The sequence below is a fragment of the Erigeron canadensis genome, chromosome 1 (assembly GCF_010389155.1).
Source record: "Erigeron canadensis isolate Cc75 chromosome 1, C_canadensis_v1, whole genome shotgun sequence".
NCBI lineage: Eukaryota > Viridiplantae > Streptophyta > Magnoliopsida > Asterales > Asteraceae > Erigeron > Erigeron canadensis.
In genome coordinates, this window is record NC_057761.1 from 5,619,900 (window position 1) to 5,691,471 (window position 71,572).

General features: G+C 34.1%; 3 protein-coding genes across 3 annotated transcripts; all 3 read left to right on the forward strand.

Annotated features, from left to right (window-relative positions):
- Positions 1-33,395: 33,395 nt before the first annotated feature.
- On the forward strand, positions 33,396-37,489 carry LOC122597797 (growth-regulating factor 3). The gene is made up of 4 exons (XM_043770402.1): positions 33,396-33,498; positions 33,916-34,113; positions 34,205-34,529; positions 37,084-37,489. Exons 1-4 carry the CDS (start codon positions 33,396-33,398, stop codon positions 37,487-37,489), a joined length of 1,032 nt encoding a protein of 343 aa, XP_043626337.1.
- Positions 37,490-39,913: 2,424 nt separating this feature from the next.
- Positions 39,914-41,140, forward strand: LOC122597888 (phospholipase A1-IIgamma-like). Its single transcript, XM_043770508.1, has 2 exons — positions 39,914-40,504; positions 41,006-41,140. Exons 1-2 carry the CDS (start codon positions 39,914-39,916, stop codon positions 41,138-41,140), a joined length of 726 nt encoding a protein of 241 aa, XP_043626443.1.
- A 6,846-nt stretch (positions 41,141-47,986) lies between these two features.
- LOC122598181 (phospholipase A1-II 1-like) lies at positions 47,987-48,520 on the forward strand. Its single transcript, XM_043770816.1, has one exon. The coding sequence runs from the start codon at positions 47,987-47,989 to the stop codon at positions 48,518-48,520; it is 534 nt and encodes a 177-aa protein (XP_043626751.1).
- Positions 48,521-71,572: the final 23,052 nt, after the last annotated feature.

The following is a 71,572-nucleotide window of genomic DNA, read 5'->3' on the forward strand; positions in this document are numbered from 1 at the left end:
GTCGAATATTGGCTGACCCGCCCGAGATCACTTCTTGGATTATATGTCAATTAAGTGAATCTTGAAGTGATTCCATCCGTGAGTATCCTTAGACTTGTTAAATGCATAGGCGTAGGCCTGGACCATATCGATCATTTACTTTGATTTAGTCCCGAACCGGGACACTTAACCGACCGCAGTTTGGCTACTTTTTGTAAATGTGAGATATGAAAAGGGCGTATGCATTTAGTAATAGGAATTTGCTCCTAATTGTGGTTTGATAGTAAACTTGGTCAATGACAGCTTGATATAGTAGTGAAATGTATGGCCATACTGTGAATCATTCGGAATGCTATTATAAAGGACATCATAAAACGGTTTATATTCTATATGGCAATTGACTTAATCCTCTTGCCATTGTGGAATGCATTATTAAGAGTAAATGGGACACGAATGTACTTGCGAAAGTGAACGCATAAAGGATAAAATTATTTAAGGTTGTTAAGGAAACCGTCATAGGGATGATGATGATGGAAGTTTTCTGGAAAAACAAACCTCAGAGGCATACTTCGGGTTGCTAGTAACAAGGTATGTCATTATGGTTATTAGGATCTACGAAGAGTCCACAAGTGGGAGTGTTGAAATTGTGTGAACTTTCGTAGACCCGATTAACCATATGTTTTCGAATCTTTGAGCCCATAGGGTCATACACAATAGAACATCTTTAATGTTTAACCATAATGCTAAGGAATGATATTTGATCAATTACGCATTTAATTAAACTAATTTTAATTAAATTATTCGTTTATAAATTAACGCGAGTTAATTGAGGATAAATGGATAAACCGACAAAATAATATTTATAGAAACCAATTAAAGTTTACTTTAATCGATTGATAGATAAGCGTATTAGTTAAATGATTTTAACTAATTAAATGAGTGAACAGGTTAGATAATTAATTAGTTAATAGTCCAAATTAATTAATATGTTATTAATTGATAAGGAATGCCCGGTCCATCATACCAAGGCCTCAAGGACGGTTCTAGGACCTTCCCTTGAGAAGGTGGATGAAATTTAGGGACTAAATTTAGGGTTTTTAGTTTTCTAATTTCATTAGAAGACTTCCCTATATAAACCCCTAAATCCATAGTTAATTCATTCATAAAAGAAAACCCTAAACACACACAAAAGGTGAAAATCCATTTTCTCCTTTTGTGTGGTTCGAAATTCTCAATCCAAAGAAACCAAAACTCCAAATTGTTTTAGGTTTAATTATTTAAGATTTTAATTTAAGGCTTAAATTAGTTTCAACGAAGTTCACTTTGTGTTTGGAGGGTACAAGATTCGAATTCTTCTTAGAACCCTAAGAAGGTTTCGAATTCGATTCTCTTACTATTAGAGAAGTCGAATTCGACTTTAGGGATATAGTTAGGGTTGCGGTTGGTTGCGGTCGTAAACTTAAAGGTGTCTAGCAGATCCTTGGTTAAGACATTATTCGTGTACGCACTTACGGAGGGTTTATACACTTGGAATCTCATTTACGAAATCTTCTACATCATGAAGGATCTTGTCTACCGCAACGAGGTTAGTTTTGTAGTTATGAAGTTACTCATATTGCATTGCATAGTGATTCTGAGCAAGAGATATTAAATATACTAATAGTTTATTAACATGCTTCCGCTGCGTACTTTGATTTAATAAAGTTGTTTTATTAAAAGGTTTTATGAAAATTTTAATTTATCATTCAAACCGGATCAGTCACCCAACCATTTAATGTTATCCGGTTAATGATATCACAACAGGAGGAACAAGAACATGTCATATGTAGGAAGAATTCAAATGATTGCCTCTGTTTTGGCATCTATGCAAGTGTATTGGGCTTCTGTCTTTCTACTGCCTATTTCAGTAGTTAAAGACTTGGGAAAATTGTTTAAAAGGTTCTTATGGAATGTTGTTGCCTCAACCAAAAGTAAAGCAAAGGTTGCTTGGAAAGATGTATGCAAGCCAAAAGAGAAAGGTGGTTTGGGGATAAAAGACAAAAGGAAATGGAATGAAGTACTGATTATAAGATGGGACTTCTGCGGGTAATAAGAAGCTTAAAAAATGAAGCCCGTTTCTTTGAAATCCCACTATAGTAATGCCAATAAAAAGAGAAAATAGTTTTTGAAAATTGTTGAAAATAAAGACTCCTTATGGGATAAATGAGTAAATGTGGTGAAGCTTAAAAACAAGAGTATTTGGAGCTATCAAGTGGATAGGACTGAGAGTTAGGGTTGGAAAACCATGATGGAAATAATGGACTTAGTTAAACAACATGTGATTGTTGAGATAGGAGATGGACAAAGGACATCAATGTGGTATGATAAGAGGTGTGTGGAAGGCCCTCTATGTGATTTCATCAATAGAAGAGCTTTATATGATGCTAGACTTGAAGATGATATTACATTTTAACAAAATTATAGATAATGGGAGTTGGAAGTGGCCTGATGGATGGACAGAACATTATCCTATCATCAGAAATATTGGTGTTCCATATATTTACAATGGGAAAGAAGGTAAACTGATGTGGCATACCAAAAATAACCAGAAAGTGGTGTTCTCTACAAAACAAGCATGGAATGACTTGAGGGATGAGTGGCTAAGTGTGTAATAGAAGAATGTGATATGGTTTAATCCAAGGCATGCATTTATTATATGGTTGGCAGTACAAGAAAAGCTTCTAACCCAAAATGTAGACTTTAAATGTGTGTTCTGCAACGATATTGCAGACAGCCATGACCACCTCTTCTTTAAGTGTGTTTATATTAGAGAAATATGGAAGGAATTAAGTCAACTTATGTATCAAGTTCAAGACTTGGATAGTTTACAAGATGTGATCAGAATATTGGCCAGAGAAAGAGAAAACAACAAGCTAGGAGTGGTGGTGAATAAGCTTCTTGTGGCAGCAGTTGTATATCAAATATGGCAAGAAAAAAATGCTAGACTTTTTACGAATCAAGAAAGGAACAGGGATATTTTATATCAAGTCATAAGGAACAGAGTGTCAGATACATGCTTATAACCATCAAAGTAAAAAAAAAAAACAAAAAAAAACAAGAAATGTGGAAAAGATTGAAGCTATGTGGGAGTTGAATTGGATGGGCAATACATTAATAGCTATATGAGGATGTAGTATTGATTTGGCTACACTGTCATGCAAGATGGGATTACTTGGTTCTATACTGGTACACTCAAGACATCCATGTTGCTGGCTTGGTTTGAAGGATTTTAAATAATGGAATTATGTGGAGAATGACCGGTTTGATATAGTTGTCAGCTTATGGTAAGTATTGTATTTTATATATAGAATGTGTGTTATGGAATTGAGTTAGGATTTCTGAAGGTAGTATTGATTTTTAATTGAAGTACTTGGGTTTGTCCAAGCTACTTATTCTTGTAAATGTGTAAATAATTTAGACAGTAATATAATTCACATTTTCAACAAAAAAAAAGTAATAATAATGCGTATTTTTTATTCTAAATACTAATTAACGTACATCTATGTTTTAAATTTTTTTTTAACAGCAGTAGTGATTGGACTCTAACCAATATCCAAAGCTTTTAAGCAAGATGCCTGATTTGCGAAGACAATCCGAAGGCAAAAATCCGGCGATGTTTGACTTGGTTTCCAGTCCGGTTATTCATAGTTCAACTGCTTTAATCAATCAGGTTGACCTCGACGTTGAAACATTGTTTTGTATCAGCATATGGACTTTGACAAATAGTTTTGTCTATTCCACGTTAACGAACACAAAAATTAAAGAGTCGTTAATTGTCAGGTATACAATTTTCTGTAAAAAGAAACAAAAACTTTAAAAAGAAAAAATTAAAACAAAGGCCAAAACAAAAGTACAAGTTATGGCATTACAAAACAAAGAAATGAATGTAAAAAAAAAACACAAACGAGAAAATAAAAATACCCATAATAACACCAAATTTATCAAGACAGCATAAGTACCATTTTTCACATAGCAATCCCTAGTTAAAAACATCAAGGGGATTTTGATTACCAATAAATTTGAGACATACATATTATATAAATACGTAGTATTATATCTTATAATTTTTGGGTCTTGTAGGTTTTTGACAACAAATGTATCGTCTAAAGAGCCCATATATTTCTTGGGCGTCAAAATAATGTTGTCTCTGTCAAAATAATACCTAGAGAAAACACTTTGAGGGAATATCTCGTTTCTAGTAAAGTTCTAAGGTCGTTGGGGACCAAACTTTAAATAAAATACAAACATCATTTTTTGGTATTTTAATAATTTTACCAATTTGTATACTTAAATGATGTACAGTATGACAATAGGATTTTTCTACGTAGTAAATATATTTTATGGCTGTTTGCGATAGTTATTCTCTCATTTATTCTAACAAGAAGGCGAGCTTCTCTACTTTGATTATATATAAAACTCTTTTGTTACATGATTCATAATTTATTTATTTTTCTCTAAGTAAATTTTGAGTAAATTCAGGTTGCACAACTACAAGCAAAAAAGGTTTACTATTTCAAGTTCTTATAGATTTAGTATTTTCGTTTGAAGGTTTTTATGGGGGTGGGTGGTTATTTGATAAGTTGTAAGATAACCCATCATATCATATTTAGCTTCATAAACATTGAAGAACGTAAATGTTATGTAGTATGCAGAGGATAACACCATCAGGCAAAAATCAACCCGACCAAGGTATTAGCGGCGACATCGCCGTTAATACTCTGACACTGACAGGGGCCCGCTAATTTCTCGTTCAGATTTACCATTGCAGACATGGGGGCCCGCAATATTAGCGGCGACGTCGCCGCTAATAACGTCTGTGGTGGGGTTACACATTTTCCCCTAGTAGGGTTACACATCCCGTTATTCTATTAGTTTTGTTACATTTTGTTATATGTTCCATCAACGACAACTGAAAAAATCCCCACAAGTTGTTTTTAACATGATTAGTCATGTTAAAAAAATATCAAACTTTTGATTACATTCAGGGGTCAATATTCAAAGATAACTTTTAAATCTTGTCTATTAATTTTAATCAATGGATCAAGATTTTACCTAACATGATGTTAGGGAACTTAAGGAAATCTCCCCCCTATTTATAAACGGACATCATAAATAACGCACAACCCATCGTTATATTATTAAAAATAATCTACCAATAAACTAAAACAGGATTAACATGTTCTTGAAACGACACGTGGTGTAATCCTTAATCGACACGTGTCCTTTTAATTTATTTACTTTGTTATATTATCTTTTTTAGTTGTATATAAATTCAATTTCCTTATCAGACTTAGAATTAAACTCTAACTCTAGACTTATCTATATTATATTATAAAAGAAATAGCTCCTTTTATTTATGGAAGTGTTGAAAATATGTAATATTTTTACTTACCAACCCTTAAAATATTTCAAATACACTACCCCATAACATTAATGATTAATTTACACTACCAATCCTTTATTCTTTAATATATTTTCATTAACCATTTACATCAATTATCCACACCACTCGACGTCGTCTCCACCACCAACACTCGGCCCCCCACAACAACGGCATTGTCACGACCACCGCCGCATTGTGCGGGTAACGTGCTAGTTAATATAAAAGAGATTATAACCTTATTTGATTGATATTTTCTCATTAATAAATTGTCTCTTTATTCTCAATTCTTCAACTCCCACTACTTATATTAATTTTAATAAGTTATTAACATGAAGACTTAAAAAACTTGAGTTTATGATCCGAAATGACAAGGCTATTTGTCATCATCCACTATATTTGCAAGTTCAGCTTTTGATATGGTTCTAAAAATTTAAGATAAATCCAAAACTTTAACTAAACATATATTGTATTTATCGTTACTGTTTATTATAATTTAGCTTCAATCATCGATTTATTTTAACCACAATTTCTTTCGTACTCACAAATCATATATGAGGTATATTTGAATTTTTTTATGATACAACTTATATAGTTACCCTACATCATACGGATATTATATTAGTATATAAATAAACCCGTATATTTATAAATCGTTAGAGTAAACCCATAATCCTTGTCCTTTAATCGTCGCTTGATAGAAAAACGATGAATTTAACCAATCGCTGGAGTGTGCCAATAGCGTCTTTTAAGCGATGCTCATCAACAAATAAAACCGTTGAGTATAGTTGGGAAAAGTCTTACAACTTATTATTTGCTTTTGAAATTTTGAGATCTAGAATTTGACGGGATTTTACACTTGATGTTTATTGATGTTTGATCTTTCATATGTCATAGAGTATATTTTAGATGTTTGACTTATTTTGATATTGATGTCCTATACTTTTGTTTTGTAATAACTACTAATATTTTAGAATTTTGCAGATAACAAGCATGTTTTAAGTTTTTCAAGATAGAGAAATAATGTATACTGTAATTTAGTGCAAAACATAAAGCGATCCTTGTAATTAACTATCTATATAATATATCAGTTTTTGTGACCACACCTTTGCGGTTCGGATCATATGAATAAAATGATTTTGCATGTAGAATGATAAAATAAGAGTAATATGCACTATGCAGATCATAAATTTCCTCTTATAAAAATGTAAAGAATTAAAAAAAAAAAAAAAAAAATTTTCTCGAAAGATGATAAAAGCAAGTGAGAGGCAAGAAGCAAATGGCAAAAAGACAAAACAGGTTGAAAGAAAGGAATGCAATAAAAAGACTTGTTTAATATGTGATGGTAGACATGACATACGAGGGTGAAGTGATATTAAAAAGTTATGGAACATAAATGGAGAAACAGAAATTTAATTGTCAAAAATAAAAGAAAGAAAGAAAGATGATGTATTAACGTTCTATGCTGGCAATAAACAGTATAGTTTCATATGTCCACCAGATAAAGATTGGATAAGCTGGGGGGATACATCTTTTTTTTCTTATGAAATGGAGTTTAAGAGTGGAGTGTTTTTCTACTCCTCAATCCCCATCTCACTTCATGCCTCTAGTTTTCTTCCTTTTCCCTTAAAAACGGTTAGTATTAATTAATTTGATGCATTAAAATTTGTATTTTGTCTTGTGAAAATTCAAAGAGCGGTTATTGATAGATAAAGTACTACTTTTTATGCATGTAATAAGTTCTTCATTTTCCAAAAAATAAATAAGGAAGAAAGTATAGAAAAAAAAAAAAATAGGAAGCAAAATAGGCACTATGGTGATGGTTTTTACGGATCAAAACCATTGCAAGGTATGAGACTTGTCCAACATCGGTTGTATGGGAAACCAATTTGGGGTTTATATACCAAATGGGCTCTCTCATCAATTAGGCTAGTCTTTTGGGTTGTGTTCTCTCATTTGGTATGTAACAATGGTATCAGAGCCAACTCGGAGTGGTGGCCTATGGAGTGGTGGCTTGGACCCAAAAGGAAAAAGGTGCCAACCGTGACCAACATAGCCGTGACCAACGAGGACGTCGGTCTCTAAGGGGGAACAATTGTTACGGATCAAAACCATTGCAATGTATGAGATTTGTCCCACATCGGTTGTATTGGAAACCAATGTGAGGTTTATATACCAAATGGGCTCTCTCACCTATTAGGCTAGTCTTTTGGGTTGTGTTATCTCATTTGGTATGTAACAATGGTTTTCGAGATAACTTAAGGGAATCCTTTCTCATGGTTTTCATGGAGACCCAACTTATTAGTCTATTAGATGATTTCTCCCTGCATATAGCATATTCAAGGGCATAGCTACATAGGGACCGGGAGGGGCGCCCGACCTCCCGAAATTTTTTTTGCGATGTAGGAGGTATATTGTTTTCGTGTGGAAAAATTTCGACATACTTGGTTTCGACCCCATCTTAATTGTGAAATTTTTTTTATATACTAAGCAATAAAATTGATCCATTACATTTTACATAAGCCAACAAAATTACTTAGCACAAACTAAAACTCATTACTTAAATAAAAACTTAGCCCACTGAATTCAAGGTTCTTAAAGGTCGAAAGACTGAACTCTAATTTTTTCAGTGAATCGGACCAGGTACCAACCGTTTGTCTCCTTTTTAATGTTTACTTGTCTTGGACAAATGTTTAGTTTTGACGTGATTGAAACTTTTTTTTATAATAATAGTATCTAATTTTTTACCCGACCTGAATCGAATCACTGACCCGAACATATTAACTGAAAAATAACATTAGGAAAAAAAAAATTAGATCCCGATCCCATTCAAAAATTTCTAGCTTCGCCACTGAGCATATTGTTCACCCTAAATATTCGAATTTTATTTGTGATAGTATGTTTTACGGAACAAAAGCCGAAACTTCTTAATTCAATAAATATGAATTTTTTTTTATATATATAAATATTTCTTTGGTAATGAGCAGCTTCTTTAGTTTAGATAAGAAAAATAATTAATAAGGTATTTCAAATGTTCATTACATTTTGTCAGGATGATCTCAAGTTTTGCTTCTAAGGGGATGTTTGGTATTCCGATTACAAAATAAAATCTGCGTTTTCAAAATAGATTATGTGTTTTCAAAACTGTGTTTTCATAACCGATAATCACATTTTCATACAAACATTTTTTTAGATTATTTGTGTTTTACAAACGCAATAATTTGATAATCAATTTATAACGCAATTCCAAACACCCTCTAAATAGTTGATAACTTTAAAATATCTCTCTTCTATTCATTATTTCGAATATGTTCACTTAAAATACTTATAGTATCTACTAGAAATACCTAAACTACTTATCGCCACCACCACAACCAATCGCCATTGCCGCCACCACCACTAACATCTACCACTGTCGTCGCAACACGCGAATATTTATTCAGGACAGAATTTTTAAGAAACCGGATTTTTTATTTTACTGTTATATATATATATATATATATATATGAGATATCAAATGAAAAGGTTGCTTAAGGAGAGAAAAGAAAAAAAAAATTGTTTAATTTTTTTTCTTCTTTATATTTTTTTTAGTGAAAACTCATTCCAAAAAAATTTAATAGAAGTTATAAAAACAATTTTTAAAAAAGTAAAAAATAATTCCCTACACATGTGTAGATATCTAAACATGTGTAAGCTATATTTTTTTATTTATTAAACTTGTTTATAAAAAAATTTTTAAATGGGTTCATGTGAAAAAAAAAATAAGAAATTTTTATAAAAAAGTAAAAAAAAAAAACAAGCTAATTTTTTTTTTAAAACAACCTTCTATTTCAGGATCTCTGCCTTATATATATAAATCCCGTTAAAATCACGTCTTTTGTTTTGTGTATCATTTTAATGAATATGCATGCAAGGTGGATGCACAAAACAAAAAAACATGTTTTTCTCGATTTTGACAGATCAATGTGTTGTTAAACAATTATATAATGATAATTAGTTATACACTATGTTAATTTTAAGGACTTTTAATGCATTTAAATGAAAATTTTAAGTGTTCTAACCGTGTTCTCATTTTATGGTGACAATAAAATAAGAACAGTCTTAAAATAATAACACGGTGAGAAAACTTAAAAACTACATTTTGTTGCATTAAAAGTCCATAAAACTAACATAGTTTATAAACTAATTATAATAGTGCATAACTAATTATCATTATTTAAATGTTTAACAACCCATTGATCCGTCAAAATGGAAAATATCACATTTTTTGTTGGATGCATCATTTTGATGATTATGCATCCAAAATGGATGCAGAAAACAAAAAAACATGATTTTCACGATTTTGACAGACCAATGTGTTATTAAACACTTAAATAATGATAATTAGTTTATAAACTATGTTAGTTTTATGGACTTTTAATGCGACAAAATGTAGTTTTTAAGTTTTCTTACCGTGTTATTATTTTATGACTGTTCTTACCGGAATATTATCATATATATATATATATTTCTACATTTGTTGCTTAAAATTGTAAAAAGTTGCTCTTTTTTTCAATCTATGATTAAGCTCCAAATATCCTAAGTAATCACTATTATTATCCTCTATACATACATCTTTTTAAAAAAAAATATTTATTAACCTTGTTCAGAATACTAGCACGGTACCCGTGTGTAACACACGTGAGTTGACCATTTAAACTTTCGAGTCAAAACAAATCTTTTAGTAAATACGACCTCGTAATTTGGACTCAACCTCATATTTTAAGTCGACATTGTAATTTCAATTTGGCATCGTAAATTAAGTTTGGCATCGTATTTGGAGTTAGCCTCGTATTTGGGGTTAGCCTCGTATGTAGAGTTAGCATCGTATTTTTGGCTATCCGCATCGTATTTGGGGCGGTCTAGTAATGTGGCCTTGTATGAAATATTTTATTTTACCCTACATATAAGTACTCTTTTTCTTTCACAACTCTTCATTCTACCAACTTAGCCTCCAAGCAAATCACACATACTCTTACTACTTCCCCTTTTGTTATCCCATATTTGCTACCTCACTTTACTACCTCACCTTTGCTACCCATAAACATCAAGTTTTAATGAAATCAAACCTTACTTTATTTATATTTAGTGTCAAAAACTGAGTTTCTACCATCTTGATATCATTACAAACATCTATTTTGGTCAGATTTGATGTAAGAATCAAAACCCTTTTTATGCTATTCTTGAATATTTTCAGTTTTTCTTTTAATACAGACACTACACCCGTCACGTATCAAACTTTTTACGTCCAAAACATTTAAAATCATATACTACAACTTTTGTCAAAGTTTCATGTGATTTCGTTAACAAAATCTTGAGATATAAGAATTTTTGTACACTTTCTATAAACTTTGTTCAAATGGGTTTTCGGGTTCTGTTTCCGAGTTTCTGACGTTAGTATTGTTTTTCTATCATATTTGTGGGTCTAAAAGTACAATCTGATGTTAAAAACACCTTTCAGATCGAAAGAAACTATTAGGGTTTTCTAGAATGAATTTTGGGGAAAAACAACCCAGTTTGCAACCCCGTCGATTTGAGACCTCGTATTTCCATTTGCGAACTCGCATTTCATTTGTGACCTCATATTTCCATTTGTGACCTCGTATTTGATTTGCGACCTCGTATTTGATTTGTGACCTCGCATTTCCATTTGAGACCTCAGATTTACTAGTCTCTCAAATTTAGCCTCTCAATTTTAATTTTGTCTTTTAGTGAAATAGTACCGCAGATTACTATCCTCTCAATTGTAGTCTCTCAAATCTAGCCTCTCAATTTCAATTTTGCCCTTTAGTGAAATAAGACTCCAAATTCAATTTAAGACCTAAAATCAATTTAAGACCTCAAATTTCAATTGAGACCTCAAACTTTAATTACTACCTCGATTTGGTTAACTTTAATCAACTTTGGTCGATTTGTTCAACTTTAGTCAACTTTGGTCGGTTTGGTCAACTTTAGTCGATTTGGTCAACTTAGTCAAACTCGTAATTTGGTCAACATGGGTCAAACTTGTAAAAATTGGTCAAAGACAAACTAGTATGCTTTTAGACAACATAGTCAACACTTGGCGGCACGTTATGAGCACGTTTGCCTATAATGAACACATACTTAATTGTGATAACTTGAAACACATTATTGTGTGCCCGTTACTTGCTTCCTGATATCTTGTGTAGCTTATCTTGTTGCTAGCATTCAGGTAAGCTTCGTACTCCCCTTTTTACATGTTTTCTTGGGGCTGAAAGGATACAAAATGTTTTCTTATAAAACTATATTTATTTGATATGATATTGTGACGACCTACTTTGAATACATGATTGCTAACATATTTTGAATACATTTTGACAACATGTTTTGGATACATATATGATTTCATAACTTGGATACTTGTTGATTTACATTATGGGTACATTTGGATGCATTGGATACATGTTCTTGAGCATCGACAAGTTGTTAAACCGTAAGGCCTGACATTTGACTACACTAGATGCATCGGCTGGTTATTGAACCGTAAGTCCTGATTACATTAGATGCATCGGCTGGTTATTGAACCGTGAGTCCTAACTATATTAGATGCATCGGCTGGTTATTGAACCGTAAGTGCTGACTACACTAGATGCATCGGCAGGTCGTTGAACCGTAAGGCCCTACATAGACAACCTTGTGATTATGACAGCTTTGTGATTATGGCAACATTGTGACATGGCCACATTGAGTATACATGAAATGCATCACGATAACCTGACAACCTAGACTACAACCCTACGAACTCACCAACCATTATGTTGACGTTTTTAAGTATCCTATCAGGTGCACAGGTTAGAGGTGGCTGAAGAGAGTAGCATAGAGCCTTTATAACAGACTTTGGACTCTAGGATTCTTTGTTGTTGCTATGTTATCTATGTTCTCTTTTGTATTAGTGGAGATATTTTGGATAAATGACTGCTATTATAATTTAATCATTAATGGTATTTTAGATAATTCTTCCATAACTTTTAAAGAGATAGTTGTTTTATTTATTAAATACTATAAAAGTATAGATTAGGTGTATAAAAAAATTATGATTAAGAAATAAGAGTATTTTGGGTGTAAAAAAATTCTAAATTTCCTAAAAGTTGTGACATCAATATGCTTTATAAAGGGTTATATATATATATATATCAAAAATATCAATAATATAATATACTAGATATTTATAGTAAATCATGATATGCTAGTTGAAATTTTCAAAAGCGCACCCACTCTTTTTAATATCTCTTAAGAAAAGAAGATGAAAACTTGCATTGCATAAATAAAACTACTGAAACATATGTATTTCAAACTTAGATTTAATGCATATTCATGTATAATCAAAATATTATAGTAGTTAACAATGACTATTATACATAGAAAAAAATTAATTAATTAACAAATTGATTATTATAATTGAAAAATTGAACTTTATATTATAATTACTTAATATGGCTAACCGAAAACCGAACCAACATTAACATTTTTTGGGTAACTGAATTGCGGGTAACTGCAATAAATGGTTCAAAATTTCTAGCTAATCGAACCAAACCCAAAAAACAGTTAAGAAGTTTTAGCTAACCGAATCAAACTGAACCGTTTGTAGCGTTATGAAAAAGCACCACTTATATATGTTATTTAATAGTATGATTTTGCATTTTTCTCTTAATTTGTTTTTATCAATAACTTCTGTTATGTTTATTAATATAATATTTATTATTGTTTTAAGTAAAAAAGTAAAATAATATAGTTTCATATAACTTTTTGTTGCAGGTTCTCTTAAGGAAGTTATCAAAACTATCAAAATGATTGTTAAAATCAAAAAGTAATATATATGACGAGAAAAGATAGATAATTATATATATATACTAAAAACTAAAGTTGGAATGTGAGGGGGAGTTACTGTAGCTAAAAGTACTCTCCCTTTAGCATAAGGTACAAGCCTTTAAAGCATCCAACATAATTAACGGACTTAACGACGGTTAGGTAACAGACTTAACGACTGTTAGGTGACGGACTTAACGACCCTTATTTTCTTTTTTTTTTTACTACATAACTTTTACTTTTTAAACTTTCCACCAATTTTTTTTTTTTTACATTTCCCCTTTTACCTTTCGTCACATAGCTATTGCTTTTTAAACTTTCAACATACAAACTTTGTTTTTAGGTATAAAGTTTATTGACTTTTGTACTTTTTTTCATATAACTTTGTTTTTAAACTTTGCTCTGAAAGTTTTCTTTTATTTTCTTTTACGATATAACTTTTGATTTCTAAATTTTATTACCAAAGTTTCATTTTCTTTACTTTGAACCACAACTTTTATTTTCTTAACTTTTGTCACGCAAATTTTGTTTTTCGGCTTAATGTTTTTGTAACTTTTATCACCAGAGTTATGTTTTTCTCCTGAGGCAACGCCCGAGTAGAAATACTAGTAGACTTTAATTGTCAAGCTTATATAAAAAGGAACAAATTTACGGGAAAAGAATTTTAGAAAAATGTCAATTACTTTATTACTTTGAACTGATATTGTGCAAGTAGAATAAAATTCAGGGATGAGAACTCTTTAAAGTCAATATCAAGTTCATAGGTAAATTCGGAACAAATTTTTCCTTAAATTAAAATCAGTGGTTAAAATTTAAACTTAATTATTAAATTTTGACCATTGATTTAAATCAAATGGTTAAGATTGTTTTAACTTTACCTATCTCCATCCAAAACTCGGAGTAGAAAGTCTTGGGTGAGGGGCGGAACCACACAGAATTTAGGGGTTGCTTTGGCCACGGATCCACTAAATTCATGTAGTTCAAAATCTTTGAAAAATGATGTATTTTTTATTGGTGCTATGAGTCAAATAAATACGGGATACCGGTCAATGTAACCAACTTTAAACTTTTGAAATATTTTTTATCAACAAAACTTATAAAAATGTATCTGTACAACTAAATGATAAATAAAACTACTAAAAGTGCACAAAAAATTTAAAATCCATTTAAAATAGCTACAACTGGTTTAAAAAAATGCTAAAAATCGTAACAATTTAGCCGTTATCGTTGATATCGTTACTTTATGTCAATATAAAGTTAGTTATAAAAAAATTATGTTACATGTCACTTTTATTTCTGTTTCCGCGACTGTCATGGTATTCTTTTCTTAAAATATTAGAGCATCCACAATGGTTTGTTTTCAAAAGTTTTTTATGAAAAAGGTCTAATAGGTTTTTATAAAAAAAAAAAATTAAAGTTACTTAAAACAAAAGCTCAATATCTATCCATCTATATGTTATGTCTTCAATTTAATGTATTTTAATTAACAAAAAGTTTTTAAAAAGTTTTTTACCATTGGAAGGAGAAATTTTTTTTTGTAAAACCCTCTTACAACCTCTTACATTTTGTTTTCTAAAAATAAAGCTATTGAAAATATAGCGATACTTTAAAATTTTGCGGTTGAAAAGAAAAAATTCCGAAAATTACTTGAACCCGAGAAGTTGGACGCTCTGGGTCTTCCTGCTGATTTTAAAGAACCAAAAAACAGACAAGGCCTGAGTTTTAGCTGAAATTGCATATGCAATGTGTCAGCCTTTTTCTGTTCCCCCTATCTATTCTTCTCCCCTCTTACACATATATCATAAACTATCCATTAAAATAAGTTTAAGATTCCATTGCTTTATGCATGTTGTCTTATCCTCCTAACCTTTGATAAAATACATGTAACCACTTTTCGTTCATGGTTAATGCATGCCAATGCTATATACCGTGAATACGATTATTGATTATGGCTTTTAATTGTGTATGTGCTTGTTTAATCTTTATTTAACGTTAATTATAAATTCAGCTATATATATATTTTTTGAAAAATATCAATCCTTTTAAAGATTAGCCTAAAAATTTTCTTGAAACTTTAACAATGTGACATGTGTCATCAACTAATTCTTTTTTTTAAAAATTTTTTTACATGTCATCATCCAATAGTTAGGAAGAGTTTTAGACTATCTTTACTACTTTATAAAGCAAAAGCTTATTTCTATTTTTAGAAAGTTCTGCTTTTGAAATACCGAAAGTGCCCTTGGACATTTTATGTTTTTAATGAATTAATTTACACTTCAACCCTTATCTTCTAAAATATTTTCACTATCACCTTTACATCAACCTACAATCCTACACCATTTGACACCGCTACCACCACCAATAATACCATCACCGACAACACAAAACCACCATCCCCGCTAACGCCGCCGCATTGCGCGGGTACCATTCTCGTTTTGTTAGAAAAAAAACCCAATATTTATTCTTAGAAACATTTTAATTATTTAAAAATAAAATAAGTAAAATCTTAAAAGTTTTAAGTTTTCTCAAATATCAAATTATATATCGATACATGGTTGGTTGAAATTAAAGTTGTTGTTAGTAAGGGTGTTCATGATAGGTCGTTAATTAAATAGTTAGTAAATTAATGACTGGTTAACCAGTGTTATTGATTCGACATTTCGTTGAATCTAATTCAAAACTGAAACATTAGATTAACCGTTTATTGGTTAATCATTTTATGGATTTGATTATTCGGTTGATCACTTATACAATCATAGATAGACAAATGCAATTCCAAGTAAAGACATTTCAAATAAGTTTTCAATAAATAACTCATTTATGGCACAAAATTGATTGAAATCAAAAGAAATCGATGAAAGATGACATGAATAGTTGATTTCATAAAAGCAAACTTGAAATCAAAGACTTTCAATAATACGAGCAATGATACCCGCGTAATGCGTCGGTAATAGAGGGGAAGACGGTTTAGTGGTGTCAGTGATGGTACTATTCAGTGTAGGTTGATGTAATTGTGATAGTGAAATTTTTTGGAACATAAGGGATTAAAATGTTAATTATTAAAATAAAGATTTAGAGTGTAAATTATTTATCATGGGCTAAACTTAAAAAGTCAAGAGCAATTCTGATAATTTAAAGGTAAAATTACCTAAAATAGAAATAAAGTTTTTTTTTTTATAACATAAAATATAGATATAGATATTGATATAGATAAACTCCAATAGCTGAAATAAGCATCCTGTTTTAGAGTTAACCCCACAAAATGATATTACATATTCAAATTTTTGATACATATCTTTACATGTGAATTATTTTGTGTTTTACTTAGTTTTACATGGGATTATTATTCGTTTAAAGATATCTTATTAACTATATGTTTTGGGGAGAAGCTCGGGAAGCAAAAGAAGACATCAAAATTGCAATCGCCATCGAAACTAAATCGCATCACAACATCATAACTTGCAAGATACAACATGTGAAGATATATGAAAAAGACATGTTGAAATACTGAACATTGTTGATTGCATTTCAAAAGGTTTCAAAAGGTGCACATTGTAAGACGTGTCATACAACATTTATTTTTTTTTAGGTAACTTTTATTCATAAATGCCAAGTTTTTGGGCATAAATGCCAAAATGGCCTCCTCTTGAGTTTTTCTTTCAGCAGTCAGGGCAAGAATGTCAATCATTTGATGTTGATGTCATGCTGGGGAAAAGATGGAGAGGTTTTCTGCCGAGATAGAAGATGAGGCAGATGGTTGCTTGAAAAACCCAGCCTCAGTGAGCTGCTTTCAACGAGCAGCAAACATAGGTGTGATTTTTGCATTAGCAAGGAATCGTTTATGGAAGACAGGCAACATTTCCTTTGACCTGTCAGTGGCCATTTCTCTTTCAAAAGCAGCTTTCAATGTCTCTTCAACAACCTTATCACTCATCTACTCCTCCTCATCATTAGCCCTTTCAAGTTGGGGAGCATTTGCAACGACCAACTGTTGCTCCCCCTCCAACACAGCTTCTTCAACGTTTTTCTCCCTCTCAACATTAGCAGGGGAGGTCTCAGCAGCTTCAGTCTCCCCCTCAGCACCAACAAGGGGAGCTATTATATTTTCTGCTTCATTTATAGCCAAAGTTGCCAATTCATTGTTAGTATCAGTGGCTTCAACACCATGCATACCCTCCTCCTCATCCAAAACATTTTCAGCAGCTTCATCGTAGATTTGCTTCACTACATTATTTACAGCAGCAGTGATCAAATCCATTACTTCAGCACCGACTTTCTTCCCCTTGGAAGTGTTATTATTAATTACCACTTCCACAGTGGCCACCGGTGCTGCCTGCTGTTTAACAAATTTAGACAATAACTTTTTAATCTCCCCCAATTTCTTTTCAAATTTACCTTGTCGTTTGCGGTCCTCCTCAGTGAAAGAAGCCCGAGGAGTGGGAAGACTAGCCACTTGTGTTTCCAAGGCGTTGATGGCCTTGGTATTGCTTTCAAGCTGAGTGACCAATGGGGAGACAATGTCAGCCAGTTTCTTCAATTTAGTTGCAGCATTGGTGCTGGTGGAAGCTGCTTTCTGGGCTAAGTATCTGGCAGCATTGCTCAACTTCAGCAAGGAGCAAGAATTGCCCTTGATGGCCTGCTGATCTTTTCTCAAAGAACTTAGAGATAGACGAATCTTTTCTTGATCAGCAACCGAGGAGAGATATTTGGCTTTAATTGTCTCAATGTTGGTATTGTTTTCGCTTTGTTTGCGAAACCAGCTCTCCAATGTCTTCACCAGTCCGTCCCCTCCTTGTTCATTGAGTTGGATAGCAAGGTTGGCAGTTTTGGTGAGATCATTTACCTGTTGCTCCACCCTTGCCAGCCTATCAGTAGAGTAGGTAGAGTAAGAGATACCCAAATTCTTGGTTGTTTGCGGCTCAATGTCTGGCTTAGCAACAGATATGCAGCCAGGAACACACGAAAATGAAGAAGGCATGCTGAGAGATAGCATTGTGTTTACTGGCAGCATGGGTGGAGTCTGAGGTCTTACAGAGAGTGTAATTGCCTCAGTTTCAGTTGTGGTTGTTGTAGAGTTATCAGCAGCCTCAACATTCTCATTAATGGCTGCTGCACTTTCACCATCAACAGCAGCCTCAACATTTTCAATGATGGCTGCTGCATTTTCATTAACTGCAGCAGCCTCTTCTTCAGCATAACCCTCCATATCACTAACATCAATCTCATCAGCCGGGTTGGAGGAATCTAGCTAGAACTCATCACCCAAAAAATCACCCAATTCTAAATCACTTTCCTCATCTTCAAGATCAACACCTTTACTTTCAACATTTGTTTCAACAACATCAAACCCCATATCAACATCCTCTACAACATTTTCATCAACCAAAATACCAGCACCTTCACCAACATTTGTTTGCACATTTTCAGCTTCAACAACATCCACCTGCCTTCTTTCAAAAGAGAAACTTAAAGGGTTAGGGGAACCGGGTGCCTCAGCTTTGGTGTGTTGTGTCACCAAAGCATCATCGGTCGTAGAATTTGTTGTCTCTAGCATCACCTGTGATATGGCTGCTGACAACAACTCGGAGGGTTGAGAAAAAGAGGGAATAATTTGTGGGGTTGACTCAACTCTAGTGGGCTGGGGTAACCCTTGTTCTACACCAACCTCGCCTACAGAAATTTGAGGTGGCTGCTGACGGTTTCCCGTATTCTCGACAGTAGTCTGTTGGAAGACTGCTGATGGGCTGGCTGGGTCTCTAATGTCCTTGGGCAGTGAGGACTTCCTAACCTTAGTAGTTTTGCCCTTTGGTACTCTCTACTGTTGTTTTAGGACATCAGCAGGAGGTGAAGTAGAAGAAACTTTATTTTTCTTGGTTCTTTTGGGAGCTTTGGAGGTTGCTGGGGGGATTATCAGCATACCAGCTCCAGTATGGTTTTGTTTGTATATATCAGGGTACGTAGAAAAAGTACATGTTTCATTGCTGGAGTGAGCGCAGCATATTTGGCTTCAAATTGCTCAGGGTCGTAAGTTGGTGTTTTATATACGGAGCTGGCGAATTTGGGAGAGAATATAGTGAGCACCTTCTGGGAGATATTTTTCCTTAAGCTCATGCCTGAAGATCAGCGAGAGAAATCGGACAAAGGGCACTAAGCTTGATCTATTGCGAATAGTGACCTTTCCCTTTAGATCTTCAAATTCACTAGCAAAGTCTATGAAATGACCGTTTGCCAGTGCATATATAATCTGCATCTGGGCAGCAGTGGCTTGATCAAAGGATCCACTCATGACATTGGATAACATGAGTAAACAACAACCTCCATACCTCAGGCAAGTATTTCTTTTGGGGGTTGCTGTGGACCGATTGGGCTGGAGTTACATTAGTACCATACCCAATGGTTTGCAGCCAATCCTTCCACACACTTGTTTCCACCAACCCAACGAATGGTCGTTCTTCAGTCTGAGTAGGTAGACGAAGAACTTTTCTCAGCAGATCTACTGAGATGGATATGGTACGTGTCCCTTTCATGACAGTACTTGTAATGGTGCTACTTGCCAGATTGTAGTCACACGTCCACCAGAATTCTCTTAAGAGATGGACACATATTTCTTTGGGGTCCATATATATTGCTCGTCTTACTGGACATCCTTGGATGAAGTCCAGCATCGAGTAATATCCATTTACTTTGGGTGGTATTTTGTCGGATCCAATGTAGTTGTTGGCTTTAATGACCAACTTAGATGCTTGGAAAGTTACATGAGGGGATGAAGCAATCCCCCTCTGGATCATATTCCTTGGATGTAAGATAAGGAGGAATGTTGTTAGGGTTTTCTATTTGCTGGGAAGGCGATTGTTGTTGTTGTTGCTCAGATTGAGAAGCCATCTTAGAGATTTAAGATAGGATGAGAAAGATAATAAAGGAAGATGAGTGCGAGTATTGGAAGAGAATGGAAAAGATTTGAGAGAATATAAAAGATTTTGGAAAATATGAGAGAAAAATGAGCGTAAAAGACGGAGAAGTGGAAGTGATTTACATATATATGGCATGGATATGGGGCTCATGACTGCAAAAAGTAAACCGTCACGTATTTCTCTCTCATACGCAAAAAGTATTTAAACTTAAAATATTTATTAAAAATCATTTTTGTACCAATGATGATACAAATTAAGTATTTTAAAATTTTGAAAATACTTTTAGGTATACGTATGTGAGTAACGTATGAAAGTTGTATAATGTGACAACTTGTACCACAATTTCAACTGTACTTGAGTGCATACGGCGGGTACAGTGTACAAGTTGCCCATTAGGGAGAAAATCGAGGTAACCGTTTGAAATACTTAATAAAATATTAGTAAATATACGTAGTGGAATATACTCAGATAATGAAAGGTATCCACTGAAGAGTTATTAGAAAAAGAAATTTGGTTACCAAGTTTTTAGTCAGCGACTTAAAGAATGAAAGAGGTGGTCGCTGACTAACCTTATACAATTTTTAGCAAATTGTCAGTCATCAACGAATTTTAGAAGTCTTTACCAGCAGCCGTTTGCTGTTGGACTAGATAGGGACTTTCAACACTCTATTACTTTTGTTTTTCTTTTTCCCAAAGCAACAGAGATAAATGGATTTTATTAGTCTTTACCAACGGCTGTTTTCTGCTGGACTAGATAGGGACTTTCAGCACCCTATTACTTTTGTTTTGTTTTTTCCCAAACAACAGGGATAAACGGATTTTATTAGTCTTTACCAGCAGCCGTTTGCTGTTGGACTAGATAGAGAATTTCAGCATCTTATTACTTTTGTTTTGCTTTTTCTTAAAGCAACAGGGATCAACGGATTTTATTAGTCTTTACCAGCAGCCATTTGTTGCTGGACTAAATAGGGACTTTCAGCACCCTATTACTTTTGTTTTGCTTTTTCCCAAAGCAACAGGGATCAACGGATTCTAGATGTCTTTACCAGAAGCCGTTTGCTGCTGGACTAGATGAAGACTTATGACTCTTCATTGCCTTATTGTTCAGCAAGTAAGACAGACTTAAACTGTCTGAGATAGGTTTTGACCGACTGGTCAATTATAACTTATAAAAGAAACATAAGTTAAGTTGCAGATTCGCCATTTAGCATACCCAACCTGCTGACGAGATCCTTGAATCTCTTTTCATCTAAGGGTTTAGTGAAAATGTCAGCGAGCTGATCATCAGTGGGAATGAAGTAGATTTCCACATCACCCTTCATGACATGGTAACGAATGAAATGATACCTGATATCTATGTGTTTGGTTTTGGAATGCTGAACAGGATTATGTATGATGGCAATTGCACTTGTGTTTTCACACATGATGGGGACCTTAGAGTAGTCTAAGTCATAGTCAGCGCGTTGGTTTTTCATCCAGAGGACTTGAGCACAACAACTCGCTGCAGATACATACTCAGCTTCAACAGTGGAGATGGACAATGTATGCTGTTTCTTACTAGACCAACTAGTCAGTCTCCCCCCCCCCCCTCCAACAGTTGACATCCACTACTGATGCTTTTCCTGTCTAACATGCATCCAGCATAGTCAGAGTCTGAGTATGCAGCTAGGTCAAAGTTAGACTTTTTGGGATACCATAGACCTAAGGAAGAAGTCCCTTTAAGGTATTTGAAGATTCGCTTAGCAGAGAGAAGATGAGACTCCCTAGGAGAAGCTTAATATCTTGCACAAAGGCAAGTGGCAAACATGATGTCCGGACGACTCGCTGTGAGATACATCAGGGAGCTAATCATTCCCCTATAGTGAGTGGGGTTCACATGCTTACCATCAGGATCAGCATGGAGATTATTTGGAGGGGACATAGGAGTGGGCTTGGTAGTGATATTGGACATATCAAACTTAGCCAGCATGTCTTTAATGTATTTTTCTTGATTTATAAAAATGCCATCAGGGAGTTGGCGAATTTGCAAACCAAGAAAGAAGGTTAGCTCACCCATCATGCTCATCTCAAAGGGAGTTAAACTTTCTGCAAAGCTTCTTGCTGGAGGATCCAAAGATGATGTCATCCACATATATTTGAACAAATAGGATATGAGCACCCTTTCTAAAGATGAAGAGGATGCTGCCAATGGATCCTCGCTGAAAGTTATTAGAGAGAAGAAACTCAGAGAGTGTGTCATACCAAGCTCTGGGAGCTTGTTTAAGGCCATATAATGTCTTGTATAGACGCTAAACATGGTGAGGCTTGGCTGGATCTTCAAAACTAGGTGGCTGCTCAAAATATACCTCCTCTTCGAGTTTTCCATTTAGGAAAACACTCTTTACATCCATTTGATATACTGTGAAGTTTTTGTAAGCAACATGTGCCAAGAATAAGTGTATAGCTTCCAATCGGGCCACTAGAGCAAAGGATTCATCGTAATCGACACCTTCTTCCTGAAGGTAACCTTGTGCAACCAGCCTAGCCTTGTTATGAATAACAATACCATTTTCGTCCATTTTATTTCTGTAAACCCATTTGGTTCCGATGGGTTCTTTGCCAGGAGGTAGAGGAACTAAAAACTAGACATGCTGTCACTGGAATTGAGTGAGTTCCTCTTGCATGGCAGCAACCCATGAGGGGTCAACCATTGCTTCTCTAATGTTCTTAGGAGTGATCATAGATAAGAAGTTAACATACAAACATGAGTTTCTTGTCACTGATCGAGTGATAATACCCTGCTGAGGGTCACCAATTACTTGGTGAGCTGGATGACTAGATGTCCATTTAAGTGATGGAACACTTGATGAACCTAGCTGAGTGTCAGCGGAAGATTGAGTGATGGTAGCAGCAGGAGTATTATAGGAGGAAAGATCAATGGTAAGAATGGGTTCAGAAAATTGATCTGTAGAGCCATTCGACTGAACTGAGTCATCATTGATGTGAGAGTCATCAGCAGGCTCCATATCATCAGCATTTGCTGACGCATCATGAAACTCATCTTCAGCAGAGTCATCAACTTGCAAATCATCAGCCAGTGATCCATGTTGGCTGATGCTGCATGGATTGACCTTAAGATAGGCTCAACTGGCTTAATCGTATATATATGAGCAGTAACTTGCTCTAATTCAGTTTCTGCTGAACAATCCTGTGTGGGCTGCTGATTGACAGGAGGCAGCGAGCAAGGTGCATCAAAACAAATGAGTCAGCAACCTTCATAAGAGGATCATCGAGCTCATTGAAGATTACTTCAGATGATGAAGATTGAATGTCTTTGAGAGCTGAAGAGCTTTCATCAAAAGTGACATGAATAGATTCATCCACTTTCTGAAGACGAGTATTAAATACTCTGAAAGACTTGCTGATGGCAGAATATCCAACAAAGTAGCCATCATCAGCTTTAGGATCAAATTTTCCTAGGTGATCCTTGTTATTGAGAATAAAGACAGGACATCCAAAGACATGGAAGTATTTGATTTGAGGTTTCTTGCCTCTTAAAACTTCATATGCTGTCTTGTCTTGTCTTTTGACAATCAGACATCGATTCTGAGTGTGGCAAGCAATGTTGACTGCTTCTGCCCAAAACTTGTTGGGCAGACAGGATTCATTGAGCATGGTACGTGCTGCCTCAATGAGAGTTCTGTTTTTTTCTACAACACCATTTTGCTTAGGAGTTCTGGTAGAAGAGAAGTTTTGTGAGATCCTTTGATCAACACAAAATGTTTCAAGAGTGTGGTTCTGAACTCAGTGCCATGGTCGCTTCTGAGTTCTTTAACCCTTATGCTGTTGAGATATTCCATTTTCTTGATGAATTTGGTTATCTCATCAGCAACATCACTCTTGCAATGGAGAAAGATAGTCCAAGTATATCGTGAATATTCATCCACAATAACTAAAGTGTATCTGCTACCCTTTAGACTTTGGACATTCATTGGACCAAAAAGGTCCATGTGAAGAAGATGAAAGCAGCCTTTGACAGAATTGACTTGCTTTGTTTTGAAAGTAGATCTATGGCTTTTACCTATTTCGTAAGCACCACAGAGTCTATCTTTTTCAAAAAAGAGAGGAGGAAGACCACAAACAAGGTTCTTTTTAGCAAGGGAATTAATGGTTTTAAAATTCACATGCGACATACGCTTGTGCCATAACCAATTTAATTCAGGTGTTGACTTTGCAAAGAAACATGTCTCACTATCAGTTTTGATAGGAGTGAAGTCTACAAGATATACATCTCTTTTCCTTGGTGCTACCAAGACGACTTCCTTGTTTATCTTCACAACATTGCCTTGATGCTTATCAAGAATCACTTTGTAGTCAGCATTACAAAGTTGGCTAATGCTGATGAGATTATGTTTTAATCTATTTACATAAGCAACTTTGGAGAATTTTATGAGACCATTTGAAAGAAGACCATATCCTTCGGTTTGTCCAGTAGAATTATCACCGAACACTACAGTAGGACCAGGTGCCTATGTATAGTTATCCAGCAGGGACTTAGAGCCAGTCATGTGTTTTGAACAACTGTTGTCCAAGTATCACACTCCTTTTCTTAGCGAGCCCTGCATGGATACAATAGAAGGATTTAGGTGAGTTCACTTTGGAACTCATTGATGGCCATGTCAGCAGGATTAGGTTTGGGCACAACAGGGGTAGTTGTAGGCTCTGCTGAAAGAGCCTCCCCAAGAGAGATATAATGCCCCAAATCGACATATCCATGGGATCTATCGTTCTCATCAAGAGGTATAATATTACTACCATTGCTGTATAGAAATATATAGCGGCTGACAACATCAGGAGCACTATATTCTATTAACATAGCAGGCTCACCAAAATTATTTGAAATGATTCTTTGTGAATGAGGAAGAGATATGCGCTGAAGGGAAATATGTTCAGCAATGTTTACATCAGTGACAGAAGAGGTGTCACTGGAGATAGGTTCAGGAGAAGGAATCTTACTGATCCTAGTAGAAGAAGAGGATGCTCCAGCCGATAAAGATGAATTTGGCTGTATAACAACCTCTGGAGCTTCCCTTGAGCTAACACTTTCATATTCAGAGGCAACATGTCCTCTGCTGCTACATAGATAGCATTTTTTTTGTCAGAGGTGTTGCCTTTTTGACTTTGAATGAAGAAGTCTTTCAGCTGAGACGAGAGATCATTAACTCACTGAGTTAGCTCGTTGATTTTAGGGTCAGAAGGTGATGCCTTACCCTTTTGCTTTGACCTAGACTTGTTCCTTTGTTTAGGTCTTGGTTGAGGCTTCTGAGGTACATGACCAAGAATGGATTGACCATTGTGATCATTTGAATGATGAGGATTTTATGATCCTCTAATCATAGTCCAAGCTTGTCTGTCAGCAGGGTGAGAAGTAGAGGGACCCTGCTGAGATTGATGCACTCCACTTGGAGTGATAGGTCTTGATTGACAATTTGGAGTCACTGACCTCATTTGCCTATGAGGCAGATACTCCCTGTTAGGGGCAGAGGATTGAACATGCTGATATGGCATTTGTCCACTTTGAGGTGTAATTGGTCTCATTTGCTTATGACGCAAGTGTCCTCGCTGAGGAGTAATGGGTCTTACTTGCTGATGTGGCAAGTGTCCTCTCTAAGGAGTAGTAGACCTATTTTTAGAAGGCATCCTTCCTCTTTGAGGAGTGTTATGCGTTGGAATGGAATGAACAGATGCAGACTGAGGTGTCTGATGATGAAATTGTACATCAGTAGGTGCAACCTTTGAGGGATGCACTTGCTGATATCTTGTATTAGCGAACCTAACACGTCTTTTCATTTGACGCACATGCTGGTCATCTTTGTTTCCAGCATGGGTAGGTTCTTGCAGAGGAGAGGAGGATTGAGCACTGGATTGTTGTTGGCTGATTGGAGCATCTCGCTGTGGAGTGCTATAGTCATAGGCACAACAACAGTGCTTCTTTTAAAGGGTTCAGCAGACTTGATAGACAGTTGTTGATGAGCAATGGGTTTGTTGCCATCACTTGAGATATCTCCTTTAAAAGTTTTTGAAGGAGAATATTGAATTCTCCCTTCATTTGGCATCATACCAACAATAGGGAGGTGAGAGAACATATTATTGGTGCTGATTGAAGAACTTGCACCTTTTACCTTAGCAGAGGTAGAAGGATCGCTGGTGGAAGAAGATGGGGTAGCACCAGCATCAACTTCAGTATGGTAGTCATTTTGTCTATTAACAAAGTACCATTTCTTCATCTCTTCAGGCGAGATAATGGAGGATGGAGAGATAGAAATTTCAGGCTTCACATCATCATTGAATGAGTCAGCAAGTAAAGAAGCAATGCCATAATCACCACCAATCACTGCCTGGACTTGTGCAGGGACTTGTTCACTTAAACATTGATGGTGAAACTTAGAAGCTTTTGACCAAGAGGTCACAATCTTCTTCAGATTAGAGACTTCAAGCTTGAGTTTTTCATTCTCAAGCTGAAGTTTATGAGTCAACAACTCATTCCTTTTGGTAGTGGCCTTTTCTGCCACATCTCCAACATTCTTCCTGTGATTTATCAACAAGAAGCTTATTGGGAGCACCCAACTTACGGTTGTTCCATTTTATAGAATATTTCTTTCAAGCAAGAAGGGCAAAGCCTATGAAGTCACTAAACATATCTTGTTTTTCAACAGCATCAAGCTCGTCAACAAGAGTTTGAATAGGATCAGGAAGATTTGAAGTGCTGGCACCATCATAGAGATTGATGGGCTCAGCAAAACAAGAGCAAGAGGGCCAGAAACAGAATAGGCAGACGTGCTGGTGGAGGAAGAAGAGCCAGCATGTCTCCTTGATTCAGCAGAGGCTTGAATGTTTTGAGCCAAGGCCTTCTCTTCAAATTGAAGAGTGCCAAACAGTTCCTGAAGATCTAACTCTTGAATTTTCTTGGTAGTACGGAGAATCTGTCTTAAGTTCCGCCATTTAAGAGGAAGAGATCCGATGAATTTGTGGCATACTTCAAAGTTATCATGAGTAATGCCAACATTGGTCATGTCATTGAGCAACCCTTTGAAACGGGTATAGGTGCTCTCAAGACTTTCATTAGGAAGAGAAAAGAAATTTTCATAAGCACGTTTTAAGTCAATCTTTTTTGTTTTTATTAAGTCAGCAGACCCTTCATAGGTGCTGACAAGTCTATCCCATACTTCCTTTGAAGAGGGATATTTGATGATGAGCTTCATGATCTCAGTAGGAAGGGTGGTGACAATCATGTTCTTAAGCCTGGCATCAAGATTGACCAGCTTACGATCTTCATCAGTCCATTGGACCTCTGGTTTTACCAGGTCTGTCACAATCTCAGGAGCTTCAGGTGTAGCTCCTGGAGTTCTTTGGACATACATGGGTATATAAGAACCTTCAGTTAGAATGGTAATGGGATAAGGTTCCACCCAACAATGTGAAGTAACATTCTCTCCTTCCACGACCCAAAGTCTTTGGGTTCAAATTTAAGAGGAACGGATACGTAACCAAAGTCACGTTGGTTCACAAGAGAAGGAACAGTAGACATGTTCTTGTTTTGAGAAAGAAGTTTTTAAGAGAAGAGAAAAGAAACAGAAATTAATGTAAACACAAGAATGCAAACAATTCTTATTCCAATGATTTAGGAACGGTGGCTCTGATACCACTTGACAGTCCACGAATGCACAACTTGTATTATAATTAACTAGACAAGAATATAAAAAAGAAACTAAATAACAAGAACAATATCAAGTTCAAATGCAATAAATCTAAGTAGGTCTAATCATATGTATCATTGATAGTGAAAGGATGGTAGTTGTCGACGTCCCATTGTCTCCATGTACTTTCATGCAAGAGCCTTTGTCTTCTTTACCAAAACGGATATGACAGAGAAGACCCTAGTTTTGGTCCAGAATGTACCTTTCCCATACACGGTAAATTACAATAGGAGAAACCACCATGTGACTTTTTTCTTCATCTGGTTTGAATTCTTCCCACCTTAACTAACAAATTGGGCAGCATACAACCCACTGAAGAGAGTCACTGGACTCGCTGACTACCAACGTCAGCGAGCAAGTCTTATCAGCGAATCCAAGACTCAACATATAGGTTTTGACTCCTACTACTGTATTTGATGGTATATGGAAGAGGTTTAAGTGTAATATGTTTCTCAAATATACCATTTTGATGGTAGACTCAATGTTTGCCTATAGCTTACTCACACGTAAATTGAACTTTCGATTTAGAGCTTCTAACATCTCTTGATCTTTATCATCACCCTAGATCGATCACTTTACCTTTCTAGTTGGTAAACACAATGTTTCATCTTTTTAGACTTTGTTATTCCTTTAATAATGTCCGGCTTGTTTGGATTAATGTGATCAAGTAAACTTTTATTTATCTTATTTTATTAGTTAGAACAAGTTGAACATGAATATATTAGTTTAATTCAGATGGTTGTCTATAATCATACACCAGGACTAATATAGTAGGATGGAAACCAATAGTTCAATATATAGATGTAAAAGGTGATTTAGTTCTAGCAGACGGATCTATAACCATAGTTATTAGAACAAGTTGAACATGAAGCTTAACAATGTCAGACATGATCTAGTGACATGGAAACGTGTGCTATGGTCACCGGAGGAAATTATTATCTGGTCATGGCTTAAGACCCGGGTATAGCTAAAGATGAATCAGTAACACAAACTTAGATAATAAGGCTTAAACAATGAATCTAGTGAGAATTAGTTTAAAGAGTAGTGTGAGTCTAGCGACATCACTATTTACATAGGCGAAATGAATCTAGGGGGAATCTAAACCGTGAATAATTTTCCAGCAGAGTAGCAATAAATAGGATAATAATTGTCATATGCATGTGATCGGAGATGCCAAACAAGTATTTGTTTTTAATTACTGTTTTATGCTTTCAATTTTAGTTACTAGACCAAGCGGTTGAGACCTTCTATTTACTTTTATTTGTTTTTAGTAGTTTAAATAGGAAATCGTAACAACACACAACCGCTATAATTACACATTTTATTAGACTAGGTAGTGCAAGCGTCCTTCCGAACGATCCTGTACTTACCACTTATTATAATACACGTGACCGGGTTCTCTGTTCGTAATTTTGTTTTTAGTTTGAGACATTTACTTGTACAACATTTTTATAAATTTATAACAAATATTATTTTTCATATTAAAAATTATTTTTGTTTTTCTCACTTAATAAAAAAACACATCAATATACAAATTGTTATTGTGAATTTGAAAACTTATCTTTCAATACTGATTTTCACTTTGATAATTTAATGTAAAATATATTTAGAATTTAACTACAATCTTAATAATTTATGATTTTACGAATGTTCAGTGTAGTTCAAAACCATATTAGTTTCTCATAGCATTTTTGCACATTAAATCGTAAAAGCAATGTCTTTATTTAATTTAATGGATTTTGGCAAACTAACCACCAATAAATGGATTAAAACTTGTGGGAACTTGAGACTGATTGGACGCCATTCACAGTGCCCCCTAATCATTCTTCAAGAACTATTATTTATCAAAGACACATCAACTATACATCAGCCCAAGTACTAATCAATGACTAATACTCAAAAACACCCCAATGTCAAGACTATTCTAAGACCCACTATTTATTTTACTTTACACATTTAACCCAATATTCTACCATTTATTTAGTTATACACTTTGAACCCTCAACATACTGCCCGTTTGGATGCCACTGCTTAACTAGATATAACAACCTTCCCACCCGCTGTTAAAAAAAAAGAAGAAAAGAAACACACTTAAATATATCATTAAATAAAAAAATACAATAAAATAATAAAAAGAAAAAACCACAACTTAATTATTGAAAACTACAATAATAAAAACAAAAAACAAAAAATGCATCACGGAGGCGCCAGATATGCTCGACAAGATCGTGACAAAGACCATGATGAATTCCTCGGTCTTGAAGATCCTTATTGGCCTGTTCATGGACCGCCATCCTCTTTTGGAAAGTACGAATAAGTACACGGGGTGGTTGAGCTAGGATTTCTAGATCATCAGAGGTTATTGCGTGACCTGAATCATCCACAATCATGTTATGCAATATCACACACGCATACATAGTTCGACAAATTGACACTAGATGACCTTGAGGGATGTGTAAGTATCGCCCAACGACCTTGGAGAAATCCGAATGCTCGTTCCACATCTTTTCGCATACTTTCCTGATACTTCTTGATTATTTTCTTCTTCGTGTCCCGTGGGCATGAAAACACCTTTACAATTGTTGCTCCGTCGGTAATTGAAACGAACAAGACTCGATAACCAAGTAAAACGAAAAAGGAAATTTTTTTTTTACAACAGACTAATACTCCATATATTAGTCTACAACAGACTAATACTCCATATATTAGTCCACAACAGTCTAATACTACAACAGACTAATACTCCATATATTAGTCCACAACAGACTAATACTCCATATATTAGTCCACACAGACTAAAACCACAACAGACTAATACTCCATATATTAGTCTACAACAGACTATTACCCTACATATTAGTCTACAACAGACTAATACTCCACATACTTCTGCACAAACCCATTTTGACCCAAAAATTCATTTCCACATATTAACAACTAGTAAAACTAATCACAAACATATTTACAAACTTGTTAAAACATACCACAATACAACTAATCCAACAACGACCAGAATTCGAAAAGCAATTGACCAAGCATATCCATAAACAAATGTACCAAAACATGACCATAAACAACCAAATTTGTACCATGAGCCAAAGTAGAGAGGGACAACTAGGTTTCTACCAAAAACATGAAATTCATCCGAGAATAGCCAAATTACCTTCCAAGTATCTACAAACAACTTCAAGCTCTAATCCTCCAAATCAAACCAACATAGTTCCTTCTTCCGGAACTACCTATAATCAAAAGGGTAAACAACTGAAAGGTAAGCGAATACTTAGTGAATATGCTTGCATAATATCATATAAACGAAGGAGGGCAATTCTCAAGGGACTGTTGCATATGGACTATGACACTGTCGTGTCATATCCATAATACTCACCTTTGGGCTAGGCATTACATGGATCCATATAAGCAAATGATTACAATCACAAACAAATATAATAATAACAAATGATCCATATGAGCCTATGGCCACCAATTAGGCCTGTAATCAAACTCAACCATAAACATGAGACTTAACGCCAAATCAATTACCACCATGGACTCACTCAACATGAATGGTAATTGACCCGACGAATATACAATATATGCAAGTATACTCACCTCCTTCGCAAAAACAACAATTAATCAAGATAACCGCAAGAGCACAATATCAAGCTTTCAACCTATAATATATCATAATGCATACATAAGAAGATGTTCACTTTCCTAGCTATCTCAACATAACTAAACAACCCTTTCACTAGCATTCTAACCTCTAACACATTCCACTAAGTCATTGAGTTGCTTACTTTACAAACTAAATTATATAAATTCCAAGATTTCATCATCATCATCATCATTATTTCCATTACTAGTAGTACACCATTTTTCATAGTTGGAGCTTTTCCACCAACATTCTCATTTTAATCAAAATTAACATAAGCAACTCAATAACTAACCCAAAATATCCAATAATTTGGGGGAAAATCATGCTTGGGCTCATCACTAGCAAAAAACCCCAATTCCCATTTTCAAGAACCCTAATTTCTAGTAAGGAAAGGAAATTAATTTAAGAAGTAATTACCTCAAGGAATGCAAGATAAATTTAATACTTGAAATCACTAAGTTCTTCCTTCCCTTCTTCCCTTGATGACTTCGACCACCACCACCACCAAATAACCCAAAGAAGTGTGGTGGGTACTTTGCGTTTTCTACAAAGTAATCATTTACCAACCGTTCTTCTACAAAGTAATCATTTAAACACATGGTGATTATGCCATTGATGATGTTGTTAGTTGTCGAGTTGCTTATTATATCTAATTCACTAGACTTAAATAGGTATGTTATGCCACAATGCACTGACCTTGTTGGCAAATGATGTTGAAGATGAATTAATGATATGCAATGAGATATCTAATGGGATAAAGCTAATGAAGATACAATGACATGAGTGAAATGAACATCAACGTCTTTGTGTCGATTTGGGATGATAAATATCAAGTATTACATTTATATTGTTCGAAAAGGAGGCCATATGGAATTGTAAATGAAAATGAAAAGAAATTTTAGGTATATAAAATACTAGTGAAAGTGTGTTTAGGAACAAGGGATGGAATGTATTATATATATAGAGAGAGAAAGAAATATGGTGAAAACTGAAAAGGTTTAAGATTTTTGAAACTTTGGAAAATTTTAATTGTAGCCGTTAGGGATTAAAGTTTTAATTTACATATTCGTTCGTGGAAGGGTGAGAGAGAAGAGACGAACAAAAATGTATTGATTAAAATAGCCTAAGATAGCAAAACTTTCATGAACGTCCTAGTCTCTTACAATTTAAGTTTTTTAACCGCGACACGGAGGGCTTTAAATAAGACATCTCTTGGCATTTCACAAAATGAACGAGTGTGTTAAGAAAATGAGCAAAATGTATTACTTGTGAGCTATGACGCGATAGATGAATTATGGTTTATAGTTTCTTTTAGCCAACTTTTTTTGGCTAAGATATCTCTAAACTAATAAAACGTGACGAGAAAATAAACTTCAGCTACATATATACTTCCATGAATTCAAACCCTCGTATAAATGAGTTCACATATAAAACTTGCTTCAACAAGTATATATATATATATATATACATAAATAATTTTGGTATGAGTTTTTAATCTCTCAACTGTCATGTCTCAATGTCTTTACTCAAGTGGGCTAGCTATGCTTCTATCTTTACAAAGATGACTTCCAAACCTCACACATCTCCCCACACAATAACAACAGCACTGTTTTTAAAGTCGACTGGTCTTGTATTGTTAAGAAAAAAGGCTATAATTTAATAATATATCTATTATCTTAAAATAACCACACAAATCTACATACCCTCCACAAGCTGAAGCTGCTCTACTTCTGTTTCAATATATACGGAGTTATATACACTCACTGTCTGTCTCAATCTTTTTCAGTTTTAAACTTTGAACAAAAATATCTCATCTGTCTCCTACTTCAATGGACTTCCATCATCATCATCACCATCATGAGGATTCTTCTTCACTTGCTCTTCCCCTTTTTTCTTCTGAACCAACTTCCTCATCCTCAACTAAACCCTCAAGTAAGTCTATTACATTTTTTCTACAAAAGTTTTTGTCCATTTTGGTCACTTGACATTATGAAGTTTTAGCTTTCTTTCTTTTCTTTTCTTTTTTTTTTTTCAACGGTCAACGAATAAAACCTGACTACTCAAAATGCAGACAATAAAATGCTGGGTAGTCCGAGCCCACCATGTAACTTTATTCCAAGAAAAACCCCATGAAGTCCTAGCCCCCCAAGATTTTAACCCAAAAAGAAAAAGACATTAAAATAGCTTTTTACCAACTTGTATTGTTTAGTTAAGATTTTGTATGAATGTGCAAGTCTGGCTATACATTGGATATATAATAAGTCATCAGTTTGGTAGGTTAATGGTAGTGCTTTATAATATTGATTTTTATACTTGTATTGTATTTTTGTGTGTGTTATATATAAATAGAAGAAATGATGCAAGGAATGAGTAGTGGATACTTTAGTATGGGGCAATGGCAAGAGCTTGAAATTCAGGCATTGATATATAGACACATGCTCACTGGCTCACCAATTCCTGCTCAGCTTTTACACCTTTTACTCAACTCCAACTCCAACTCTACTAACTCCAACTCCCCTTTTTACCCTCTTTCCAACTTCCCTACTTGTAAGTCACCCTTTCTTTCCCTCTTACCAAAAAATTAATATATAAATCTTTTTGTTAATTATATAATGTAAGTGTGTATATATATTTGTAGTGTACCAAACAGGTGGAGGGTATTGGGGAAAAGGGGGAATGGACCCAGAGCCAGGAAGGTGTAGAAGGACTGATGGCAAAAAGTGGAGATGTTCAAGAGATGTTGTGGCTGGTCATAAATACTGTGAGCGACATATTCACCGTGGTCGCAACCGTTCAAGAAAGCCTGTGGAAATTCCCACACCCACCACCACGGTCACCACCACAACCAACCACATTGGTGGGGCTTTGCCATATGCAACATTGGCTAGTGGTGGTAGTAGTAGTAGTAGTAGTGGTGTGTCTGGGCATTCTCCTTTTTTTGATCAACTCCATCTTAACCAAAGGTACTTCCACTTTTTTAAATAACTTGATATATACAAGACAATTAACTTTTAGTGACACATACGTTAATGTTTTTACTTTTTTACTATACACCACAACATTATAAATTATGTTTCTCATTTATATGGTGCATTGTTACAAAAGGACTGCAGTTCTTTTCAAAAACAGTCTCTCTATCTTAAATTAATAAAACTAATTTTAAGAAATAACGCTAGATAAAATTGGATATAAAAGTTTTTATTTACTTTATTTATTTACTTGTTGCATTACATGTTTCATGTACCTTGCAATGTTGTTGCATGCGACAAAACAATTTGTTACACGTTACTTTAGTACAAACATTATATATATAGTCCAAGTTTTGACTTATAATTGTCTACATACACAAGTTGAAGGTGCAATGGATAGTGGTAGGAAAAAATAATGTTGTTATATTGGGTGTTTAAATGCGCATGTTAAAAGTGCTTCCGTAAGCTACAGTGAAAAGTAACTAATTTTGCTGTTGCTTGTTTTGGATTTTACCCTTTCCATGTCATTTTTTCTGAGCAATGGACTACTTTACCCCTTGTTTGTTTTGACTATTTCCGATTTTAGTAAGACTTAAGTAATATCTTTTCTTGTATGACCCTTTGTCACTAGCTAGCTAGGAAGATGGTCAAATGACTTGCCTTCTTGAACAATAGTTATTCGTTTCCCACGTTGAAAACAAACATTATAGCTGAACTATATTTTATTGGCATGTTCATGAAGGTTATTTTAGGTTCTATTTGTATCTTTTAGCTCATTCATTAAAATGAGTAAAATATATTTATACTCTAGTAACGATAGTGAAAAAACTCGTATACACCAACTAACATAAATATTGTTATCCTTACAATTATTTTTATCTAGCGCATATATCAATGTGTATGCTTTTAAAAATAAATTTTAGGTGGACATTATGTTTTAGTTTAGATAGTTTTGAGTATTATTTCAATGATGTTTATTTTTGTTTACATGTTTACAACATCACATTCAAAATTGCCTGTTCTAGGCCTTCCGTTGTACCGGTTTTGGTAAACATCTGCTCACATGCCTAAAAATAAATTGAAATAAAGAGTGTTGTCTAATGTCTGAAGCAAGGTTGGAATTATAAGCCCATTGGTGGGACCTACTTCTTTATGTAGACAAAAATGATGGGACCCATTTTGTTTGAAGGGCATTTGAAAAAAGCTGTTTGGAATCTAGCTAAGCTAGGGGTCAAAAATCTGTATAAACGAACCCCAGCCACTCAAATTTTCACCGTACTCTTTCATCCTCAGACTGCATCCAACTACTAATTTCCCATCTTGTTTACTCCAAACATTTACTCACTGTCATGCCTTCCTGTGACACCTTTACTTTTTATTCGTACCTGCTGCTAGTTGTATTTTAATTGTAGTATATTGTAATATAAGTATATAATCGTTAAGTCCCTCTTAAACGGATGGAGTTTCCCTCAAGTTGAAAACAACTTGAGGGGTCAAGTTTGAGAGATCGTGGCCTTTGATTTATTATCAAGGGCTAAGATTCAACGATGATTATTGAATCTTGGCCTTTGATTTAATCAAAGGGTCAAAAATTTCCTAACTTGACTCAAGTTAGGGGTTTAACTTGAGGAAATCCTACTCCCTCTTAGACTCATTGGAATGGTCCAAATGAGACTACTTGTGATGGTGATTGACCACGAGCCCATATCATTGTGTGGAACTCATAGTCGGGTTCTTGTTTGAGGATATGTGATTATGGCAACAAACGACTTTTTTCTTAAATTTATCATAAATTTATAAATTACAAAAAAAAAAATAGTTCATTAGTGATGGGTTGAAAGTTGGATTTTTGGTTGAAATGTAGTTGGAATGGGTATTTCTAACATGGCTTAGACTAGGATTAGTGATAGCTAATGTTTGTGTGAACCACTTTGAATGGTCTAAATAGAAACCTTTTCTTTTATCAGAGCAAATTTTATTTAATACTCCCTCCATCCCACTAAACTTGTTGACTTTTAAATTTTCAAAATTAAACTTTACAAATTTTATCCATAAGTATTTTTGTTTGTGTTATATAGTATTTGATGAAAGTTATATGAATTGAATGTATTTTAGATGTGTGTTTCATTGGTATAACTTTCATCAACTATTATATAACAAAAATAAAAATGTTTATGGTCAAAGTTCGTAAAATTTGACTTTGAAAATTTAAAAGTTGACAAGTTTAATGGAACGGAGTGAGTATATAACATAACGGTTTGTTAGAGATTATAATGATGTTAAAGAAATTTCACCAAGCCGACACTAAAATACGTTTGCTACTTATCATAGTTTATGGTAGTAAGGTTTATGATTGGGTTTTTTCTTATTAGAACCAACATAAAACCAAAGTTGGTAACTTGGTATGTTATATACATTATTCAATGTCCTACTTAAAATATTGCAACATTTTGGTGTACAAAAGAGAATTAAGGGACAATTCTAATTAAGTTTTTGTCTCGGATTATTACAGGATCTCACAATCTACTATTGAAAAAGATCCATATAGATCATCTTCACAAGGGAAGATGCCTGAAAACATCAAGTCATCAGGTAGCCAAGTCCTTCGTCCCTTTTTTGACGATTGGCCAAGAACTGTTCAAGAACAAGAAATGCTAGCCACAAGCCTCTCCATTTCGGTACCAGGAGACGCCCCTTCTGATTTCTCTTTAAAACTTTCTACTGGAAACAATGATTCGGGGCGCCATGGAGAAGAAATGAATGGTGAACGAGAACGTGCCCCATTGAATTGGGGCATGCTATGGGGTACAAACAATGCTGGTTCAATGGGCGGGCCGCTTGCTGAAGCACTGAGGTCGTCATCAACGTCTAACTCTTCATCACCAACGAGCGTTTTACATCAGCTGCAACGCGGGTCTACTACTACTTCCGAGACGAGTTATGTCACCACTTGATACTTTACAATGGAAGCTAGATTTATGCTTGGAGTTCAAGTTTTCCTTTTTCTTATTTGATTTCGAGTTTGTTTTGTTTGTGATTGTGGTACACTTGTACACATTGTCAAGAGTGATCATGGTTCTAACTAACTTTACATTATTGCTTTATAAACTAGTAAGCTAGTATTGTATCTCGTTATTCTGGTTCTAAGTAACGTATGAATGCTTTCGCCAATACGCCTGCTGGCCTGTTGATAAGGTATTCGACTATTTGTAGCTTGAGGTTTTTTTTATCCGGGTTTGAATTGTACGGCTCATATTTATAGGTGTGGGATTGAAGGTAAGGAATTCACGGTAATTTCATAACGTACTATTGGCTTACATCTTAAACATTCGGGTAGTTAATTAGTTTACGTACACTTGTATATATATGATTTAATTTGCTATTAGAGTAAAAAATAAGTAAAAAATGCTATTCTTGTCGACGTGCAACAAAATATTTTTGGCCATTTGGGTATTTTGTCGGATACTGGCCGGTCGTCTGGTCAAACTGTCGAAGCTCTTGGCGAGTTATTATGATATACTTAAATGCACCACCAAAATTTGTATGGTAAAACATGGGAAAGGACCACGGGGCTACGTCACATGTTACGTTTAACTATGATTTGATATGTGTAAGAAATTAAGTCTGATGGCCAACATTAACTTCTTTTATTACGCATGTTTTGTCTTCTATCAGTTGTATGTGCTACAATGGTATTATCTTACTTGGTTGGGACCAAATTAAATAACCTCGAAGAATAATCTTGGTTTGAGTAATGAAATTAATACTAGTTACATTTTAAAATAAATCTTTATAATTATCAACTAAATTCAAGTTAAATTTTTACGTAGTATACAAATATTTAGAGTTACCAATTGGGGTTAGTCGGCTTATTTTTTTCGAGAAAAAATCGAAAGTTAGTTTAAATATTGGCATGCGTGAATTTAATATTATTTAGGTTAGTTTAATAATAAAAATAGAGTTACCGTTTAACATGTTCCGGTAGTCAAAATTTCGATTTATTATCTCATCTAAAAATCAGATATCTTTTTCTATCATTTACGTAGAACCTGAAACAACCACTCTACCTAGATAGAGATAAAATCCGTTTACATCTTAACCTTCTTCCTATACTGTCTAGGTATTGAGGACAAAACAAACAGTGGGTAGTTTTTTTTTCCTTTTCCTTTTGCCGTACGTTTGAGGGGGGGAAAATACGAATATATAGGGATAATGATTGAATGAAAACGATTGAAGAATCAAAACTTTGTCCTTAAAAATTGGTATTTATGCTAGAACGAGTGGGGATTATAGCCCAACGGCTTCAACCCTAATTACCAACGAGCAGCCGAGAACACTACCCTCGCCAGGCTGCTTGGCATTTGGGTGCCTCACATGAGATGACAATTCAATTTTCTTCTCTTTTCCATGCCTCTTTCTTATATACTTTTTCTATTTAAATATTACCCTCAGCCAATCATCATAAGCCGCTTATCGAAATTTTCTTCACTTTACATACAACACCACTCCCACTATAATTTTTCATGGCAACCCATAACAACTCCATATGACATAGCACCACCATTTACATGTAGTCTCGAAAGAGGTCATACCACGCCTCTTAGCCTCAGTCACGATTATGTATTCATGCCCGGAAGTAAGATGTCGATAGTATCAATTAGACCTATCTAAATATAAAAACTGCTCCGAACACCTATAACCGTTTTACATAAAGTGATAATCGAACTTTTGACATTTTATTTGAGTGGGATATTGAAACTAATTAAGAAAATATACATGTATTGTTTATTTATCATATTGAGCTTTTTTTTATTTATTTATATTTTATCAAACTTTATGGTTATGTTATCCTTTTAATTATCAATCAATTTTACAGCGTACTCCGGCCAGCTTAATTCTTTTTTAGGCAATCCTTTTATAGCACTTAAAAAGAATTTCTTACATCTTACTTGAAAATATAAGCTAGCCCTTTAACGTAAAGGAATATTTGTGTAGTACGTGTAAATGTTGACATCTAACCAATGAATCATGTATACAAAGGTTTTTAAACCAAGATTTTATAAATGTGGGTTGTGTCCCATTGTACGTCGTATTAGTCTTGGAGATGGGGGCTTAAAAAGGAAGGTCGTACACATAGTTTTTATTGGCTAAGTCAGTTATGTGGTATTCGACATATGATACAAAGTTTGTTGGGTTATTTTTCCCTTTTATAAACAAAAACGTGTGTTGCTTATCGAAGATAGAAATGACGAAAGAATAACCTAACTATATATATATATATATATATGTTCATTTGTAAACGTTTCATATGTCATTCTCAAATATTTTTACCTATAAATAAGGTCTAAAATTCGCAATGTGTTCACAATATATGAAAAATGGATAAGATAGCCAAAAATTGGAAAAAACTAAGTGGAATAGAGAACCATTGGAAAAATTCATTAAACCCACCATCTCCCGAGCTCCGTACATATATTAACCACTATGGCGAAATGTCTGAAGCCGCATACGATGCATACATTAAAGCTCCACAGTCAAAGAATGCCGGAAATTGCAAGTATGCTAGAAGGAATTTCCTTAATAAGGTCGGCCTTATTAACGGCCGCCCTTGGAACCAATATGCAATAACAAAATACTTATATGCGACGTCTTCTGTTGTAGTTCCTGGCGTGTTTGTTATATCTTCGTCCCCACAGGCTTGGAGCATGAAGTCGAATTGGGTGGGGTTCGTTGCAGTGACTACGGACGAAGGGAAAAAAGTATTAGGACGAAGAGATATTATGATCGTTTGGAGAGGCACGATTAACCCTTCGGATAGCATTCATGATGCCGAGTTCAAGTTGGTTTCGGCTCCAAAAGTATTTGGTCCAGTCCACAAAGATAACCCAAAAATACATGAAGGCTGGTACGCGATCTATACTACTAACGATCCTAAAACGCGGTACAACAAAATTAGTGCCCGAGATCAGGTGCGTATATAAATTCTTCTAATGACGTAATTGCTCAATGGAAAATGCTAAATACAGTAGTTAACGTGCATAAATATATTGTATTTTTTATATCAAAAGCTTCTAAATTATAAGATATAAACACAACTATTTTAAGCACATTAAATACACTTATAGGGCTATATTCATCAAAACCCTTTTATATAGTTTATAAAATACTTGATAATCACCATGATTACATATTATACGTTCTAATAATGCCTCTTAGTGGGCTCCCAATGGTGAAAATAAATTTCTAGTCGACATGTATATATAAAAATTGAAGATGTAGTCGGCAGAGTCCCAAATCCATTCGGGAAGCCCGTATAATGTAAATCACTTTGAAGCCCAGCAAGAAAAGTCTATTTTCAGTCCAACCCTTAAAAGCTGAACCTAACCTGGTTTACCCCAGGCCTGAACCAACCCAGATTGCCCGATAGGTTATCGGGCCAAGCTTTGGGCTGGTTTTTCTTGCATGTTCAGGGCTCAGGTCAAGCCAGGTCGGGCCAGTTCAGCTCGGGTGTCAACCGGTGCATATGCCTACTTACAGTCATGCAAAAACTCAACCGAGTCATCGAAAACATTAAGGATGAATATCGAAAATTGATTCATCCTTAATGTTTTCGATGACTCGGTTAAGAAGGACGTGTATCAAAAAGTTAATTATGGAAATTATTTTTTAAGAACAATTTAAATATAACAAGGACTAATAAAAAAGTCACCTATACCCACATTCACTACCATTTTATACAAACCTTTCCAATTAATATGTTTTTCGAGTGTTGTTGTATTCACTTCTTTCATTTTTTTGGTTTGTCTTTTAATTCAACGCAAACGCACGAGGTGAATGATTTAAAAAAAAATTAAATTGTAGAGACAGTAGAGTATATATTTTGTAATCTTTATTTAGTGGAATTCGCTAAAAGATGATGATGGTCGGCAGCTGGCCTTGCCAATCGTGGTTATAGATATATCTAAAAGAAATCACAACACCTTCAAGAAGATTTAGTCGGCCCGATTTAGACCTTCTTTATTATTATTAAAAGAGTTCGATTACAAGAGAATACTAGAAAACTTATGATCTTTAAGGAATATACTTAAGATCAAATACAAAAAATAAAACTATATCAGATCAATTCTTGATCAAGAAGATCAACAATCGGAATATCTAATTGAGAGAAACAATATACGAATAAAAGGGTTTTATTTGTGTTAAAATGAAAAGAAACCCTAAACAGGGTATTTATATTATCCAACAATCTTCAAACACTGCTTCACCCCTCAGTCTTCTAATCTTGACATCTTTAGTCCTTCTACTTTCATTCCTTTTATCCAGCTTCCAATACTTCATAAATGTACATCTCTAGTACCTACATTATCTGGAAAGTGTGTAAGTAACCCAAAAATAAGATTGTAAACTAATACTTATAAATTTAACATCCCCCCTCAATCCTTATTTTTGAAAAGATCTTTAAAACCAAGTTTTGAACTTAACATATTGTGCTGAGCAAAGCTAAGACTTTTGGTAAAAATGTCAGCAACATTATCTTTGGAACCAAGTTTAACCACTTTAATAAGCCCTGCACAAATTTTTTTCCCTTACAAGATGTAAATCAATTTCCAAGTGTTTTGTTCTTTCATGAAAAACTGGGTTACCAGCTATCTGAATAGTAGATTTGTTATCACAAAAGATCTTAACAGGAAGAACACTTTTAACATTTAAATCATTAAGCAGTTTTATGATCCAAAGAACTTCACAAGCAACTGTTGCTAAGGCCCTATATTCTGCTTCAGTAGAAGATCTAGCAACAGTTTGTTGCTTTTTACTTTTCCAGGAAATTAAGGAACCATTTAAAAATACACTAAATCCTGTTACAGATCTTCTAGTGTTCAAACATCTTCCCCAATCAGAATCAACATAAAAAACTAAATTAAAGTGATTGCTTTTAATGAACTCAATACCTATCCCTGGATTCAATTTTAAATACCTTAAAACTCTGAAAGAAAGTTTCAAATGCTCTTCAGTGGGAGCATGCATAAATTGACTTAGAGCATGAACAGAGTAACTAATATCAGGTCTAGTAAGAGTGAGATAGATAAGCTTACCAATGAGTTTTTGATAGACAGAAATACTACTCAATGGTTTATCATTGGCAGAACTTCTAGATATAGTAAAATTTACCTCCATTGGAGTGTTCATTGGTTTGCATCCTAGCAATCCAAACTCATGAAGCAGTTCTAAACAATACTTTCTTTGAGAAAGATACAAGTTATTGTCATCATACAAAACCTCAATACCTAGAAAGTACTTCAATTTCCCTAAGTCTTTTATTAAAAATTTAGTTTTGAGAAACTCTTTAACTTTGTCTATTTCATGAATCATGTTACCTGTTACTACTATATCATCCACATAGACAAGAAGAACAACAAACATAGAATCCTTTTTATAAGTATATAAAGAATAGTCATTTTTACTTTGCTCAAAACCATATTCAATAAGAGACTCATTAAGTTTTTCATTCCATTGCCTTGGGGCTTGTTTTAAACCATATAAAGACTTAACCAATTTGCATACTTTACTACTATCAGAATTGTAATATCCTTCAGGCAATTGCATGTAAACATCTTCATACAAGTCACCATATAAGAAGGCATTGCTAATATCTAATTGAAATAATGGCCAACTATTATTAACAGCAATAGCTAATAAACACCTCACAGTTACCATTTTAACAACAGGTGAGAAAGTCTCATCATAATCAAGACCTTCTCTTTGATTATAACCTTTAGCTACAAGTCTAGCTTTGTATCTCTCAATCTCACCATTAGCTTTATATTTAATTTTAAATATCCATTTACATCCTATAGGCTCTCTTCCACTAGGAAGATCAACAATATCCCAAGTATGATTTCTATGTAAAGCTTCCATTTCATTGTTCATAGCTTGAACCCAATTAATATCTTTAAATGCTTCAATAAAGCTTTTTGGTTCAGTACTCTTATTCAAACTGGTTATAAAACAAAAATTTTTAGAATTAAGTTTTGAATAAGTAACAACCTTATCAATGCCATATTTTATTTTACTATCCAAAACATAATCCTCAAGATTTTTTGGTAAATTAGAAGTTCTATTAGATCTTCTAAGATTGGCAACATCATTTACTGTATCTTGTATCTTGCATGACAGGCTCATTAAATTCATTTCCAACAACACCCTCAGAATTATTTTCATCTTCAGAATGTGTTGCACTTGACTCATGCCTTGTAGTAGAACTAGAAGTGTCAGGGTTACTTCTAGGACTGCCAGACAAGTTAGAATCATTGCCATCACATTCAGAATTATCCTTCTCATCATCATAGGGTATATAGCCATTGTCATTGTCTTTGCCAAAATCCCAGAAGTTAAGATGATTAAGGTCATTATTTAAACCAGTTTCTTTATCTAGAATTTTCATTTTAAAAGGATAAACAGTTTCATAGAATTTGACATCTCTGGAAAATTGAATAGTTTTAGTATCTAAACTATAAAGTTTATAGCCTTTTTTTGAATTAGCATAACCAAGAAAAACACATTTTTTAGCTTTAGAACTAAATTTATTAGAATTGTTAAGAATAGTAGCATAGCAAAGACAACCAAATGACTTTAAATGACACAGAGAAGGATCATCATTATAGATCATATAATAAGGAGAAACACCATTTAGCACAGAAGAAGGAAGTCTGTTAATCAAATAAGTTGCAGTGAGAATACACTCAGACCACATATAAAGAGGAATTCCCCCTTGAAACATAAGAGATCTTGCTACATTAAGCAAATGTCTATGTTTCCTTTCTACAATACCATTCTGTTGAGGGGTATAAGCCATGGTAGTTTGATGAGATATACCTTTACTAGTACAAAACTGCTTCATATTTTGATTAACAAACTCTGTACCATTACCAGACCTTATAATTTTAACTTTCTTCTCAAATTGGTTTTCAAGAATTAAAACATATTCTTTAAAGTTTTGAAACACTTCATCTTTGGATTTGATAAGAAAGGTCCAACCAGCCCTTGAGAAATCATCAACAATAGTGAGAAAATATCTATACCCTTCCCTGCTAGGAACCCTATATGGCCCCCATAAGTCTAAATGAATAAGATCCCCAAGAGATTTAGACACATGATCACTTAAAGGAAAAGGCTCTCTGGTTTGTTTAGCCTTGTGACATATATCACAAGGTTGTTTGTTTGAGGTCACATCAATTTTTAACTTATGTTTAAGAATTTGTAAAACTTGATCAGCAGGATGACCTAATCTGCTATGCCACAAAGATTGAGACACATAACAAGTAGTTGCACTAAAATTAGACACACCTTGACAAGTAGAATCATCATCAACAACATATAAACCTCCAGTTTGACTACTAGTCCATAGAGTTGTTCTTGTCTTCAAATCCTGAATATAACATTTATTTTCATCAAAACCAATCAACCTCTTACTATCTTTTGCAAGTTTATGTATACTTAAGAGATTTACACAATATTCAGGTATTACAAGAACATCAAACAAGGTGACCATACTATTAAGTCTTAGATTTCCAATTTTGACAATTTTGGCTTTAGTTACATTTGGGTGTCCAACAGTAAGATTAAGATCAGATACATCAACACTATTTTCAATATTATTTGAACAAAAAGTCATGTGCTGATTAGCACCAGAGTCAGATATCCACCCATCATGTTTAACTTTATTACTTTCATTTGAAGCACAAAAGAACTTGTCAAAATTCATGTTAAAATAAGCATTTGCATTATAAAAAGTACCTGCCATGTTGGCATGATTTCCAGAGATACTAGGTTTATCACTCAAAAGATTCATAAGCTTGGTCATCTGTTCATCAGTTAAAGAAATAGAAGAAGAAGAAGGAACAGAACTAGAACAACCAGCATTGCCCTTTTCAGAAACAACATTGTTATTGTAAACAGGTTTTTTAGTTAATTGAGAGTTTTGAAAAACAGCAGGTTTCTTCTTGTAACCAGGTGGATAACCAACTAACTCAAAATATCTATCAATAGTATGACCAACACTTTTGCAATGAGTATAATTCAGATTAGTATTTGGACCTCTATTGACAAAGTTATTACTATTATATCTTCTCTTATTATCCACAAATTTAGAAACAAAAGCACTAGAAGTAGACTTACTAGACACATGATTCACAGAAGCATTTTTATGAGACTCTTCTCTAGAAAACAATGCATATGCACTTTTAACAGATGGAAGAGGATCATTAGTAAGAATCTGACTCCTAGTAGAACTATAAGAATCATCAAGACCCATAAGAAATTGCATAAGTTTTATTAATTGACTATGATCTTGAAATTCTTTAGCAGCATGACAAACACATGTAGGCAATTTAACCAAAGCATCAAAGTGTTTCCACATGGAATTAAGCTTATGATAATATTCAGACAAAGTAGTTCCATTATGGCACAGAGTATTAATCTTGCTATGCAAATTGAAAGTAACCACACCATCAACTTTGTCATAAGTTTCTTTTAATTCACTCCAAACAACAGGAGCATTTTTTGAAAAAATTTGACCAAGAAATAACTCTTAAGTAACACAATTAAGAATCCAAGATAATACAACAGCATTACACCTATCCCATTGTTGAGCTAACACTTCATTATCCAGAGGTCTAACACAAGTTCCATCTATAAATCCTTTTCTATTTTTAGTTTCCAAAGCAAGAAGCATAGCACAACTCCAAACATTATAATTCTCAGTTCCTTTTAATTTCAGACTAATAAGAGGTGTGTTTGTGGTGTCACTAGCATGCAGATAAGGTGGATTCCCAAAATCTAACTTACTTATCTTAGTATTATGCATTTCAAAGTCATTTTCATGATCAGATTCTTCATTATGAACAGAATTAGGTGGTGTATTACCATGAACAGAACCAGGAGGAGTATTAACCATTTTAAAAACACAAATAAAATCACAAATAATATCAAATAATCAAATAACAGAGTCAAACCACACAAGAGACAAATAATAATAAAAAATAATCAGATAAACACAAATAAATCAAATAAGAGAATAAGCAGACCAAATAAGAGACAACTATTCCACAAAAAACTTATTAAACTTTTAAGAAAAGATTTTTGAAAAGAAATTCTATTCTCACGAAGATGTCAGGGACCAGATTCCTAAGTCTCTGAAAGAAGACCGGACAAGTATAACAAAATCGTTTTTATGAGCAATAGAAATAAAAAAAATTATTATAAAAAATAAAAATAGGAAGAAGAAAGGGAAGAAAATTAACAATACAGTGCTTTCAGCAAAAGGAAGAGAAACCCTAGTTTTTATTTGATTCACTTAGTCAAATAAAAACCAGAATCAGAACACAGATCTCCTTCTTGATTCACTTAGTCAAGAAGACAGAGAAAAAAACTTGAATCAACTAGCAGCGGAATCAACAAGATCAATAACCAGAAAACCCTAAAAAATTAGGGTTTCTTAAGATCTAAGGTTTCGAAATCGAAATACGCCCTAAATCAAATCAAACCTGAAATAGATAACACCGATCAGAGTAACCTGGCTCTGATACCATAAAAGAAATCACAACACCTTCAAGAAGATTTAGTCGGCTTGATTTAGACCTTCTTTATTATTATTAAAAGAGTTCGATTACAAGAGAATACTAGAAAACTTATGATCTTTAAGTAATATACTTAAGATCAAATACAGAAAATAAAACTATATCAGATCAATTCTTGATCAAGAAGATCAACAATCGGAATATTTAATTGAGAGAAACAATATACGAATAAAAGGGTTTTATTTGTGTTAAAATGAAAAGAAACCCTAAATAGGGTATTTATATTATCCAACAATCTTCAAACACTGCTTCACCCCTCAGTCTTCTGATCTTGACATCTTTAGTCCTTCTACTTTCATTCCTTTTTATCCAGCTTCCAATACTTCATAAATGTACATCTCTAGTACCTACATTATCTGGAAAGTGTGTAAGTAACCCAAAAATAAGATTGTAAACTAATACTTATAAATTTAACAATATATAACACACGGTTATATATAAAATTTGTGTTTGTTATCATTGCTAAAATATGAAATGAGAATAATTATGTAACTCAGTATTTTTGAAAAAACCCAAATATGAAAAGTGGAAATCGAACTCATGTGGAATACCTAAAAGTCAAAGACTTTTTACTAGTTAGCCAACAACCCATCAAATATTTGATTATAAAGTTCGAATTTAATTAATCCCCTATATAAAAAAGTATAATCAGTATAGGTGTTGTGTGTTCTTAGATTTCTTGTTTTGGCTCATTATATGTTTATTGGTTGTGACAAAAACCAATTCAATAATGCATGTTAGGTGTTGGATGAGGTAAAGAGACTAGTTGACAAATACAGGAATGATGACATTAGCTTAACATTAACTGGACATAGCATGGGTGGAGCAATAGCAGCTTTGAATGCAGTGGATATAGTCTTCAACGGACTCAACAAGCTATCCGTGACACCGCCCAAGTCTTGCCCAGTGACCGTCTTTGCGTTTGCTACTCCTAAAGTAGGAGACGACGGGTTCAAGAAAGTTTTCACTTCAATGAATAATCTTTATTGTTTACGCATTAGCAATGTGCCGGATTTGGTTCCAAAATACCCTATAATAGGGTTTGAAGATGTTGGGAGTGAGCTAGTAATCGATACGGCAAAGTCTTCATACTTGAAGCAACCAGGGCATCCTGGAACCTGGCATAACATGGAGGCATATATGCATGGAGTTGCCGGGGTACAAGGCATTTTGGGTGGGTTTAAGCTAGAAATTGATCGCGATTTGTCGCTTATAAACAAGTTTGGTGATATTTTACTAGATAAATATGGAGTGCCTGGTTCTTGGTGGACTGATCAGAATACTGGTATGGTTCAAAGACAGGATGGAACCTGGGAGCTAAAAGATCATGAAGAGGATAGTGATTATTAATTAATTTGAAATCTTTCATTGAGGTGTATACGTTTTACATTATTCTATCATGTTGTTTCTTTTTATTCGTACTTGGTTGTTATGCTAATTGGTTGCTTTGACATGAACAATGTTTAAGTTTTATGTTGGATTTACATAGTGTATTTTTGTATTATGTCAAGTGGCAAAGCCAGAATTAATATATTGGATGGGCCAAAACTATACGATGAATAAAAGCTAAAAATTGTTCAAAGAAACAAGTAAACAAAATTAAAAAAAGTACAATAAACTTATTACACAATTATTTAGAAAGTTTTAGCTGAGCATCAAGTCCTTTACAAAAAAAATAACAATATAAATAATATGCTCGATCTACTAAAACAGAATAAGCACAAACCATGAAAATCAAAGCTAAAATAACAACCCTTCTACAATATACCACAAACAAATTGAATAATCAAGAGAACCCACAAAAACCAAAATCAAAATAAACATACTAAACATAAATTATACAATCGAAACATATATCTGTAATAACACGATTTCTACTCTTGATTCGATCTCAACAATGGCGGTTCAAGTGTGTGTGTTCTTGGTGTGTTTAGTGTGTGTGATTTTCTAGAGAGAGAGAGAGAGAGGATCTGAATTAAGTTGTATGTAAGAATGTATCAAAAAGCTTATGATTTCTAAGGAGTTGAGGGTATTTATAGTCTAAATCTACAATTAAGCTAACTGACACTCCTAGTCCCTCATCCTTAGAAATCATTTCACCATGTCTTAACAACAACTAAGTCCACTAATTTAAATTACAATTTATCACTATTTTTGGATTTCTAACATTCTCCCCCTTAGTGATATATTGTAATGAATGAAGTACATGTTATTTTGTCTTGTAGGAATCAAGTTGATGAGCCCGATTGTGAAGACAATTGGTGTGATGAAACAAGTCTTCAAAGCTTTCTCATCGTCTCTGGAGAACTTGAATCAATCTTGGTCTTGGACTTCTTGAAGTTAAAACATGATGAAATTCTCAATGTTCTTTTTGAACAGAGAATAAAATGAATGAGTCTAGAATCTTTAAAAATTGTTGAACCATGAATCAGAGTTATCTTTTGAAGTGCGGTAGGTATAAAATTGGCTTTGGTTCTTCAATCTTCGATTCTTGAATGAAAATTTGTTTCCTTGGAATGAAGTACCAAAAACTTAAACTCTCCCCCTTGATATATGCATTGAAGCTTCTTGATCAAGTATTATTATATGACTTTGAAGATCTTGAATGAAATGTGTTGATGAAGACACTTTCGAAGCTTTACTTCATTGTCTTGAATCTTCCAATCAATCTTTCAACTTTTGTAGCTTTGATCTTTGTCATTTTGCCTTAAACATTTTGGAGAGTAAACTTTTGAACAAGACTTGAATTAATCATGTTCCCCCTTAATTCATGAGTGTAAGCATTTTGGAGCATCTTTGAACATCATATCTTTATATTTGTAATTATCCTTTTTCAAGTCAAGAACTCAATTCTGAAAGTTTGAGCTCAATTGACTGAAATTTCATTAATTGCAAGTTTTCCCATCAATCCCATAAAATATTCTCTCTTATCTTTTATCCATAACCTCCACTCACTCACTACAACCTTCTTACTAACTCCATGTTTGCACAAATCAAGCTCAAAAATTTTCTTTCTCAATCAATGATAATCTTTTTCTCCCCCTCATAATGATAAAGTTGGAAACCATTGTCATTATGCAAACCCAATTCAATAGTCCTAACCCAAAGAATTCTAAGGGTAACTAAAATGTAAGGTTGAAGTTGTTGATACAAATGTTATAGTATGATATTGGTGGTTTTTGTGTTTGTGAGATGAGAAAAGGAAAAACTGGATAAGGATGATCCGTTAACATGTTCAAAAATCAAAAAGATTAATGAAATGACCGAAAGAAATGTATGACAATTTTCGGATTTCCTATGTATCATTGAATTATGCATAAAACAATTTTCTAACATAGTTCGGTCTTGTAGCTTTTCAACTACGAGATTGCTTCAAAGAATATAAATCATGGTCAGTGTCACCTAAAGTGTTTGATAACCACAATCTATTATCCTTAAAGACTATTTAGGAAACATCCGAGGTCACTGATAGACTTCTCGTTTACTCAAACAATTACACTCGTGCAATTATGAGACCTACGTTCAACGTTGGAAAATATATTAGCATTGGTAGGATTTTCATTTGATCATCGTGGAATATCATTGAAGATATCACTACAAATGTTCTGGCTATATCACATAGATATGCAATAGTATCACAAAGATATGACTCGAAAGTGTCTTAAGAAAATGAAAATGATCAAATGAATGATCGAGCAAGATAGCTCTAGACACAATGTGATCAAATGAAGTCGGGGACTGGAGCAGAATGTCTCCCTTTTCAATATCAACATCTTCCAAATGAAGAGTCAATAGACATGTGAAAAATCTCCGTGAGAAATGAAACAAGTATTTATTAAGAAACACTTGAGTGGTTAGGTAAAGATGTGCAACGCTTCACTGGGTTCATGAAGTCTTTATCAAGATATCAACAAATGACTTCCGATAGAAATGTGTTGTACCCGGCGATTTGAGAGTTTTTTGGAGAAGGGTGTCATTTCTTTTAACCCTTTTCTCACAACATATCACCATAACCTCTCACTTTTCGAATTTACTCCCTCCATCCTATTTGCACGAAACCATCATCACTCAAAATACCTTTACAATCTAATGAAAGAATTGAATACTCCGGGGTTAGAACTTATCGGTGATGATGAAGTTCATGGAGTGAATGAATCTCTCAAGTGCAAACTAAACACCGAACTTCAATTGATGAGAATCATTTGAAAATCATCAAATGTGTGTAAGAAAATGATTTGAAACACATTTGAAGTTTTGAAATCACAAACTCCCCCTGAATCTATGCAAAGGTAGATCTTAAAGAATTTTTATAGAACATGTAGAGCAAAAATTGGTTTTTATGAAGTCAAAAAAAATAAAATCTCATGTGATATATACATGGAAAAAAAAATTGAGAATCTAAAAATGAACAAGTTTTTAAGAAACACAAAGTTTTGCGTCAACAACAATGTTCATAGTAAGACTACTAGAGAGTACACAAAGGCGTTCAATCCTTCGCATCTTACATCAACAAGTTTGATGCAAATAAAACATTTACGCACAAATTTAACTCAATCAATTATTCAAGATGAGACAACTAGGGAGTACACAAAGGCGTTCAATCCGTCGCTTCTCATGTCAACAATTGAGAGTAACAAAATCTTTTGATAAGAAAAATAATTCTTTTGAAAAAAAAATAAAACTTTTTAAGAACGGGTTATACACAGAGTATGTATAAGCCATTTTGAAATAAATAAATCGTTTAAGCACGGGTTACATACAGAGTATATGTAAACCACTAAGATATAAAAGAAAAAAGAATAAAGAAAAATCTTTTTGTTATTTTTCCAAAATTTTATATTTTTGTATTTGATTTTTGTCTTTTCAAATTTTGTATTTTTGTTTTTCAAAATTTATCAAGAACAAAATAAGTTAAGGTTCAAGATTTAACATGCCAAGCTTAGAGATAAGAAAGTTAAACCTTTTCTCATCCAGTGGTTTAGTGAACAAATCTGCAAGCTGATAGTCAGTTCCCACAAAATAGAGTTCGATGTCACCTTTCTCAATATGATCTTTGAGAAAATGATATCTCACATCTATATGCTTTGATCGAGAGTGGTTTACTGAGTTGACTGCAATAGCAATGGCACTTTAAGAGTCACAATAGATGGGAATATGATCATTTTTCAGACCATAATCAGTAAGCTGAGTTTTCATCCATAACACTTGAGCACAACAACTAGCCGCAGCCACATATTCAGCTTCAGCTGTTGATAGTGACACACAATTTTGTTTCTTGGAAGACCAACTCACAATCTTATCACCCAAAAATTGTAAAGTACCGGAAGTGCTCTTGCGATCAACCTTACAACCTGCATGATCTGCATCTGAATAAGCAGTTAAATTGAATCCAGTATCCCTTGGATACCAGAGACCTAAATTGGGTGTACCCTTCAGATAACGAAATATTCGTTTCACAACTTGAAAATGTAAATCAGTTGGAGCAGCTTGATACCTAGCACACATACATGTTGCAAACATTATATCTGGGCGATATGCTGTAAGATACAACAATGAACCAATCATCCTTCTATATCTCTTTTGGTCAAATGGTTTCCCATTTTTATTAGCATTAATACTTGTACGAGCAGCCATTGGAGTTGAAATTGAAGAACAAGAAGTCATATCAAACTTTTTCAACATGTCATGAATATACTTACCTTGTGAAATGAAAATACCATTTGGTAGTTGTTTGATTTGAAGACCCAAAAAGTAGTTCATTTCCCCAATCATGCTCATTTCAAAATGATTAACCATTAGAGATGAAAAGTTTCGGCAAAATGTTTGACTGGTTGACCCAAAGATAATGTCATCAACATATATTTGGACAAGAAGAACATGCTTACCTTGTTTACGAATGAATAGGGTAGGGTCAATTGTGCCTTTGGTAAAGCCACCTCGAATCAAGAAAGTAGATAAGGAATCATACCATGCTCGGGGTGCTTGCTTAAGACCGTAAAGAGCCTTGTCTAACCTGTAGACATGGTTTGGTCTTTTGAGATCAACAAAACCTTCTGGTTGTTCAACGTAAACTTCTTCTTTGAGATCACCATTCAAGAAAGCTGTCTTCACATCCATTTGAAACACAGTGAAGTTTCTGAATGCGGCATAAGCTAAGAAAATCCGAATGGCTTCCATTCTTGCAACTGGAGCAAAAGTTTCATTGAAATCAACACCAGGTTGCTGGCAATAACCCTTTGCAACTAGTCGAGCCTTGTTCCTTACTACCACTCCATTCTCATCCTTCTTGTTCTTGAAATCCATTTTGTGCCAATAGGTTCATTTTTCCTTGGATTTGGAACTAATCTCCATACTTTCAGTCTTTCAAAATGAGCGAGTTCGTCTTGCATAGCTTTAACCCATTTTGGATCTCGAAGAGCTTCAGAAACAATTTTGGGTTCAATGTTGCTAAGAGAAAGTGCAACCAGACACTCATTCACTGAAGTACGAGTAATTACTCCGGCTTGTGGATCTCCAATGATTTGATCTGTAGGATGATCTTTTCGCATACGTGACCATTTGCGATCATGAGGAAGAGTATCTTGTTGATTGACATCAACAACATCATCATTAAAACCAGAGTTTTGCTGAGAGATGGAATCATAGCTTGGTAGAACAGTTCCTCGTAAGATGGATGATCAAAATCAAGAGGCACATATACATTTGGAGTGTTTATCGGATTGGTAGTCTGGGTAAATTGGGTAGGTTGTTCTTGAAAATTCACTGAAGAAGAATTATCAGGAGAGGATTGAGAAGAAGAATCATTAGAAGATGATGAAGAACTACTACTTGAAGAAGTAGCATTTTGCTCAGAAGAACTTGATGATGATTCATGATGGTTGTCAGGAACTGGATCATTGTTTGAAACTGGTTCCACGATGACTTGAGGTTCTTCATCATGAATCGGTTTAGAATTGTAGAACTATTCAAAAAGAATATTTAACTCATCACTTGTTGGAGCTGGAAACTTCTTGAATTTAGATGCCAAAGTAGAAGTTCTTGATGAAGTATTTGAAACACTTGATCATTACTTGTTGGTAGCAAACTTTCCCGCTCAAAGATCATGCCCGACATCTCATCAAACCAAACATTCATTGTTTCTTGAATCGTATTTGTACGGCGATTATAGATTTGGTAGGCAATCGATGTCTTGGAATAACCAACAAAGTAACCTTCATCACCTTTCTTCTCGAACTTTCCAAGATTTTCCCGATCATTCAGAGTATAACAAACACACCCAAAAATATGAAAATAGTTGATGTTGGGTTTCCGTTTGTTAACAATCTTATAAGGAGTCTTCTCAAAATGCTGATTAATAATGGACCGATTCTGAGTGTGACAAGCAGTGTCAACAGCTTCAGCCACATGTTGGAAGGTAACTTAGAATAAGCAAGCATGGTTCTTGCAGCTTCCACAAGCGTTCGATTTCTCCTTTCAACGACACCATTTTGTTGTGGGGTACGAACCGCAGAGAATTGGTGAGTAATGCCTATGGATTTACAAAATTCATCAAACACGACATTTTTGAACTCAGTTCCGTTATCCGAACAGATGTAACAGACTGGAAGTTGAAGATTTACTTGAGTAGAAGTGATGAAATCGATCAAAGTTTGAGTTGTTTCATCTTTGGAGGCAAGAAACTTGACCCAAGTATATCTTGAATAATCATCAACAATAACCAAGATGTATTTCTTCCCATTTCGGCTTTGTACTTTCATTGGCCCACAAAGATCCATGTGAAGCAAATGAAGAGGTGCTAATGAATTTGGAGATTTTTTGGGTTTATGAGAAGCTCGTTTAATCTTCCCAACAGCACAAGAAGGACACACAGGCTCACTTTCATACTTATAGTCTGGCAAGCCTTCAACAAGATGCTTGTTGACCAAAGTATTGATGGTAGGAAAGTTTAGGTGAGAAAGCCTTCTATGCCACAACCAAGAATTCTTTGATGTAGCCTTCGAAATGAGACAAATATTATCGGTTGGTTGGTTATCATCGAGATTAACGGTAAAAAGGTTATCATCGCGGTCGCCACACAAAATGTCAACTCCATCTAGAGTTTGAACTTTGCAAAGAGATTGTCGAAAAAGAACTTGAAGATTGTTGTCACAGAATTGTCCAACACTGAACAAGTTATGACTTAATCCTTCAACATAGTGAACTTATTTAATGACAATTCCATTGCGTTCAATATCACCATAGCCTAGGATAGGAGCGAAATTGTTGTTACCAAATTGAACAGTTCCCATGAATCGTTCGATAAAGTTCTTGAGCAATGTTTTATTGCCAGTCATGTGTTTTAAACACCCAGAATCAAGTATCCAAACACAGATGGTTATTTCCTGCAATCAAAGAAATTTAACCGACTTTAGGTACCCACTTGAAAACGGGTCCTTTGTGGTTAGTTAAAACAGGCAGGGTATATAACTTAGGATATGCATACAAACATGCTTTAGTATCAATATAGGCATTAACAAGCACATTATCAACAAGCACATTTGAATAAAACCAACGAACATTAACACACGAATCAAAAGTAACATGTGTACCACCATTCAAACCATACACACGAGAATCAACATTGTTTACAACATCACAAGGCTTAGCCTTGGCACCATTAACATTGTTTTTCAAAGAGGATTTAAAAGATAAATTGTTTGATACATCAGAAACAAGCTTCTTCTTTCTACCCGCTTTTCTCCTTTACCTTTTTTTCCTTTTATCAACTTTAGTGATCTTAGGTACTAAAGACTTAGCTACCCATTTAGACTCACTAATCAAGCTCTTTCCACCTGTTGGATTGACACTAAGAAGATTAGAACGAGAGTTTTGAAGCACTTTTATCTTTTTAAACTCTTTTGAAGGTGCAGAAACTTCTTGTTTCTTAGGTTTATCATGAGAAAACCAGCCATATCTATCCCTATACCTGGTTGCACCATTTGACGCATCCCTAGTTAGCAAAATTGAGCTAGATTCAGATACTTTAGGTAATGAACTAGATTGAGAGTTAGATGAAGAAACAATTGAATTGATTTCCAGAAGTTTCTCTTTGTTGTATTTGATTTTGGGAATGGTCTCAACTTGTTTGGTTTTGACATGCTTTTCAGAGGTAGGACACTTTGTTTTTAACTTATTGATTCTTGGTTTTTTGACAGTCTTTGGTTCAGTCTTGACAAGTTTTGAAATAACTTGTTTCTTAGAATAATGTGAAGTTGGATATTTGGAAAACAATTTTGGAGATTCATCTTTTGATTCAACTTTGATTTTGGTAGATTCAATCTTTTTCTCAGTTTCAGAATCAAAAGCATATTCACCCTTCATGAATTTATCAAAATCATCTTTTGTGAAAGGTTCAACCGGAGAGATTTTTGAAAAATCAGGAATCTTGTTATCCAACTTTACACTATGGGTAGTCTCAGGAATTAGATCAACTTGAACTGACACATCTTTGGTTTCACATGAAATTAGAGTAGAAGTATCAACACCTATACTAGCACTAAGCTTAGGGTGAACAACTAATACCTCAAAAGAATCACAAGTGAAAAACCTATAGTAGTACCATATCAAAACTAAACTATGTGTAAGTTCGTCATTAGATAAATCAGATTGCACATAATCATCAGCTATAGTAGCAGCAGTTTGACAAGAACACTCAAGAGAACCAGTCAAGATTTGGGTTGAGGAATCAGTAGATGAAACACAAGTAGTCTGAGTGGAATGGTCTTCTTTAGCACTTAGATAAATTTGAGTAGAAACATTCACACAAACTTTCTTGGTGTCTACATCAATTAATTCATTCTCTGAACTTTGATTTTGAGACTTAAGATGATCAATGATTTGTTGTTGAGAATTCACCTTTTGTTGTAAACCTTCTATTTGTTTTTCCAAAATTTTGGATGGAACATACATTTTAGTAGGTTTAGGTGAAGTACCAATTGACTCTTGGTTTTGAAAATTTGATGTTATTTCTTCTAATTTGAAAATTGAAGATTCTTTAATATTACAGGAAGCATTTATAGCATCATAGTTAACCAAAAATTCAGTTTGACGTATTTTCTCAACATCATCAGTCTCAAATTCGTCATCCAGTGGACGAATAAATTGTTGTACCATACCAAGACGAAGAAATTTTTCATCATACAGAGGTTCAATTTGGTCTTTTGAATTTTGCAATGGTGTGATATTCTCAAATCCCAACCCATGAAGAAGTTCTGATTTGTCATTTTTCGACTTGATAGAAAAGTATATTCTTTTTGAATTCCTCAATTTGGATTTTAAGATTTTCAATCTCAACACCTTTCAAAAAACAAGTATGATTTAAATCAGAAATCTTTCTTTCTAGGTCAACATTGTTTGGTTTGGATTCTTGAAGCTTTTTATTAACAATATCAACATCCATTTGTCTAGCATTTGCTCGAAGCCACTCATTGGTCTTTTGAATTTCAAGATCTTGATTGGCCTTTTCAAGATCATGAATGGTCTTTTCAAGATTGTGACATTTATGTAATAATTTAGAATCAGGAGAGGCATTCAACTCACATTCTTTAACCAACATTTGATCTTTGTATGTTTGAAAATCTTGTTTAATAGTATCATAGTCAAAAAGTAATTTTGAATATTCTTCAAAGAGTTTTGAAAATTCACTTTTAGAGAATAAAATACTATTTTTCAACTTCTTATTTTTGTTGGTTAAAGACGTGATATGAGTTGTCAAATTTGATAAAGTTAAATCAAACGACTCTTTATCTTTAATTATTGAAAAAACAGAGTGTAGATTTACCTCATCATCCGGGTATTCATCATCAGTGCTTTCAGCCTCAAAAGCTTTGTCCTTGGCCAACCTCGCCATGAAGCACACATTTGTAGAGAGATCTTCATCTTCATCATCCGAGAGCAACAGCCATTTGTCATCTTCAGCAAGCAATGCATGACCGGCTTCTACTTGATTTGCCAACAACATCTTCTGCTTGTAGTACTCATAGTTCCGCTTACGAGGTTGCTTGCAATCAATTGCAAAATGACCATGATTACCACAATTGTAGCACTTTTTATCAGAAGCTTTACCCTTCTCAACAACTTGTTTGTCATAACCTTCAACTTTCTTTTCAACATGCTTGGATCCACTTGATTCACCTTGACCATTATTCTTTGAATGATAGTGTTCCTTCTTGGGAAATGCACTTGTGAAAGAAGTGCGGAGATTATTCTTTGTTGGCCTCGCTTTGTAGAACTTTTTCTTGAAGTGCTTGGTAACTGCGGCAAGAGCTTGATATAATTCGTCAGAAACACCATCTCTTGGAGCCAACATATCATCTCCCTCCTCATCAGACGAAGAAACAACTACCATTTGCCTTTTAAGAGCTTCAGAAACCTTCTTTTCAACAATTAATGCCAAAGGATCAAAAGATACAACTTCTGGCATTTTGTTTGATGAAGCTTTGTTTAGGACTTGATGTTCATTGAGTTTGAAGGATTCATGAAGATTAAGGATGGAGAACTTGGCCAGATTTTGATGTTCCTTGATCTGAGTTCCATAATCTTCCCACTCAGGACCAAGAGCTTTGATGAATTTTATGTTTAACTCAATCTCTGATTTCTTGACATTGTTCTTCCTAAGTTCATTTATGACATTTCAGAATCTACAGTAAACAGCCTCTAGAGATTCATTTGGCAATTTGCTGAAGTTGTCAAACTCAGTCAACACATTTGTCAATCTAATTGTTGAAGTTAGGTTAGATCCTTCCATTTGTCTTGCCACCTCATCCTATATCTCCTTGGCTGTATCATAAGAATCAACAGAACCATAGATTTCATCTGGCAGTGCTTTGTATAAGCATGATCTAGCTTTGTTATCTGCAGTTGTTCGATCTTTTTGTTCAGCATTCAAAAGATCAAGAATGAGTATTGCACCAGTGGTGGGATGGCGATGAACTGCAAGTCCATTAAGTATGGAATCTTTAAGAAGGTGACCATTTGGTTGACATTCCACATAATCCATGAATCTTTTCTTCCATAGTCCATAAGAACCACGGTAGAGAACTGGAGGTTAGAATGAAAGTTGAAAATATCAGAATTTGAAACGATCTTGGTGAAGATCGTCCTAGGATAAGATCGTTTTGGAAAATCGTCCTATAAGAAGAAAGAAGTAAGATGAGTTGAAACAGATCGTCTTAGGATTTTAAAAGAATGAGATGATTCAAGAAAGATCGTCTTGAAGAACCTTGGATGAAATTTGATTAAGTATGGAATGACAAGTGAAATTGAATGATGATTTTGTCTTTTGGAATTGGAAACTGAAACTGAATGAAAGTGATTGAAAATTGAAATTTGAAACTGAAAGAAATGAAAATGAAACGATCTTGTGAAAGATCGTCTTGGAATTTTGAAGAAGAAATCGAAACGGTCTTGATTAAGATCATCTTAGGGGACTGGAAAATTTTCTAAGTATTTCTGAAAATTTTTTATAGAATTTTGTTTTGAATTGGAAGGAATTAATTTTAAGCAAAACCAATCAAGAATGATCAGTTACCTAGGAAGTGTGTGATTCCCAATCACAACAACTTCAAACAATCAACCACAACAACTCAACAATCAACAGACACTGAGACGATCTTGGTCAAGATCGTCCTAGAGTCAGGTAACTGAGACGATCTTGGCAAGATCGTCTTAGTTTTCTGCCAATAGTTTTGAAAGTATTAACTTTGATTTTGACCAAAACCAATCCAAAAAGGATTAGTTAGCCACAACCAACACTTTCCAACACTCAACACTTGCTAGAACGATCTTGTGAGGATCGTCCTACAAGCCACAACACAGAAAGTATGAATGAATGAAAATTCAAGCACTAAGACGATTTGCAGAGGATCGTCCTAGTGAGATCCGTTCTTGGATCGTCTTCTTCATCAAACCAGTATGAACAAACTCCATTGATCACTTTTTAAAGCTTCAATATCTTTCAATTTACTTGGAGTTAGAACCTGAAACCACTTGCAAAACGTTTGTAATTACGTCCGCAACAAATCCTTGAACAAAATTCAGCTAAAAACACAACAGAATCAAATCCCGAAATTTGAGCGCCAAAAACTCAAAATTCAATTTCAAGTTCTAGATCGAATTGGAACTTGAAACTTGACAGGATTATGTTTAAAACTATCAGGAATCTAATGGTGAACAAAAAACGATGATTTTATGTGATTTTTGTAACAACCGTACTTTTAATATTATATATGTGCTAGTTAGGTTGTCTACGTTCCCGCAAGCCATAGTTATACTTGAAGCTAGTAGGTAATGCCCCAAATTAGTAATCTAAAGCTAATGATATGTAAAAGAATTTCCTAATGAAAATACCTCGGAACAAAAATTTTTAGAGGTGATCAATCGATACGATAATAATAACTTAAGACTCGCAAATTGAGATACCAATCAAAATTCCTACGGAATGCCCAACAAATCAAAAATAAAACCAAATCAAGATGATATGATCATGACAAGTAAAATTTTCAACTAAAAATATAATTGGAAATATTATGTACGCAAAAGCGTCGAAAACTTAATAAGTAAGCATATAAGCTTAAAAATTTATACAAATTTACAACCAATGACCTATGTAGCCAACTAAAAATACAAAAATATATCCATACACTTAAATATACATGACTTATACACATATATACATATTCCTAACTAAAACAACCAATTACTTACATTTTACTAACAAAACACTTACAAATTAAATCCACACTTAACATATACCTACACTTATACTTATACAACAAAACTTTATAAAAAAATAAAATGTGTCTCTCCCTTTTCCCCCTCCTTTTGGTCGTTCCCCCCCCCCCCCTTAGATACACACACACACTTAATTCAAAATACACACTCTTACACTTCCAAGGAATTTAACACTCAAACTCTCTCTTCTCCCAACACACACATAAATCATTTTCTCTCAAAAACTCTTCCTTTTCTCCCTCTCTCCCTCTTGATTTTTGGCAGCCATTAGAGAAGGAAGAACAAGACTAAAAACTCATCTAAACACTTGATAATAATAAGGGTTGTAGGTTAGGTAAACAAAGGGTTGATTCAAGAATAGTTTAAGGGTTGTTTCAAGTGTTGAATAAGGGTATTCTTGGAGATATAGGCCACGAAAATCTGCCATTTTTCATCATCTAGAAGTGATCTTCAAGGGTATATATCTTCATCTCTTTACTAGATTAATCTTGTTCTTGTTTATATTAAAAAGGTTTTATCAAAAGATTGTGTTTTCTTCATGTTTTCTTTTGAATATACACTTGATGAGGGCAAAGTTGATAGGATCTTTCTTTCCATGCTCATGCATGTTGAATCCATGAAGAAAGATCCAAGGATTCAACTAATTTAAGACCCAAAAGTGTGGATATAAGTTTAATAGTCTTTGATGTGATTTTTCCTTTGAAAGATGGCTATATTCATGCATATTATGAAAGTAATATTTCTGGAAATATTTATAAAAATATAGATTTTATTGATAAAGTGTTGGATCTATAAAAGCTAGCATCAAAAAGGTGGATATGTGTTGATAGATTGTAAAGTAACTTTTTATATAAAAAGATGAACATGATGTATAAATATTTGTATATATATTTCTGGAATATTTCATGAAAAATATATTTTTTTATGTTGATGGATTTTTGATAGTTAAAGCTTTATGTTAAAAAGTATTGAATTAAGTGCATATATGCTAGATTTAAGAATGTTGGATTATTGTTTGGATTATGAGATGAAGCTAGGCTTGTCATAAGTGAAAAATGTGTTAAAATCAAAGTTAATATTCTGGAAAAATTATGGTAATAACAAAAATATGATTATGGAACCAAACAAGGCAAAATAGGCTTGAAATCGAAAACCGAAAACTTGTTAAAATGCATTTTGAGCACACACATGCACCATAACTATATGACCATGAAAATGTGATGAACATACTGGAAATATGACATATTAAAAGTATAAAACTCAAATCATTTGATGCATGGCAAGAATAAGCTCAAAAATAGTCTTTTCGGGTCAAATAATCACCAACCGAAAGCACAAAATTGCACATAGCACACCACCACCACAACCACGACTTGGGTCATCAAAATATGATGGACATTCTGGAAAAAATGAAATAAGAACAAAAATCCCTTTTGAAGCATTTAAATTGGTTGAGAAATGAGGCAAAAATCACTATTTCGGTAAACGATTTTATGTTTAAAAGTCCTCAAATTATAAGAACACAAGAGAGATTGAATGGTTACAAATTTTTATTGATAAAAGTTGCCTAAAAAGGGCCTGGGATTTTAGACAAAAGCTCTTGTGATGATTTCTAAGTGTTTTTATAATTTAGTGAATTTAAAAGGGATTTTAAAGAATAAATAAATCAATAATAAATTATATAAATCATGAACTTGGACAAAATCACATAAATAGGATTAAAATAACTTAAACCTACTGGATAAAAGTAATTTCAAGGAAAGAACCAAGTTTTACATAATTTAAGAATAACTAACTAAGTTAAAAATCACTAATTAATCACTATTATTAAATAAATAAGTAATAAAGCTTAAATAAATAAATAAATAAATAATATTACAAGTTTAAAAGCATAATACTCAGTAGATAATCAAAATATAATTATCTATAAATTTTAAAGGTAATTTAAGAACCTAAGAATAATTATAAGGAATTATTTAATTAATTAATGAATAAATGGAATAAATAATTAATTAAATAATAATAAATCAAGGAAATTAATATAAATCAGAAAATATATTTTAAAATCCAAAATACTACTGTACCAATATCAAATAGTAGTACAAAGCAAAGTGCGCAAAAGAAATCTCGCGAATCAAAGCCGAATTACCGAAATTCCAACAAACGCGCAAAAACGCTTAACGCAAAAACTACTCTTACCATCAATTCCAATTTAACCAAACATCTTGAACATCATAATACACTTTGATTCCATAATGAAGTAACAACCAAAGATAGGCAAGCCTACTAGCATAAATCTCATGATCTAGTTCACTAGTTCATGTAACACACACTTACGTTGTGTATATTTGAATACCATGGTTTAGGCTTGCTTGGGGAACGACATCACTAGGCACACATCTCGTATTTGATCAGCCCCCATTACTCTCAAATCAAGTGAGTCATAGCCCCCTTTCAAACTCTTTTATGTGTTTTATTTTCGGGGTGAAAAGCATGATAAATGAAACTACTTTCTATATATGCAATGTTTCTTGAAAGAGAGTTTGTTATATGAAATGATTCTTGATATATAAGTATGAAATGATAATAAAGGATTTATGTGATGAGCTTGAGTTCTGTCAAACCGCGGCGTTCGGTACACTACTATTTACTCCGAAAGTGGAGGCCTGTAGTTAGTTAGTTGCGCAACTAGGTTTCGTCCGCCCACCCAAAGCGTACCGTTGGAAGGTTGGTTGCCTTCGTGACAACCTCCACTTCTAGTCTGGCCCCCGGGTGTTCTAACTACCTTAAGATAATCGGGCGTCTCCATGGCACGACCCATTATCATCATTGTTATTAATATACGGCACTTGATTGACAGCTTGTGCTATGAACTGAATTATTGGATTGTAATCAGACTTGAATAAAATGGTAGTAGTAGTGGCTCAAGTATATACTCATCTAAGATAATGGAATTAGACCCTTGTGGTCATATGACAAAGATTTATTTACATGGGTTAAAATTGAATTGAACGAACGATTATCAAAGGATGAATTGGAAATATACATGGAAATTGGTGATTCCTAATTTATTTTGTGATGATGTGTAGATATGCTTATTGTATTAGTTAAATACCTATGAACTCACTCAACTCTCGTAGTTGACACTTTTTCTTCATGCTTTTCAGGTTTAGAGCAGTAGGTTTGCTTATGGACCGCTTTTGGACATTGTGTTTGCATGGTGAGTGAAGACTTGTAATGCAAACAAGTTTATCTTTTATTCGGATTTGGACTTATGTTATGATTTTTAACAATTTACTTTGAACTATGTAATCGTTTAATTTGAAATGGTTTTAAGACTTTAATTAAGATGTTTTCCATTTAATCTTTTGTACCATGTCGTTCTGTGGCATCTCGTGTTTCCGCCGTAGTCGGGGTGTTACAATTTTTCTGGTGAATAATGATGAAACAGTGACGGTATGAAAAACGGTTTTTTAATATGAAATTGGATGAAAATTGAGATCAAAATCAGTTATGGATCGATATCAAAGTGATTTTAAGCTCTGATACCAAATGTAATAACACGATTTCTGCTTTTGATTCGATCTCAACAATGGCGGTTCAAGTGTGTGTGTTCTTGGTGTGTTTAGTGTGTGTGATTTTCTAGAGAGAGAGAGAGAGAGGATCTGAATTAAGTTGTATGTAAGAATGTATCAAAAAGCTTATGATTTCTAAGGAGTTGAGGGTATTTATAGTCTAAATCTACAATTAAGCTAATTGACACTCCTAGTCCCTCATCCTTAGAAATCATTTCACCATGTCTTAACAACAACTAAGTCCACTAATTTAAATTACAATTTATCACTATTTTTGGATTTCTAACAATATCTTATAAAATATCATTGTTAACAAGGATAAAAGAACCGAATTGAATGTATCTTTATTAGGTTGGAAAAAAAAAGAAGAAGAATGAAATGGAAACATTTAAACTTCCTCTAATATCTTAATAACTCTAATAGGAAAGTTTCTTTCAAAAGTAGCAAAGAAAAACGTCTGATGCTAAGTGAGTTATAAAATAAAAATATACTAATTTGTTAATGTTAATATCTTGATAACTCTATTATATAAGTGGGCTGTTGGTTTTTATTTTTGTTGTTCTTTCTAGGATGAGCCAAACTTGACAATTTATCAAAACTTTAAAACACAGTCATGTATAAATATTAGTATTGTTAATAAGGGAGTGATATTTTTACAACAAAATTAAGTTATCTATAACAAAAGTACAAGTTTTAATGCACAGTGTACAACTGAATGATGTAGATATTGTTGTAGATGTCTAAATTTTGTTATAGGAATATAATTTCCCTTGTTAATATGATGAGGTAGGCCTTGGCCTTACCTAATACCAAAGTGGCTCTCCCCTGATTATGTCTTATTGGAATAAAATGTTTAATGTTTTAGTGATTACTATTTCATACATTTTTTTTATATTAATTAAAAGAGAATGTGTTTTACTTCTCACCATGAAGTTTTATGGGGTAATTTTCCGATAATCATGGATTGTGATCATGGCTTAATTTACAACCCGAGATGTCATCCTGTTCTAACATATATACTGTTAGGTTATATAACTATTATCACATCAAATAACAAAGCACGCAGCGGAATATAAATTCTATGTAGTTAATTAATTAATCAAGATAGAAAACGTGTACCTTAAATTGGAGAGAATAAAGCAAGAAACCTTTATAAGAAGGTTTGAATTAAACCTCTCTACGATTGCACACACAACGTTGGAATGTATGTATGTTAGTACTTGATCACGAACGAACAACCCTTTGTTTAAACCCGAAAACCTAGCTTAAACCAAAAACCCTTTTCCTAGCTAAGAACCGAAGATCGAGAGAGAGCAAGAGAGGAAAGAAAAAACCCTTTTCTATTTTAATTGTATATAAAACAACTAAGAATAGGTTTGTATTTATAGGATTAGGAAACTTAATGACCAAGCAAAGGGTTTGTGAAACCCTTCACACGACCGGCCCCCTCTAGAACAATCTAGAGGGTTTCCTAATTGTTTCCCAATTACAACTCTCCTTCGTTAAGTCCGTTAGTTAAGTACCGTTAAGTCGTTAACTATTAACCCTTTTAACGGACCATCGTTAGTTTTTCGTGATCAAATTAATTAATAAATTACATTTAATATATTAATTAATTATAATTACATTCATGTTGAGGTGTGACCCCGTAGGCTTAAATACTTTTCGGACATACGTTCATTTTACGTGATCATATTCTAACAGATCCCACTTGAGCTCGTAATGAATGAAGGTAATAACATTCGTTAGCGTCTAGCAACACGTCAATGCTCCCGAAAAAATTTAAGTATAGTTTCTTAAAGTATATTTAAACGGTTAAGGCATTTATTATCCTTTTGTTCAAATACCTTGTTAAATATGAATATGGATCAAGGTCATTTCATAATTTAATGATTATGTTTCTCATTTAATAACTAATTAATGATTACCAAATATAATCAAGAACCATCTGGATTTATTTGGGCACGGCCATGCAAACATCTTAATTAGTCAAATGAGAGCGTCAATGGTATCATGCTTCAACTTTTAAATTGAAGGAACAAATCCTGTATTGACTACACGTGTCAGTCATCATACTTCACGACACTTTTTGAAAATAGCCCTTTATGTACCCCCTTATTCAGGTGAGTTAGAACTACATCTAGTAAGTGCGATTCATACATGCTGACCTACTTGAAGGATCAATAAAAGTAACCATTAATGAATTTCACTAAATGACGTCGATCCATAAAGTGATAATTCGTTAGTGGGGTAGTCCGATATGCATCAACTATGGATATCATGTGAGTTTGGTGGGACCATCCATTATATATTCTAATAATATAACCAATCACTCAGATTTGTCTTAGTTTAATTATATTCTCATATAATTAATCGACAATACACAATTTAGAATATTTGATAAAATATTAAATAAAATATTCAAGGATTAAACATGCAAATATAAGACACAATTTAATATTGAATGAAATCAAACATATCAAGTACTTTATTTCATTGTGGAAAATATAAATTGTTTAACATCCCTTATCCAAATACCGAACAACAGATTTACATGAAATAACTAGCTAATTTAAGTCCTATGCCCTCGGCATGCCTTTCAAGCTTGGGCCTAGACAAAGCTTTTGTGAAAGGATCAGCTAAGTTAAAATCTATGTGAACTTTGAGTAAATTGATCTCCCCTAGTTCGATCTACCCACGAACATAGTGATATCGTCTAGCATAATGTCTGGCACCTTTCTGAACTTCGGGTTCGTTGGCAATGATTAATGCACCAGTATTATCACAGTACATATCAGTGGGTAAGTCATTTGAGGGGATCACGTTTAGCCCACTAATGAACTTCCTTATCCAGACTGCTTCCATCGCGGCTTCTGAGGCGGCAATGTACTCAGACTCTGTTGCAGATATGGCAACTGTGGTTTTTAGCTCATAGCGTTCCACCGTGCCTTCATTTAAATAAGGGATAAAGGCATGGGAGTGTAACCAACTACGACCAAAAGACTATGTAATGTACCCATATACTTGACTTGCTATCTAGTATAACCAACTATGTTTTTTGGGTTATGCAACGTAAGTAACGTGTTATTCATCAAGTTACCGGTTACCTTTCAAATTTTTATTTCTTTTTTATTAAAAAATCTGTCACATTCATTTTTATTTTCATTTTGGTTGTTCAGGTATGCAGCAGGTATGTGACACCAAATGAAAACAAGCAAAATGATAAAATAAAATAATAATAATAATAATAATAATAAATAAATAAATAAATACAAATAATAAAAATCAAATCAACACACAAAAATCTGCCACTTTCATTTATTTATATATAAAATAATAATACATAGATACATGTAAAAAAAAAATATAAAAAAAGAAAGAAAAATAGCAAAACGAACGACCCCAATGTTATCTTCATCATTCGCTTCTAATTCCACATGATTCATCTCTAATTTTATACATCACGATATAATAGTTGCACTTATATATGTATAAAATTGCATGTTACTCGTTCTCCCATATAGAGATATATGTGTACATATTAGGGAAAGCAGCAGTGGCTACAGTAGCAGATTCCGGCATGCAGCAGCAGATTCCGGCATCAAGAATAACTAACGATTTCAACATCATCATAACCGGCGATGTCATCAAGAGATGCAATCCGATTTCAAGAGCATAATTCAGATCGATAACAAACCCAACAACCAAGACTTCAACAAAATGCCATCAAGAGAGGGTGACTGCAAATTTTCAGATCCGGAACAATAATGATGATATTTAAGAATATCCCGAACAGAGAAAACATAAAACGAAGACAGATTACACTATTTGCATTTTTTCCGGAGAATCACCATTTTTTTCCGACGAGTGTTGGATTCGAAAACTTTTGGTGAGGGTTTGTGCGAGATCAATTTTTGAGTCGATTGGTGGTAGTTTCAAGTCTTAATTCGAAGAAACAACAAAGTTATCGCGATTTTAATTTTTCCGGCGAATCACCATTTTTTCCGGCGAGTATTGGATTCCAAAACTTTTGGTCAGAGTTTGTGCGAGATCAATTTTTGAGTCAATTGGTGATAGTTTCAAGTCTTAATTCAAAGAAACAACAAAGTTATCACGATTTTAATTTTTCCGGCGAGTGTTGGACTAGTAAGGATGATGATGATGATGGAAACCGGATGAAAACCTTTTGTAGCCAGTTGCTTACATTGTATAACCCAAAAAACATAGTTGGTTACACTAGATAGCAAGTCGAGTCAATGGGTACATTACATAGTTTTTTGGTGATAGTTGGTTACACTCTCATGCCTTTATCCCTTTAAATAATGAAGACGTATCCCATTGATATTTTGAATCATATTTATCAGTCTGAAATCCAACATCACAAATTCTATTACCGGCCATTTGAATTTTTGATCGGGATTTCAACCATACACCAAGAATAATTCTTTAGTAGCACACATGTACTTAAGAATATTCTTTACAACAATTCAATGATCCTATCCAGGATTTTGCTGATAGTGGCTAATTATATTTTGCGCGAACGCAATATCAAGTCTAGTGCATCTTATCGCATACATAATATATCCTACAGCCGAAGCATAAGGGATTCTTTGCATGCGCTCCACCTCGTTAGGTGTAGAAGCATTGTTTTTTCTAGATAAGTTAAGTCCTTGCATGAGTGACCTTATCAATATAAGCACTTTGACTTAGTCTAAACAACCGCTTTGATCTATCTCGGTAGATCTTGATTCCAAGAATAAATGCCGCTTCTCCTAAATCTTTCATGTCAAAACACTTTCCAAGATGGGATTTAACATCTTACAGCATTGGAATGTGTTTTCCTATGATCAATATGTCATCAACATACAAGACAAGGAAAGTAACATTACTCCCACTAGCTTTGCGATATACACATGGCTCATCAACATACAAGACAAGGAAGCTTGCATACTTTGTTGGGATGTTTTGGATCAATAAAACCTTCAGGTTGATCCATATAGACTTTTTCATCCAAGTAACCATTTAAGAAGGCAGTCTTAACATCTATTTGCCATCTCAAAGTCATAGTACGCAGCTATGGCTAAGAGAATCCTAATAGCTCTAATGTCCGCAACCGGATAAAAGGTCTCATCATAATCAACACCGAAACGTTGAGTATAACCTTTTGCCACGAGACGAGCTTTATAGGTGTGTACATTTCCATCCATGTTCGTCTTCTTCTTGAAGATCCACTTACACCCAACAGTTTGAGTGTTTTGTGGAAGATCAACCAAGTTCCAGACTTGATTGTCTTTCATGGATTTCATTTCCACCTTTGTAGCTTTAAACCATTTGTCAGATTCCGGATCTGGTAATGCAGCTTTGAAATTCGGAGGCTCATCGAGATCTCCAACAACGTCTTTTTCTACCATCAGACATAGTCTTTCGGTAGGACGTCTTGTCCTTTCGGACCTACGAAGTGGAATCGCTTCATTATCATCAACTTGAGATTCATCACTTTGAACATTTTCCCCCCCAAGTTGATGATTGCTAGGAGTTTCAGAAGGTGACACATCTTCCTCTTGAGTCTCATCAAGTTCTACAACCCTCCCACTGTTCTCTTGAACTAATTTCTTTTCAAAGAATTCAGCATATCGAGCAACACGAACAGTGTTTTTGGCGGGATCATAGAAGTCATAACCCATCGTTTCCTTAGGGTATCTGACAGAGATGCACTTAGTAGTTCTGGGTTCAAGTTTGTCAGGCATGTCGCGCTTCACAAGTGCCTCACATCCCCAGACTCTTAAGTAAGACAAATTAGGGACATCTCCATGCCATAATTCATACGGTGTCTTGTCAACCTTCTTGGTTGGAACCATATTGAGAATGCGTACAACAGTCTCTAGAGCATAATCCCAAAACGAAAATGGGAGAGTTGTACGGGTCATCATTGATCTTACCATGTCTAGCAAGGTTCGATTTCTCTTTTCAGATACTCCATTATGCTGAGGAGTGTGTGGAGAAGTAAGCTCTTGGACAATTCCACATGCTTTAAGATAATCCTTAAACTTTTGGCTTAAGTATTCACCACCTCGATCTGAATGAAGAATCTTGATGGTTTTACCGAGTTGATTTTCTACTTCATTTTTAAACTCTTTGAATGTTTCAAAGACTTCATGTTTATGTTTAAGCAAGTAAACATAACCATAACGACTGAAATTATTCATAGAATAATGAAGTAGCTAGCATTTTTCCTTGACATATGTCTAAAAGGGCTACATACATCGATATGTATTAGTTCAAGTAGTTCCTTAGCCCTCTCTGGTTTTATGCGGAAAGGGTATTCTTGTCATCTTGGCAAAAACACAAGACATACATTTGTTAAATGATTAATCATTTGATTGTAAGATCCCTTCACGTTGAAGTTTTTCAATGCATTTCTTGCTAACGGTAATTCGAAAGATACGCATTTATCAAACGATTCATCATTTGATTTGTAAGATCTCTTCACATTGAAGACTTTTAATGCGTTTCTTGCTAATGATAATGCCGAAAACACACATTTATCAAATGATTCTTCATTTGATTTGTAAGATATCTTCACATAGAAGTCTTTAAATGCGTTTCTTGACAAAAATTAAACAAGATGACAATGTCAAAGATAGAGTCCAAGTTAACTTGACTCTTTTGCTATTGAATTATCATTTGAATCTCATCAACACTTATAATTCAGTTAAGAAGATACTTGAAGAACTGGTTAAACCAACTTGCTTTTTCTTCTTGTTCAACTCAGCTAGATACTTAGGACAATTCCTCTTCCAGTGTCTCACCTTAGCATAGTGATGACAAGACTGGTCTTTAGCCGTATGCTCCTTTTTCCAAAGGGCTTTTAAGGTTTTGAGACTAAACACTTTGTTTTCTCTTACCTAAGTTCTTGCCTTTAGCTTTACGGTTGTTTTGCGTTCTAAACCATTTCACCCTTGATCATAAGAACTTGGGGTATCTCAGATTTCTTGAAAGGTTTTCTTCATACTCAATCAACTTGATATGAAGTCCAACTATGCTATGCAAATTTGTA

Excerpts from the sequence above, each read along its gene's own strand:
- LOC122597797 (XM_043770402.1), top strand. The coding sequence starts at position 33,396 with ATGGACTTCCATCATCATCATCACCATCATGAGGATTCTTCTTCACTT. Across the intron at positions 34,114-34,204 it reads TCTTTCCAACTTCCCTACTT|TGTACCAAACAGGTGGAGGG; the intron begins GTAAGTCACCCT and ends ATATATTTGTAG. Across the intron at positions 34,530-37,083 it reads CAACTCCATCTTAACCAAAG|ATCATCTTCACAAGGGAAGA; the intron begins GTACTTCCACTT and ends AGATCCATATAG.
- LOC122597888 (XM_043770508.1), top strand. The coding sequence starts at position 39,914 with ATGGATAAGATAGCCAAAAATTGGAAAAAACTAAGTGGAATAGAGAAC. Across the intron at positions 40,505-41,005 it reads AAATTAGTGCCCGAGATCAG|GGCTCAGGTCAAGCCAGGTC; the intron begins GTGCGTATATAA and ends TTGCATGTTCAG.
- LOC122598181 (XM_043770816.1), top strand. The coding sequence starts at position 47,987 with ATGGGTGGAGCAATAGCAGCTTTGAATGCAGTGGATATAGTCTTCAAC.